The sequence below is a fragment of the Rosa chinensis genome, chromosome 1 (assembly GCF_002994745.2).
Source record: "Rosa chinensis cultivar Old Blush chromosome 1, RchiOBHm-V2, whole genome shotgun sequence".
NCBI lineage: Eukaryota > Viridiplantae > Streptophyta > Magnoliopsida > Rosales > Rosaceae > Rosa > Rosa chinensis.
In genome coordinates this window covers 19673340-19743666 of record NC_037088.1, presented here as the reverse complement: position 1 = coordinate 19743666, position 70327 = coordinate 19673340, and the positions used below count along the sequence as shown (strand labels likewise).

The 70327-nt window shown below is 36.9% G+C and overlaps 8 protein-coding genes and 2 pseudogenes across 20 annotated transcripts; 4 read left to right on the top strand and 6 right to left on the bottom strand.

Annotated features, from left to right (window-relative positions):
* The first annotated feature begins 1370 nt into the window (after nt 1-1370).
* Nucleotides 1371-1983, top strand: LOC112203197 (annotated as a pseudogene).
* A 906-nt stretch (nt 1984-2889) lies between these two features.
* Nucleotides 2890-9127, bottom strand: LOC112190751 (CO(2)-response secreted protease). Its single transcript, XM_024330233.2, has 11 exons — nt 8874-9127; nt 8565-8668; nt 8345-8442; nt 7314-7478; nt 6529-6640; nt 5829-6366; nt 5651-5751; nt 5280-5522; nt 4609-4723; nt 3932-4145; nt 2890-3688 (listed from the first exon to the last, which is right to left on the bottom strand). Exons 1-11 carry the CDS (start codon nt 8946-8948, stop codon nt 3138-3140), a joined length of 2316 nt encoding a protein of 771 aa, XP_024186001.1. The 5' UTR covers nt 8949-9127; the 3' UTR covers nt 2890-3137.
* Nucleotides 9128-10318: 1191 nt separating this feature from the next.
* Nucleotides 10319-17394, bottom strand: LOC112190759 (protein NCA1). The gene is made up of 7 exons (XM_024330244.2): nt 17044-17394; nt 16713-16956; nt 16451-16596; nt 13490-13577; nt 13245-13391; nt 11016-11165; nt 10319-10903 (listed from the first exon to the last, which is right to left on the bottom strand). The coding sequence occupies exons 1-7, from the start codon at nt 17265-17267 to the stop codon at nt 10856-10858; spliced, it is 1047 nt and encodes a 348-aa protein (XP_024186012.1). The 5' UTR covers nt 17268-17394; the 3' UTR covers nt 10319-10855.
* A 1903-nt stretch (nt 17395-19297) lies between these two features.
* Nucleotides 19298-22149, top strand: LOC121048862 (MATH domain and coiled-coil domain-containing protein At3g58210-like). 2 transcript variants are annotated; one of them, XM_024333860.2, is made up of 4 exons: nt 19298-19452; nt 19571-19708; nt 20080-20255; nt 20967-22149. In XM_024333860.2, exons 1-4 carry the CDS (start codon nt 19316-19318, stop codon nt 21857-21859), a joined length of 1344 nt encoding a protein of 447 aa, XP_024189628.2. In that variant the 5' UTR covers nt 19298-19315; the 3' UTR covers nt 21860-22149. The 2 variants fall into 2 exon arrangements, with proteins under 2 accessions (XP_024189628.2, XP_024189612.2); XM_024333844.2 differs by having other exon boundaries at nt 19308-19452; nt 19565-19708.
* Nucleotides 22150-24545: 2396 nt separating this feature from the next.
* Nucleotides 24546-25458, bottom strand: LOC121053172 (pentatricopeptide repeat-containing protein At2g19280-like). The gene is made up of 3 exons (XM_040519787.1): nt 24966-25458; nt 24851-24855; nt 24546-24713 (listed from the first exon to the last, which is right to left on the bottom strand). The coding sequence occupies exons 1-3, from the start codon at nt 25456-25458 to the stop codon at nt 24546-24548; spliced, it is 666 nt and encodes a 221-aa protein (XP_040375721.1).
* Nucleotides 25459-29342: 3884 nt separating this feature from the next.
* On the top strand, nt 29343-29990 carry LOC121053171. Its single transcript, XM_040519785.1, has one exon. The coding sequence runs from the start codon at nt 29343-29345 to the stop codon at nt 29988-29990; it is 648 nt and encodes a 215-aa protein (XP_040375719.1).
* A 1044-nt stretch (nt 29991-31034) lies between these two features.
* LOC112193631 (MATH domain and coiled-coil domain-containing protein At3g58210) lies at nt 31035-33754 on the top strand. 2 transcript variants are annotated; one of them, XM_024333877.2, is made up of 4 exons: nt 31035-31158; nt 31277-31414; nt 31718-31893; nt 32605-33754. In XM_024333877.2, the coding sequence occupies exons 1-4, from the start codon at nt 31124-31126 to the stop codon at nt 33480-33482; spliced, it is 1227 nt and encodes a 408-aa protein (XP_024189645.1). In that variant the 5' UTR covers nt 31035-31123; the 3' UTR covers nt 33483-33754. The 2 variants fall into 2 exon arrangements, with proteins under 2 accessions (XP_024189645.1, XP_040369542.1); XM_040513608.1 differs by having other exon boundaries at nt 31046-31158; nt 31274-31414.
* A 401-nt stretch (nt 33755-34155) lies between these two features.
* LOC112193602 (pentatricopeptide repeat-containing protein At2g19280) lies at nt 34156-38473 on the bottom strand. 11 transcript variants are annotated; one of them, XM_040513595.1, is made up of 6 exons: nt 38260-38473; nt 37982-38095; nt 35695-37899; nt 35074-35467; nt 34869-34985; nt 34156-34465 (listed from the first exon to the last, which is right to left on the bottom strand). In XM_040513595.1, the coding sequence occupies exons 2-3, from the start codon at nt 38086-38088 to the stop codon at nt 36006-36008; spliced, it is 2001 nt and encodes a 666-aa protein (XP_040369529.1). In that variant the 5' UTR covers nt 38089-38095; nt 38260-38473; the 3' UTR covers nt 34156-34465; nt 34869-34985; nt 35074-35467; nt 35695-36005. The 11 variants fall into 11 exon arrangements, with proteins under 11 accessions (XP_040369529.1, XP_040369532.1, XP_040369524.1 ...); XM_040513598.1 differs by having other exon boundaries at nt 34156-34985; nt 35074-35142; nt 35286-35467; XM_040513590.1 differs by having other exon boundaries at nt 34156-34489; nt 34869-35467.
* Nucleotides 38474-44179: 5706 nt separating this feature from the next.
* LOC112203189 lies at nt 44180-46136 on the bottom strand (annotated as a pseudogene).
* Nucleotides 46137-58766: 12630 nt separating this feature from the next.
* LOC112203181 lies at nt 58767-59180 on the bottom strand. Its single transcript, XM_024344185.1, has one exon. The coding sequence runs from the start codon at nt 59178-59180 to the stop codon at nt 58767-58769; it is 414 nt and encodes a 137-aa protein (XP_024199953.1).
* Between the last annotated feature and the right edge of the window lie 11147 nt (nt 59181-70327).

Here is a 70327-nt window from a genome sequence, read left to right as displayed (position 1 = left end):
GGTCTGTAAATAGACACATTCGAGGAACCTGTGGTTTGAAGTCTACCACAGAAGAACCTACATGCATTTACGAAGATAATGCAGCTTGTATTGAGCAAATGAAATTAGGCTTCATCAAGGGGGACAATACCAAGCATATATCGCCAAAATTCTTCTACAATCAGCAACAACAAACACTTCTAAATATTGAAGTAAATCAAGTCCGATCAGAGGAAAATGTAGCGGACTTATTTACTAAGTCGTTACCAAAATCCCCTTTCGAGAAACATGTGAGGAGTATCGGATTGAGAAGATTATACGAACTCCCATGATCTCCAGGGGGAGTCTAAATCAGGGGGAGTATCCAGATACATACTCCACACTCAATGCGCATTGTGCTCTTTTTCTCCTTCGACCAAGGTTGTTTTTTCCCATAGGGTTTTATTACTTGGCAAGGTTTTTAACGAGGCAATTTCGAAGCGCACGGCTTAGACAAATACTATCAACATGAAATATCCAAGGGGGAGTGTTGTAGTATATATGAAACATGTTGTATTGTTCATAGTATAAAATGTCTATGTCATGTATAAAGATAGGTATTTTAGGTATAGTGACTTGTGAGTCAAGCTTTATGCCAATGGAGAACAAGTGTGGCAATCATCATCATCACAACCACAATGTAGAGCTGCAAATGGAGATGCCACAAAATGAGGCTACAAATGAAGATGCCATCAAGTTGTATCATTATTTACTTCAAATGTATCCCTATAAATACCTCATTTGAATGAAATGAAATATACACTTGAATCTCTATAATCTCTCTCTCTCTCTGTCAATTTTGCTTGTCCTTAAACAAATACCAAACAATGCCATTAACGAACATACAGAAGAAAACAAGTAGTACCAAATACCAAAAGAGACAGCAAGTCGAATCATAACAAAACACAAAACACAGAAATAAAGTCTCTTTCTCCCAAATTTTGCATGCATTCATCTGTGTATTTGGGTTTTAGGGTTGAACATATGTATTCTTGCTGTTTTTTTTTTTTTGGGCCAGTATAAATACTACATGTTAAACCAAAGCAAATGCTATATATATATATATATGCATTTCAAAACTCCTGTCATTTTCATACAATGCATTTTAAGAAATTCAGTTAAAATGATGTTCTGATAATGAGATATATAGAGGCCATATACATTCAGGCTAGTAACATTTCAACCATGCCTAAGAAGAAGAAAACACAGAACCAACACAGTAAATTTCAACAGCAGCTGGCAACAAGAAACTAGCTCCTAGAAAATGATCTCTTAGATTATAAATAGCAGGTTAGCAAGATAATGATTACACAACACCATAATTTCCCGAGCAATCCATCCTTACATTAACCATGGCCTTGAGATATTTTGCAGTACTGACATTAGTACTTGCCCTGGCCACTACTTGTAAAAGGGCCGTAGCAGATCCTGACATCCTTTCCGACTTTATAGTGCCGCAAAATACTACGTACGAAAGTTGATGGAACATTTTTCACTTGCACTAAATTTCGTGGACTATTTGATGGAGTTCCTGAAACCTTTAAGATAACAAAAGCTGCCTTGACTGAGTTCCCTGCTCTTGACGGCCAAAGTGTGTCATATGCGGTGCTTCAATTTCCAGCAAATGGAGTAAACACACCTCACACTCACCCTCGCTTAGCTGAACTTTTGTTCCTTGTTGCTGGTTCCTTGGATGTAGGGTTCATCGACACAAAAAAATGTTCTCTATAGTCAAAAGCTTCAAGTTGGAGACATCTTTGTGTTTCCAAAGGGACTAGTCCACTATCAGTACAACTCACAGCCCAACATGCCAGTTCAGCATTTGGAAGTGCAAATGCCGGAACAGTTTCTGTGCCACTATCAGTGTTTACCACTGGGATTGACGATGAGATCCTCGCCAAGTCATTCAAGACTGATGTTGATACCATTGAGAAGATCAAGGCTGGCCTTGTCCCTCATAAATGAGATAATTGATCAACCAACACCACAATTTTTGTCCCCTATCTACTCCTGTGTAAAAACAGGCTTCAGACAAAGAGAATAAAGGGTCACATACAGCACCCCATTTCTTTTCCATGTTAAGATTTGCACAAGCAAAATTTGTTTACTTCCTTGTGTCATGTATCGTGTTGTTCTGTTTGTGGAATTATGCAGCTAAGTTTGTGCTTATATTGTATCCCTCTCCCGGCTCTCCGGCTCTCTATACTTTCAATCATTATATGCAGCTACATAGATAACAACCATAGTCAGCACTACAACATGAAGAGCAATTAACCAGTAACATATTTAATTTATTACCTAAGGAAACACAATTGATGTCAAGAGTGATTCTTCCTCACACGGAAATCATAACGTAATAAGTCAAGGTTTAAGAACACAACTTTCAAAACCTTGTGCCCATCACCGAAAGGTATTGGCAACAAACTCTTGTCCCAACTATGGCTAATGTTTGAAGTGTCCAAAGGTAAGAAGACAAAGGTGCTGACTCCTAGTTATTGTTTACTTGTTTTGTATATACTCTGATATCAGTGTGAGTCTTGAAATTTCTAACCTTGATATTTTGCAGTTACATCACTTTGCAGCCAAATATACTTTGTAAGATACAATTTATATGAAACTGTTACAATTAAGGAATTAAACGATTTAGCAATATAAATCAAAATAACAATGGCTAATAGTTATCAATATTAACAACAAAGGGGTAATACAAATTATGTGTTAATGAAAATGCGAGCACATCAACTTTAAAATACTAGTCACAATTCAAGCAACAGAAGGATCCTCTGAGATAGGGTCAAGGGGATGACGAATGTGTAGATACATCAAAATGGTCCAGATTCTGCCTTTATCTCATCAAATTACCCAACATGCAAGTGCCTTCGGCTCAAACTGGCTGCTTTTCTTTATACATATTCAAGAGTTTTACAATAACATATAGACCAATTTGAGAAATCAAACTGGGACTTCTAATATTAAGATACACACCCACAGACATAAAGATACATAAATATACATGTACGGAACTATTGATTTCCTTTCTTTTCACTATTCCCCCTCGAGGATTAATTCTCTTAATTTATCTTTAGTAGAATCCAAGCAGTAAAACTAACAATTCCTAATTATTCTACGTTCACACCAAACACAGTATTAACTGAATGTCGACCATCAAACCATGTTATTGACCCAAAACTGTAGCCAGTAGGAGCCTCCTTGCCATTAAATGAGACTTGGAAAGACACCTTCCTCACACCTTCAGCAAAAACTATCCTCTCTGGTAGAACCTTGACTACTAAGCCTACAGGAGCATTCACCTTTGCAATATATGTAGAATTCGGGGCTCCGACATTGGTTGCAGTTCTTTTAATTGTCATTATAGGTTTGTGCCGGTTCAGCTTACTAACAGAGATTGATGGGTAGTTGATATTAGAAATGAGTTCTTCAGTGGAGATTTTCGGGCAGTTGAACTTTGTGTTTGACATTGATCTTATATTCTTCTCCTTGTAGCCATAATAACAGAGGAACTCAAGATAATTTTCTGTTATGGTTTCAAAGACTAGACCTGGGTTAAGAGCCTTGATTGGGTTTATTTCTCCAACCCCCACCTCATGTGGATTTGCATAGTTGTTAGTGCTGTTTATCAAAGGCTTTTTCATGTTGTTGTACATGGTTGCTGAAACAAGACCACAGATCCAATTAAATATCATCTTTGATATTCTGGTACTTGGATTAAAATCATGTCAAATAGATATTATCATAATATGTCTCAAAATTGAAGTATTCAACAGCTATATATCCTTTGGCATGCACAGCATCGTCCTAAATTTTTTATAGTGAAATCAAATTAAGAAGTAATGCTATATAAAAGGTGCAAAAGAGACTCTTAGTTATGAATTTCAACCTCGTATAAAATTACCTGTTGTCATAAGTGCTGATTTGATCATGGAAGATGTCCATCCACGATGCACTGTCTTGATGAATGCAGCAGCGCCTGTTACATGTGGGCAAGCCATTGATGTTCCAGACTTTATGGAAAACTTGGATGGCTTTTCTCCATGGGGGATACTCCCTGATTTATTGTCGGGACTGATGGCAGCTAAAATTGCCACTCCCGGAGCCATTATGTCAGGCTGAAAAGCACATCAAGAAAGAGTATAAACTCCTGTTAATGTTTCATAGTACAAATAAGTTCAGAATATATATGCATACTTGTTAATCAGGACCCCTTTAGTATATGTGAAAATTGAGTACATATGTGGAAATGCAAAGAGACCAGAGAACTAAGCAAGACAAATCCTAAAATGGATAGCACAGCAGTTGAGACCGATATAGATCCATGAAACCTTGTAGAGTTTGTGTGTAGAAATACTGGGGATAAGATGACTACTTCCAGGTGTATAATAAAACTAGCATGGTTCTTCAGAGTCAATGGTGGCTCAGTGACCCTAAAGAGACCCTAGAGAGAGTGAGAATGCGCTCTCAATATGTTGATCAATGAGCCTCCTACTGGTCCCAACTCCCAAGCCATACAAATTTCACATGTCAATATACATTGAGCTTTATATTGTGAATGTGGAAGCAAAAGAAAATTACCTTGAGAACATTTTCGGTAAGCTGTGCAGGACCTCTCGATGAAAAATACGCGACTGTTGGTGCAGGTCTATACCTGTGAATGTCAACTGTTGGGAGGATTGTCGCTTTAGGGTTTCTGTGTTCAAGACATAGCAAAGTCAGTGTCCTGTCAGAGTTGTAAGGGAAGTGATGCATTTTTAAGAAAGCCGTCCTATAGAACCTAAAAGTGCCCTTACAACAGTTAAAGAACACATGAAGTTCAGATTAGTACATGCTGCATGATGATAATTTGAATAATTAGATGAGAGGAACTTTAGATTTTCTAGAGAACTTTGAATATGACTCGAGCGGAGCATTAGCCAGACTTTAGCCAGGATTCATCCTATCGCATTGGTCTGACCAGACTGATTAGATATATTACAGCTACTATATGGAATGCTAATTATTTAATTGCAGTCCTAACTGATGCATTTTTGCGACAAGAGATGTCTAGGTGATGGCTAGCAACCTTGTACATCACATAGGGAACATAACAGAAGACCAAAGGTTGTGATATGGCAGAGCAAAGAGCTGGCAGACAAGATCTCAAAATGTAAAAACAATACAAGCAATTGCTATTCAGCATAGAAACCAATATCATGGACAAAAGTAAACACACAAGCCAATCAAAGAGGACACGTTACAGAGCTTACTTGGTAGAGTTAATGTAATTGAGAATCTGAAACCCTGCAATATCTCCAACTTCTGCAAATGGGAAAACGCCTGAATCAAAAGGCACACTTTTCTCATCTTCATCGATCAAAATCAACCCTTTGGCTTTAGCATCTTCTACAACTAATTTCTTGATTTTTCTTGAAACAGTCGGATCATCAGCAACACACACAACAATTTTGTTAACTACCTTTTCTGGATCAAATGATCCTGGATAGCAATTTCTGCAGTTTAGGATAAAAATAAAAAGTCAACTGATAAATTCTATTGCCCTGGTGGAATTTACCAAATGTGACACCATCAAATTCCTCCCAATGGATAACAACTAAAGAGGGTTAAAAATTATGACCACCTTGCTTCTGAAACAGGTGTAAAATTAGCAGCAGCATCCTTTCCAATCACAAGAGGATATGTCCTCGAGCGAGTCAGATTGGAGAAATTAATGGCTGAACCCTATTAGAACAAGGATACAAGAGACTTTTCAAAAACAGAATAACATGTCATATACACGACTTGATTAAGTAACTAACCGTGAAAGTTTTCCCATTTCCAAGGACTACAGTAGATTGGAAATCCCTATCAATGTTAGAAGCTGCAACAGTGAAGATCCACGGCGCTGTGTTAACAACAGTGTAAGGATCAGGACCATCATTTCCTCCAGAGCAAATGACCATGACTCCCATTTGTTCAGCATGAAATGTTCCAATGGCTATGGGATCACTTAAGTAATCAGGTTGAAATAGTGAGCTCATCCCAATGGAAATAGATATCATGTCTACTCCATCTCTAATTGCATCATCAATGGCCTTCAATAGGGTGGCACCAGAACAACCGACATCTGAGCATGCCTTGTAGCTTGCAATCCTAGCTGATGGCAAGCCTCCCTTTGCTGTACCTTGTGCCAAGCCATAGTAACTAGCATTGGGAACTCGTGCACCCGCAGCTGTGGATGCAGTGTGAGTCCCGTGGCCAAGAAAATCTCTTGGTGAGCCTTTTGATGCAGCTAAATGGCTCTGGTTACCGATCATTGTCATTTGCATATTGTAATACCTTGCACCTATCAACTTTCTAAGGCAAATATAATGGTAATGAATCAAGATATAGGACAATTCCATAACTGTTAAATATAACTCTGAAGTATTGATTTTATTAATTAGAAGCATTGTAAAAGCGCTTTGTCACTTTTCCAAGAAGTGCAATTTTAGATAGAGCTTGAGGGAACGTAATTACCTGTTACAGTTAGACTTCTTGAAGTCCGGGCCCTCCATACAGACCCCTTTCCATCTTGAAGGGACTGCACCAATTCCCTCATCATTGAAACTTGGAGACTCGGGCCATATACCTTAACCAATAAATCGAACAAAAAATTTTGCTATGTTAGAATCTTGTACTATCACCCACAGAATGACAGAAATTTGCAACTTCAGAGCTAACTGGTTGAATCCATAAATAATGAAAATATTTTTGCAGTTCTAGACCATATAGAATGTAGAGTGGCTGTCATTTTACCTTTATATTTTGTCGAAAGACCACTAGAAAAATGACAAGTTGTTTCTTTCTTTTTTTTCCTCTTTTTCTATGTATTGAACTAGTATTTTCTTTGCTTCTATATGTACCTTCCGATAACATCTATTATTCATCCTGTTTGCAAAATCAAACCTTTCTAGCTTTGTTTCCCTTCCCACACAAGCTGTCATGGTAAAACTCTTGTCCTTTCATCTTCTGTGACATTGGTGTGTCTGATTAGTAATTTCATTATTTAATGGCTATAAGTTTAAAGTTCAAAATGATTGGGTTCTGGCTTTAGCCTACCTTCCCTATCTCCCTCCCCAATTTTGTTTGCAGCTTCGGAACTGGCTTAGGTACCATTTCATCACTTTCATTACACTTAAATATATCAAGGTTATGTTCCTCAGCCCCCTTGCATAGAAAATATAATAACAAGGGGACAAAAGAGACCAGCCAAAACATACCAATGGGAATCAGAAACTGAGCGCTGATGGAGGAAGTGGTACCTGTGTCTATCATGCCAATAATAACGTCATCACTGCTGGTTGTTGGGCGTGCCCGGTGTGAGACTCTGCCTGATTCTGCCGCCGCTTCTTGTAAGAAATCCCAAGAACGTGTTGTGTGTAGTTCAAGTATTGAGTCGGGGAAGATGGAGACGATACCATCATGCCCTATGTTATGTTGGAAACAAGAACCAGCTCAGTCATACTAGGAATCTATGATTTTTTTTTTTTTTTAATAATGTGCTTCTTTTTTCTTTTTCTTTTTAATAATGTGCTACAGGTGACACAAAATGCCCATAACTGGTTCGACTCTGGTCCGGTTATCGTATAAATAAAAATAAATAATAAAAAAGTGACACCGAGTACAGTCTCTTTTACATCTTAAAATTACTCTTCTTCCTTTTCTCTTCTTTTACCAACTTGCTACAGATTTTAGATCAACACTTGGACACTCCCAAAGGTGCACATTTCATGACAAGATCGAAGGTAGAAAAACAAAATCGATATATGAAAGAGTTGGAGAAATGTCAAAATCTTCTTCTCTCTCTTCTTTTACCAACTTGCTTTAGATTTTAGATCAACACTTGGACACTCCCAATGGTGCACATTTCATGACAACAAGGTACAAAAACAAAATTGACATATGAAAGAGTTGGAGAAATGTCAAAATCTTCTTCTTTACTATATTGGTACTTTAAGTAGTGACAGTTGTATTATCAAAAGAAAAAGGCAAAAAAAAAAAAGTTATGTTTGGTGGTTGGTTTAGTTGATACTTGCTGGCCTATTGTTGATGTCAAAAATGAGTTGCTCTATGGCATGGTGATTCATGTTTGAAGCTACCTACTTACCTATCATCTCTCTAATTTTCTTTTTCTTGATTGATTCATGGAGATAAACAACAAAAGGATCAGAGAGTAGTACCCTTCTACCAAATTACCAGTAAAAATTCTTTCTGTAGCATACAGGTAATGTATGCGAAAATACAAACATAAAGTGCTATGTGATAAAAAAAAGAACAGACAGGAAATTATTACCTGACAGAACTGAAGCTTCACTCTCTGTAAGCATGGCAGAGAATCCTCTAAAAGCATGATTATACCTGTGAATTATAGATGTTCTTTCTCTCTGATGGCTGGCAGAAAAACATTTGTATATAATTTAAAAGTGGGTATACATACGTAGAAGATCAAATAATAAAAAGTTCAACACTATTATTAAGGTCATGATGAATGATGGTGATGACAAGTTGATAACCTTGGAATAATGGATGACAGCATTTCCAAATAACCTGATTCTGCAGATTCAGCATCTCTTCTATTTCCATCGGATAACGAACTTCCCATGTAAACTACATGATGCTGCCAAAGAAACAAGAACATTGATTTCACATTAAAAATGTCATGTGATTTCGATATGTGGGTGAAATTCTTCTGGCAAAATTCCAATTATGTAATACAATTCATGTTCGTATTCATATTCTGACAAATAAAGCAGATTAAGAGTAAAACTACTGAAGCATAAAGCAGATTAGGATACTGTGGAAATGAACCCTCTTGAAATTACCTTGGGGATGTTTGAAGTGGCGGTTACAACGCAGAGAAGAAAGCAGGGGAGTAGAAGAAGAAGAAGGGGAGTCATGGAAGATCAGTGTAGGGAGTGAACTGCTGAAGAGTTGTTTGGAATATGTACTTATGCAGCCACACATGTCGTTTGCAGGCTAAGTTTGAAGTACAAGCTTTTTTTATGCTTGAACCTTGAGCAAAGCATCTATGATACTTTTTTGATTCATAATTAACATCATTAGATCTGCAATCCTATATAGAAAAAATACATGTTATATAATTAATTTTTCAGAAATAATTGCGTCTTCTATGTATCCTTGCTAAAACACAATAAATATCTTCATGACACTTGGCAATCAATTATGTAATAGACTAAAAGATCATGGTGTGGATTTTTTTTCTTTATTAGAGCTTCACATGGTTATAAGCTATAACACAATTAAGCAGAAATATTATATGTTTCTATTCTACTTCACAGTCTCACTTCTACTACAGCTTCCCACTCTTTTTTCTTTATATCATTTTCAATTATTCATGGAAAAAGTAGATTATAAACTTGAACTGCAAGTAAGCAATATCACTTTCCCAACAAAAGAGTGTAAGGGGAGAAGAATTAATTGCATGAATGGCCATGTGCTATTTTATTTTCTGTTTCCTTTATTCTCTACTCCTCTGTTTCCTTTCCATTATTCTCTCCTTCACACATTTCTCAGTATAGTTTATACCTTCTTCTGTCTGGAATTATATTATAACTAGTACAGCTAAGCCTTGCAAGCACCATTATAGGCTTTGTCGCAGCACCTTCCAATCCTTGAAAGCATAAGTAGAATGTTATGACTTTAAGCATTATACAAATCATTAAGCTTCTAATAAAGCTAAAGATGGAGAGAAATGTCTGTTAGATACATCCAATTGGCACTAGGGATTGAATCTCCAGCTAAAATAAAAGGAGTGAATTTGGACCTAAAAGACCAAAAGCAATTGATAATCTACATTGTATACTAGCTTGAAGCTATGACTACCTGAAACCGCTATTCAATAATCCAGTTTATCTGTGACATGAAACAGGATCTCTCTCTTCCATTCCCTCAGTAATGATGAGTGTTGCATCACTAGGCAAAAACAGAGCAACGAAACTTGGGTACATGTTATCACCATCATACTGTAACTTTCATGAGCAAACATCAGCATATCCTAATCTCTGATCTACGCTACATCTTGTTTCTCGGCCCGTAGGCTTTTGCAATTCAAACATTCAATCTTGCTGAAACAAACTAAACCTCGCAGCCAACTACCACCAAGGTATTAACAGAATCACAGGACAGGACACTTGATCCAAAAGTCGAATACATTATCCAATATGATCCTGCTTACCAAGTTAATTGCAAAACTAACCTCATATTAACATCAAGTTCCTACTCAGGAATCTTTCAGTGACGAATTAAGTTCAGGAAACAAAAATAAAATAAATACATAAAATTTAAAAATTATGTACTTATAATCTGTACAGTGTTACAACATTGCTCCATCACAACATTAAGTTCACCATCCGCATCAGGAGAAAAAGGGAAATAAAATCGGATTATACATATAAGTGGAACTATTATGGTCTGAAGAGAAATTTCGTACCTACTACCACAAAAGAAAGTTCAATAAATGCAGCCAAAGATGAGAGGTGGATTATTGAGAGGAGGAAAAGAACAGAAAAAAGGAAATGCCCTTGCTAATAATATCGGGACGACACTTCTATATACAACTGAGTGGTGATGAGTGACGACTACGAGGCATGTCAGTGAAGAAATATGCGAGCCAATAGCACCCAGTACCTCATTCTCCATCCCTCAAAACACTAGATGCGCCTCAGATTGACCATGCTATCCGAGTACTAACTGAGCTTATTACTGAAGCAAAGCTAACTTATTCAATATATCCCTCTGGTTCTCTCTTTCTGTTGGAGAGCTGAAGTCTGATATTGTATTAAGTTTATTTCTCCACAATTTGATTCTTAAGGAACTCCAACACCGAAAGCCGCTGCATTTAAAACAAAATGTTCAATCAGTGTTTTAGAATGCAAACAACTTATGAAATGAAATCAACACATGACCCAGAGAAATGAAATGAAGTCAAACCAAGGGAGCCTTACCCGTTGCTCAAGACCAGTGTCTTCAGATTTTAATGTCAAAGATTCCAACAATTTTATCCCTTCTTGAAATTCATTAATTGCCACATCCTCGTTCCCTAGACTTCTGTCAACATCAGCAACTTTTGCAAATGAAACAGCTAGATCCAGAATCTGTAACAGCAAAAAGCAATGCAAAATGACAAAATTAAAAACCACAACACATTTGTATAAAACTACATCTTCAACTAGAAAATAAAAAAACACTAATGATCAGCATAACATATTTCTGTTATCAATCTGGGTCACATTTGTAATTAACTACAAAAACTTCTACAGTTGGTATAAACCAATAAAATATATAATCTTGTTTCTTTTGATTGCTTAAAATCGTCTAGACAGAGAACAAAGAAACGAGTCAAACGTCCACATATAAAGAGCTCCATGAAGATAAAGTTTGAAATTAAATTAAGGTCCTTGAAGTCTTTCAATTAACCTTCTGGTAAAGTATTGTCCAACCCGAAACAAATTGGCATTGGCCAGAGATTCAGGAGGTGAAATATTGTGATGCAAGCTTAGAATATCAGATGCGTGTCTATATATCCTCAAACATTACCTCTTGTGTGACCTAATTCAGCCAAAGACTGGATTAAGTTGATCGGAGTACGTATGGTAAAAACTGCATGGACTTATTACATGCTCAAATAGTAGTTGGTGACTCCAACCAAAAGTATATTGGCAATTCATGAAGGCTGACCATTTATATTTTCATGCAAGGCATTATATTCTTAATACCTTTCCTTTTCATTTAAAGAAAAATACAAAAATCAACTTTAAATTCCTTTGCCCTTCTCAAATTAACAAATCGCTTGCTACTAATCATGATGACAGAAAATATCATATGCATAATGTCCTGGCAAAACAGCAAGAAATTCCTAGTCTCACTTCTTTCAGTCTGAGGACCACAATTACAACATAAGAACCAACGCATTCTACGACAAGATACATTAACAACCTGTGTGCTGGACCCTGATTTCCAAACCTAATTTCTTTAAAATGGCTCATCATAGTCTAGCAGCAATGATATTTGCTGAAACTTTGCTCCTAATTCAATGAAATGCTAACCTTCAATTGGTATATTTTTTACTCAGATACATATTCAATACATAACTGGGATGGACTGGTTGCAGCTCAGTCAAACCATCATGATGATCCAGTAACATGTACCCGCATGTGATCAAGAAACGTCTGAAATCAAGCATTTCATATCACAATATCACATGTATTTAAATAATCAGACAACGGTGACGGATCCAGCCTTGCTTTTGGGTTATGAGGTAGCAGATGGCCTACAAAGTAATAGGGTTTCTTGTACTTTAGGTTTCCCAAGAGTAGCGCTTTTTTTTTTTTTCCTTCCTCTCCATTTGGTCAGATGAGATAGACAAAATGGTTCGTGGTGGGGGGCAGGAAAATCATTTGCTGACAGGGAATGAAACTGTGAATTTGGGCATTTTAGGAATTAACTGATACGAAAGTGCAGGAGTCGACTTCTTTACAGTTCAGTCTAGAAAATGTAATGTGGTCCCATCTAGGCAGAAGAGTTTGGGGGGTGGAATTGTCAGGATTCTCTTGTAAACCAGTTTCAAGGCAGTTAATGGACAATTCTCTCTTGCTCTTTCTGAAGACAGGTGCTAAATTGTATTATGGCTATGGGAAGTCGAGTGCATGTGATAATAGTAGACGACCTTCTGTTTGCCTATCCCCCTTGATGTGTGGTGTGTAGACACTAAGCTGAAACTTCAGATCATTTGCTTAACTGTCCAGTTTCCACTGTCTTAATGGTGATGGCTTTTTAGGATGGGTTGATTTGAGTTGAAAGGCTCCAACTTGATGCCATCTCTGTTTGGTAACTTCTGTTACAGGTACAAGTTGTTGGTGGAAAGAAAAGAGAAACTGGGAGGTGCAATGATGCTCTTTTTTGGGGACATTGGATGAAAGAAATAGCACGATCCTCTATGATCGGTGGGGGGAACAAGGTGGAGCACTTATGGAATAGAGTTCAATGGTCAAGTTTACAGGCTTTAGTATCGTCAGGAGTTCAGTGACTATTCTTTCCTCTTGTACTATCATAGAACCTGATTATGCTGTTACCTTTTTTCTTTTTTCTTTTTTCGGTCTGATGATTATGCTGTTACCTTGCCCTAATGGGAAATATAAAAAAATAAGTGGGAAGAAACAAAAAGTAGTTGCTACCTGGGATGGAACATTTGGATCATGCTTGACAGCATCACGTCGAACATTCAGCGACTTGAAGTAGTAGGATCTTGCAGCTTGCAGGTCTCCATCATAGTATTTAAGGTCTCCAATTTTATTGAGTGAGATAGAGAGTGTATGTGTTATCTGTAAAAGAAATTAAGGAAAAATCACATGTCAGGGCAAGCACATCGAGGGCAGAATGCCATAATGCTGATATCACAATAAAGGTTTAATGCAGTAACCTCCTGATCATTTCCTGGCAGTTTTGAAAGAAATTCAACGCTCTCTTCAAAATAATTGACTGCAGAACTAGCATCTCCTGTTGCTCGACTGATATAAAATATATTGGAATGCGTTAAAAACTCATTCAAGCAAACCAAATATCATTTCTGCAATCATCATGAAGCCAGTAACAGTCTCGAGTAAGAGTGTTTTCTATATTTATAATTTTCCAAAAACTCTAATTTCAGAAAATTAATCTCAACTCAGGTACTTTGATATCTTTTCTGTTCTCTCTCTCTCTCTCTTTTCATATAATTGCCAAACACCAAACAATTTATGAGAGGAGGCTCCAAAAACATAGAGGTCCATTTTGGGTCGCAACTTCCAATAACCATAACATCTGCAATTTAACTACAGCAACCATTTGCGTTCTACCCAAACCTGCCTATACCTTTATTCTTGAAAGCCCAATCACCAATACAAGACTTATGGTCCATTATTTATGTGGATGTTCCGTCTCCAAAAGAAAAACAGACACAAAAAAAAGTTACAAGCTTCGGTGCAACCCATGGAAGCACAACGCTGCATCACAACCTCCTCAAAATTCTTTAGACCAAAAAAAAAAAAGGAGGAAGAGAAGGGGAAAGAAAACAAAACAAAAAACTACCGAAACAATTCATACACAAGGCAAGCAGTCCTATTTAAACTGAAGCCCAATATCTTTTTCTTTTTTTTTTAACAAAAGAAACAGGTTTTATTGAAAACTCAAGAAAAGCACAATACAACAAGTGTGGACAAGCAGTCCACAGAAGATAAAGCTAGGCAAAACAACCTAGACTATGGCTGCTTTCCAATCTAGACTATGGCAAACAGCTTAGACAAGCCCAATAATAACCGAAGGGAATGAGATCTACACACAACCAAGTAACATGAAGCCCAATGAGTATATATATATATCCACATCCAATAAACTTCACCAGCTCTACAAATGCTCAACCAGAAAATCCCAGATAGATAACCTCATTTCCTCCATAATCTTCAACGCACAACATGACGCATTAGCTACAAACGGCCAAAAAATCAATGGCAGATTTCACCACATAAAACTGTTAAACCCGCAGGCTGGCTCTCAACATATCTACCAAAGTCAAATTACGATGACGAGCGAACCAATTTATAGTTCAGGCATCCAACTGCTCCACCCTTTGTATCCTCACATCCGAAAATGACCACTATAGTTGTGTGTGTGTGTGTGAGAGAGAGAGAGAGAGCATATGCACAAGAAGCATCTCAAAGACCTTTCCTCGTGGTATAACTGTACTAAATTAAAGCCACAAGCATTTCATTACAGGTAAAGAAAGTGAATTAATACAGAGGATCTATACAGAGCAGTGGACAAGATATCCGCTGATAAAAGTACACCTTACTAAAGCAGCCAAATAAACCAAACACATCAGACCCAAACAGTAATGAACATTACAATAACTCCAACAAAAGCACAGCAATCTGCAAGAATTGAAGAGGGAAGCAGGTATTTCCGCAACTGCCTAACACCTGTTTTTAGGATGAACTTTCAGCCTTCCAAACTATAAAGGAAATATACTGAGGACAGGTTGTCCGTCAACTGCCTAAAATAGGAGTTAGAGCAAACTACTTTGAAGCCTCCATCAACCTCCTCTTGTCTGGTCTATATGAGGCCAGAGGTTCAAGCCGGGCTGTAGGAAGTGGGCAAAACATTTTTGTATTACCCACGAGTAGTGCTATTGTGCATAACAGATTCTTATTAAATAATAGGTTTTTAAGGGGACCATCTTATGGGCCAGGCGTCACTCAGACCTGATAACTAGTATCACTCTACCCGCCCAGCTGTATCAGCAGGCCCTTTCTTCTGCAGTACTTAATAAGGTCTCTCATTTCACAATACCATCAAACTGAGAGAACAATGAAAGAGATTCCCCAAACTTGTCCCTCAAGTTTCTTGTCACCCAGAATCCCAACTCAAAAGAAGAATTAGCACACACCCTAGCAATGAAAAATAATGATATTGTGATTACCTATTACAATGGAAAAATGACTTAAACTGATCAATACAACTAAAATATCAGCTAGCATGGAGAAGAAAAAAAAAGGGGTGATGATCTTTTGACCACTTGGTTTCTACACTTCCAGTTAGAAAACATAATGTGCCACACACATTATACTTTCTATCGAACTAGCCAGCTAGTGTAACAAAAGAAACAAGGTTTAGGTGACATATTAAAGCCAAAGTGAATTATGTTGTTCTGGGTCTAACCACAAGGAAAGCATGAACTAAACTTTAAAACGAGCACTAAAATCTGATAGGATGAAAAGGAGGAGTAACCTAAATGAAGACTGGTATATTCAATCCAATTCTACATAAATTACTTTATATAAATGTTATATCCAATATACTACTGTGATATGAGGTGAGTAGAACCAATTTGTCATGAAAAGATTAAACCTCCTATACAATTTGTTTGGAAGCATCTGTAGATGAAACCAAGTATTTTCTGTTTCCCTGTATACAAATGACAGCGTTTATCCTTTACACCTACACATATTTGGTTGGAGGACAAATTTTTTTTTCTTTTTCGTGGTGACAGGCCATACAAGAATCTTATGGAGAGAAACAATTAGAAAATAGAACCAAACAAAAGATTAATTCCCCAAGCATTTGGGGCCTCAATCCCTAAGTCCAATCCTGTAGGCTTTCTCCATCATTTGGTAAACTTAAAGCCAATAGATTGAATAAACTCACACGCTTAGTTCGTACTAGGATATTACTGGTATTGCTTTTCTTTACATAACTCTTTCTCTATGCTAACACTTGACTTGAATAGAAGAAGAAAAAATGTATTATCACCACTAATTACTCTATAAAGGAAACATCCAATTATCCAAATGCATACTGTATAGATCCATATAGAGAGAGAGAAAGAGAGAGGGAGGGAGGGGCAAACCAGCAGTCGCCAAGCATTCCGAGAACGGCTCCTAGCTGAGAACACAACTCTGAAGTGTTACCCATGGTTTCCAACTGACCCCTGATATCTTCTGCACAGAGACTGAGCCTTGATTTGGCACTTTCTATATTCTGGGCTCGGAATGCCTACGAAATTACAACCACCAAATTCAACAACAACAAAATTAGGAAAAAAAGCCGAAATGCGAAACATATCAAGATTTCAAAGGGAAAAAGATAATAATAAAAACACAACAACTGACCCTCATAGCTTGTTGCACCAAGAAAGCACCTCTCTCCAAAGACACGTCTTCATAAATCACTCTCTTATTATGGCTCTCACTATTAGTGTTAGTATTAGTCTCCTCCTCTGCATTATGAGACCTCTTGATTCTGGCATGCCCCTCAATGAAGCGATCCACCAAACCCTGGAGCTCGGAATTGGGTTCCGTCTTCTCAATGTCAGCTCCACACAACGGGCAGTCCTTAAATCTCGACACACAGACTCTAAAACCAACCCAGTTCAGACCCAATCCAAAATTAAGAAAATTGAGAGAGACCCAATTCGATTTGAGAGGGAAGAGGGTTACTTACTTGCAGAAAGAATGAGAACAAGGGACGCATTTGGCAGAGTCGAAGAGAAGGGCTTGGCATATCATGCAGCTCAGAGGGCCCAGCTTGAAGGTCTGCGAATCGTAGCCCAAGGGGCATTTTGGGGAGACTGTCGCCGCCGCCGACGACGGCGCCGACGACTCTTTTTCTTTCTTGATTGGCTCCGCCGGTCGAGCGGCTTTCACGAACGGACACACCGGTCTCATCTTCTTCTTCCAATCCTTCCCTTCCCTTTTTGGGATTTGATATAAGATATAAAGGGCTTGCGGATACGACGCCGTATGGATTCTAGCTCGTCTTGGAAATGGGAACGGGGAATTGTGTGATTAGTGATTATCCTCCTTTCAATTCAGTATTTTTCTAGTGATGGGTATTCGTACTTTCACATTTTAGACCTTCATAAATTTTTGTATACTTTTAAAAATTGTAAAAATACCAAATGTTTAGAAAAAGGTTGTTTAGACCTCCACATTACTTGAGCTACCAAAAAAAAAAAAAAATCTCCAAATTCCGGTCTTCTTCTTCTTCCTTTCTCCTCTATGCTCCCCAATCTAAGTCTCTCTTATTATGTTTAGTTCTTGTATCTTTTCTCTCACCCGCTTATTGGGAGATCACTTAATTCTATTCATATCGTTTTTGAAGTGGATCTAATGTACAAGCAAGAGAGAAAGCAGTGTCTTGGAATGATGATTCAAATTCATGTTTGAGTTTAGATGTTATGAATTTGGGTTTGTTTTGAACTGCATCAATTAATATAGATGCTTCATGTCCAACAACGAGATGTTAAAATTTCATACAGAACTCAACTTAGTAAAAGCCAATATCTTTGATTCTATAATTCACTTTCAAAGCAAAGTTTGCTTTCCAGTTCTTAAGTTAAAACTGTCACGCCCTGAATTTCGAATAAAGAAATTCGAATATGAAACGCGATAACCTAACGAGCCCAAAATGAACACTCATAAAATTTTTCATTTAAACTAAATAACAAAACAACCCGAATGCACAATGTCAATATTGACTCATTCTTTAGAGTCACATGGTAGTATATTACATTACATTTAGTGTACAAATTAAACTGAACACAATTCAATAAGTAACCCACCCATCACGCTCACTACACAATGGAAGACTAAAACTAAAAATACACATCTACGTCCAAGCTACGACAATGTGGATTATCAAGTGAACCTACCACAAGAGAAAAATTACTTAAGTTGCATGGTTGACTTTCTATTGGTCTTGACATCATCTTTTGGTAACTTAAACTTGCAGTTGAACGCTAAATGGGCTAAATCTTCGTAGCATAGTCCTACCTTGTATAGCATTGCAGAAATACATGTGAAGAATCTCAAGGGTCCAGCGACAAATACTTACATTACTTTGTGTTTGATGAAGATTTATGAAGGAAGCTGCATTAATGGATCTGTCACAGAAACAAAAGAGATGCAACTCAAAGCTATGGTAATTGACACTAGCTTGGGTAATGACTTGGATGATGAAGCAGGGAGACTAGCTAAGGTACTGATTGACATAGATCAAGCCTCTCAAGCTTGGTTATTTGCATGGATGACCTTTTCACTTGCCCGCTTTCTGATTCTTAGTGCACTGCTAATATCTGTCACACATGCAATGAGTACCATTGCTGCATCATTTGTTCAGCTCGGTATTGAGGTTGACAGGTACATCAATGATCAACCTTTAACAGGGATTGCTAAGATCACTGGTATGAGCCATCGAATTCCACAATACGATGTCTCTTGTGGAAGTTGGAAGACATTTCAGGCTTGAGGTCAAGCCTGTTCTTTGAGCGGGTGGAAATGTTATGATTCTATCTTTGTACATGAGCCATCGTTATTGTATGGGCTTATTTGGGCCTTTTATTACACGAATCCACTACTTCTAGATGCTTTGATTCAGCTTAAATAACCATTAGAATTTGTAACGAAGCATTGAAGAATATTGAAGCTTTTGTTTTCTCTTATTTCCTTTAGCTTTTCCTTATTTTCCAACCATTGCAATGACATTTCTGGGCTTGGATCCTAGAAATGCTAACAGAGAAGAAGAAAGAGAATTGTTTTCGCAAAGAGGAGAGAGGAAGAAGAAAGAGAATGTACCAGAAGGGTAAAAATGACAAAGAAATTTATTTTTTTATTAATTAAGGATTTCTTTTCTGCTGCCACATAACGCGTGGCAGTGGGGTGTGAGATCGATCGGAGGGTCGGTGTGTCTCTAGCATTCCCCATTATATATATATATGTCTGAAGTGAGCTGCCCACACATTCATAATCAGATTCCTGATCGATTTTATTCTTCTAGCTCTAGCATTAGGGTTCTTCCTCTGTTTCTCTCCAAAACCATGTCTCTCGCCGGTCACCAAACGGCCATTATAAGGTAATGTCTTTGAATCTCAGCTTAAGTAACCCACTAAGGATTTTTGGTGTTCTGTACTAAATTGTTATCGTTTGCTACCAACTATATTTTTGTGGGTTTTTGGTGTTGGAAGTAACAGAATGAAGAATGAGGAAGGGGATCAAGAGCAAGATGATCTTGCACCATCTGGGACATTCCCTTGGAGAATCGAAAACTTCTCTAACTTGAAGTTCGGCAAGTATGCTTCTAAAATTTTCACCATTGGAGGCATCAAATGGTACGCCCCTCTCAACATCTCCTATACAATTTATTTACTATTTCAAGTTTCAAGATTGATTTCTGTGTAATGCCAAAGATGCAATATTTATTTCAAGACACCAAGATGGGTGGTTTTTGTTTTTTCTTAGTTGGAGTAACAAAAGATGCAATCTTTTATTTCAAGATGATGTCTTTTTCGTTATTTACCCCAATTATGGTTTTTTTTAAATTTTTTTATTGGATCATCCAATTTGAATGTGATACTAACTGAGCAACAAGCTGCAAATTAAAATCAAAGAAAGAAAGCTTCTAGTCTAGCTCACTTGGTAGCTAAATATTGTTAATAGTTTTACTTGGTTTTTACTAGCTTTGGTTGGTTTTAATTCTCAGGCGGGTCTATATGTTTCTGACTGACGATGACAAGAGTCTGGGAAAGCGCTTGGCTTTGTATTTGGGGGTTGCAAATGCTCCATCTTTGCCACCTGGGTGGACTCTTTTTGCACACTTCAGATTGACTCTGGTTAATCAACTTGACATTAACAAGTCAGTCACAAAGCCTACCAGGGGTAAATAGTTTCTTACCTGTTAATGTTTTGCTCAGTTTTTTCGTCATTTCGTATTCTTCCATTTGTGAAACTCATGATGCTTTGGAACAACTAAGTATGCTATCAATTTGCCATCAATGCACCCCCCCCGGTTCATTTGCTTGATTTCAATCTTATAGGTGTGTATCATAAATCCAAAGGTGCCGGCAAAAGGAAGAAATGGATTGGATTAGTATCAAATTTCCAGAACTCTTGGATTTCTAATACACAACTAGCGATGGAACATGCAAAAGCAAGCAGCCAGAGGATCCAACTCCCATTGTATTTAGAAATTATTGGTTGTAACCTAATTAACAAGCTTCTGCAATCTATGGAAAAGGAAGAAAATATTCAAACTTGGTTATCTATTTAAAATAAATCCAGTTGGTGTACACTCTACAGAAAGTCATCTCTTGTCGGTTGGTTCATTATCTTTTAGAGATTAACCGTATGTGTCTCATTTCATTCTTCCATCTCCTTTGTGGTGAGACTCAAGTGGTTATACAAAATTCATATATATGGTTATTAGTTATTACTGTTACTAGCAATTACTCGAGTTTTATTGAATTTCTAGAATATCAAAAATGTGTATCTGTAGTAACCTCAAAACAGATAGTTTGCTTATGACCTGGTGATGAACATCGAATTCTTTTGTTATTGTGTTAACTCTTTGTTAATTATTTGGGTTCACAGGCATTCAATGCACTGAATGCAGAGTAAAATTCGATGCAGACAATCCTGACTGGGGGTTCAAAGCTTTCATGCCCCTCAGTGAACTATATGAATGCAGTGCAGGTTATCTTTTGAATGATATATGTATTGTTGAAGCCCAGGTTGATGTCCCATTAATGATTGAAGATCAAGGATCTAATGTTTCTGTAACTACAAAGTCCTCAAGGAAAGAAAATGAAAGGCTGGAACAAAATGTGAATCCTATGCAAGCTCCAGACTCTTCACCAGCAACTAAGGCTGCATATATTGAGCTGATACCTCCCTTGCAGGATGCCCCAGGTTCTGGTAACTCTGCAAAAAGCTCTACTGTACCTTCTGCAGTCCAGGAAGTTGCGGAAGTCCCAACCAACCCAACTGGCAAGCTTATAGATTTTATGGGTTTTGGAAAAATAGAGAGCGCTTTTGTTCCATTGCTGGAGAAAGTTTGTTCAGTGCATCCTTCATTGATTGAGTGCCAAAGAAGGAGAGGCCGTAGCATAACACAATGCGCATTCCAAACTTTGGGTGAATTCTTGCACTTTCTGAAGACTACAAAGATCAAGGATATGACTCAAGAGACCTATGAGCACCTTCAAACTTTGTGGGAGGATCTTGAGATCTTCAAATTTGACTTGGCTTGGCTTGAGCCTCACGTTCAATCTGCTTTGGCTATGAAGAAGCTTTTGGAAAAGGCAAGGAAGGTGAAAAGAATGAGAGAAGATGTGGAAGGCTTGGTTAATGAACAGAAGAGGCGAACTCTTGCACTAACTGTTACAGAGATGGACCTGGAGGCAGCAAAGAAGGAGTTGTCAAAGGAGGAAGAAGGCTTCACTGAGATAGATATGGAAACTGAACTAGGTTATGGGATGCCTTAGCCTTACAGTAGGATTTTCTCTAGACATGATTTGTGGGGCAGATATTTTTGACATTGACACTGAACTAGGTTATGGCAGCCGTAGCTTTGTGGTAGGTTTTATGTTAATATCAGTTGCAGGACCAATATGTGTGGCACATATTTCTACTTTATCAACTATATTCTAGTGTTCTAAGATACTAATATGTAGAAGGATTCTGGCATTGATTCCCTGATATTATGCCTCTGATCAAGCTATGTATTTGACCTTACTTTTGTTCAAAATGCATTTTTATCATCATTGAGTCTTAATGTTATCTTAAAACTAGGCAAGTGACGCCTTGATTTTATTTCATGTTTTGATTGAACGCATTGGTAGGATTGTCAGGTTTGTCTTGAGGATCTACCTCATAAATCACTCATGACTCATGACTCACGCCAGAGTTTTCAGTTTCCAACTTGTTCATAATATACTTGACTGTGTAAACCAGTTTTGCTGTTTATCTTGTCCTGGAACAGTTCTATGAAGCTAGTGGAGATGATTTCAGATTTCTACACTGAATGTCTGAGACTAGATAGCAGCCTTGCTCATCGAGAAGTTGATACTTGATAGTGATTCTTGGCAGTTGCTCCAGACCCAAGGATTTGTGACGAGGTTAAATTGTTTGATTACAGCACTACAATCCATACATGACAAATTGCCTAAAATGAATGCAAACGTCTTTCATGACCTGGGAAAGAAAATTGCCCCTTTCAATCATGCGAGTAAATGAATTTGAAGAAAAAAGAAGAGGGTAGAAGAATTTCACTTGCACTCCTTTCAGACATGGCTATTTAAAATGTGTTGTTTTTGCTTTTGTTTGTTTCAAAATGTTCCACAGTTGTAAATCCTTCTCAACTATACTAGTACCCTACTCGACCAACTAAAGAAACTGCAAACGCTCTAATCAACCATTGTAATTGACTCCTTAACAATGCTATTCCTTGAGTAGGGATTTCCACCCAGAACTTGACAATCAGCCAGAATAGCAATCACTCCTCCGAATATGAGGTTAAAAGAGCAGCAACCACTCCTACAAGCCTACCTCCTCACTTGGAAAGGAACCTGCAAGAACAATAGGAAATGAAACTTTGGAATTAATACACATGATGAAAACATAAAAATTGAAAAAGGAAGTAAGTGCAACGAAAGTAATCTAATTATCTAAATCATCATTGAAAACTTGAGTTATCTAAGAGGGTATAAACGTAGTAGCCCCTCCTCGTTTAGACAAACCAAATAACCTTCTGAAACATATTACATAAACCAACGCATTAATCTAAGGACCTGATTTAGTTACACTTTTACTCTTTACCCTTCATGCATTGGTTTGTTTAATGACCTGATCATTTCCAAAATAAAGCTTTTTTCATCTTTCTAAACACACTTAACTTTCATCAAAGTAGCATTTACTGTTATCCATTTTCTATATTGTTATTTAGTTGAATAGAATTAATCTAACCAAAAGTACCTTTCATATCTTTTGGATGTCATAGTTCATAGGGACTATTGTCTGTGGTGTCCTCACTGTTGACTTTTTGGCCAGTAAAATATATACCATCACATGAAGACAACCTTCAACAAAAACTGCTGCCAAGTCAACAGGTGAATTTTGACTCATGCTCACTGCAGTCAAATGCACACAGAATATTCCTCGGATCTACCAGATAGCCTTGACAGCAGGGGAGCTCCATCAGTTCATCCCAGAATGGCTAAGATCTTCGCTTGCACCCCAAATCATCATTCATCACAGCCTTCACTCTCCAATAGTCCAATCCAAGGATGATCCATTTCGGAAACTCTTTTAGAGTATATATAAACATTTTTTTAACAAAATGCAAGGGTGTTATGACTATCTTCAAACCAACACTGACCTCTGTAACTTCAATTCACATGCCTGCCAACTCAAATCCACCTACTTTTAAAAGAGTTCTTTATAAACACCACACTAATGTCCTTTGACCTCAGATCGCTGTTTTGTATGATTTTTGCAGGAGTAGAATTGACATTCTTACCTGTGTAGAGTTTTGTGCTGCATCATATACGTAGTGCTTTTCTACCAAAAATGAACAGAAGTTGAGATATATTAGATAAATTTAGGCTGTATGTTGTGTACATTAGCGGGACAAAAAAAGGTTTGATATAATGACTGAACAAGAATAAATCTAAAAGTAGGAAAAAAAAAAATCATATAGTTTGAGGCACCAATATTAGCAAAGAACACTACGGAATTGACTGCACAAATCAAACAATCTGTTAGAGAGACTAAATCTTCTCCTGAAATCAAGTCATCTAATTCTTCTCTATTGATTTGTTCATAGGCTGTTTTGATACTAAGATATAATTGCTTATCAGTTTTTATTCTAGCTGTAAATATAGTTTAATGCCTGCATTGTAACAGCAGTTTATTACTGCTATATATGTGTACAATTGTAAGCATCAACTCAATGAAAATCACTTTCTACATGGTATCAGTAGTTTAGGTTCTCACCGTATTGATCCTCTTTCGTCTGTCCTTCTTTTCCATGGCTTCCATGACTTTCTACACAATCAGAACATGAACAGTTTGAATGAAAAGTTACCTTTGCAAGTCCAAGTTCGTAGTGGTCTAGCATTAAAGAGAGTTGGCTTTTTCTATTCTTAAAGTATCACTCATTTATTTCATAATCTAAAGCCTGGCATCAGGTGAATGGAGATGTTTCTTGATCCAATCTAGACCTGTTCCATCATCAAGTGCTCGAAGTGTATTCAGGACATGAGATAGCATCCCCGGTCCATGCTGGTAATTTCTCTTCTGCTCGCAGCCAAGCACAGTCCCAGCACCACATGACTTGTTCTGATTGAAGATTGATTTTACTCAGAATTGAAACTAAACATTTTTCGTGTATCAATCTACAGATTGATTTGCTAAAGATGCTCCAAAATGGGTGCAGCTTTCTGGTATTAAATATTCATCAAAATCAGCATGAATACCATATCTGAGAAGAATTTCTTGCAATTTAAGAGCTGCCACTAAAACAGGACTCCTAACCTCTTTTTTCAGAACCCAAGGACAAGTGCCCGTGAGTAATGTTATTGGGAAGGATACCATTTTCAACCATCATACATATCAAGTTGCAAGCATCATCAATGCTTCCAACACTACAAAATCCACGAATCAAAGTGTTATACACTATCAGGTCTGGATGTAATCCAATATCAAGCATCTTGCGAAATAATACATTGGCTTGTTCCATTTGACGTTTCTTACAGTATCCGTTGAGAAGGGCACTGCATGTCACTACATCGGGTTTGACCTCATGCTCACTCATGCAGAACCACACAAAAAAGACTTCCTCAAAGTTCCCCTTCTTTGAAAACCCGTCTATAACATTAGTGAATGCTGCTACATCCAGGGAGAAACCCCTTTTGATAAGTTCAAACATGATTTGCTTTGCCTCATTGGCAAATCCTCTTGTGGCAAGACTATGAATGAGAGTGTTATATGTAACAACATCAGGGGAAACATTAGAAGAATTCATCATATCTAAGACCCCAAAAACCTTTTGTAAGTGTCGACCCTTCCTTCCGAAGCCATCCATTAAAGTGTTGTAACTTGTAAGTCACAATATCAGGTAGTAGACCCTCTGAAAGCATTGCTTGAAATATATATTCGGCCATTTCTATATCTCCAGACTTGCAGTAAGCATCGATGAGCAACGTGTATGTGGTAGCAGATGGTGTAATTCCACTTTTTAACATTTTCCCAAAATACTGAAAAGCTCTATTCATGTCTTTCACTTTGCAGTAGTCCCCCTATTATGGTTGAATAACTAATTGCTACAAGATGAAAAACAATATACCAAATCTGGTGCAAGCATTGCAATAAATTAAGGATGAAGTTCAATTCGGTTAAGACACAAGAAAAAAGCAAAAGACTAAAAAAGGATATTTTGAGAAAATATAAATTGTTAAAATTTCTTTAATTGTTATGTATTTTGAATTTTTCTATAATATTTCTTATATGTATTTCATCAATTATTAATATTTATATAATATTTCTTTCATTTATTTTACCAATTATTACTCTATATATTCACTGGGTCTTTAAGGATGTCTAGAAAAATTATTATATTATGCATTTAGAGAGGTTCTTAGTAACATACACTGGTCCCGAGTCGGGACTGGAGAAGATGGTGGTTATGAATATATCGAACATTCATTTATCAAGGTTTTACAGTATGTGAGACCCATTATTGTATGGGATACATGGCTCACAATTGCTTTACTTTGGTGAGAAGACATTTTATTATTAAAGACTAATCTTCCTCCACACATGCTGCGAATACATTTTTAATTTGAAAAAATAAAAAAGAATCATGGACTGTTGATTTCGAATATATAAAAGATCCAGATCAGATTAATGACCCATAAGCCCCATCCCAAGTCAGAACGCGCGACCCGTTTTTTCAACCCGATGACCCGCAAAAGCAACCCGATCATAACTCCGCCGTCCAACCATGTGGCATTGGCGCATTGGTATCATTAGCTTCTTCTTTTCATCGCAGTTCCACCTCTAGCCTTGATTGGTTTAGTTGTTAGGTGTAGAGAGAAAATTGAAGCCGACAAAATTTTGTGTTTTCAGGCGTACTTTAGATGTTTTCCAGCAGCTCCAACTAGGATGTGAATCGTCTCTGGTAGGCAACAATAAAGTCTCAACGATTAAGCACATCTTTGTTTTTGGTTGAGATGAGCTCGAGGTTTCTCCTAAAAGTTTTCAATTTTCTTTTCTTTTTAAAAATTCTGGACGACAATGTAACTTTCCATCCCACCCCTAATGTCAGTGAGATTTGAACATGTGACCTCTACGATGTTAGTTAGGCTAGCTAACCAACAGACCACGACTGACAGACAGTGATATTATCCGAACTTGGTTGTTTGTGGTGCATGTCCGACTATAAGCATGGTCTTGGATCTTTCAAAAAAAAAAAAAAGAATGGTCTTGGTATGGTTGAGTTGGTGTTATAGCATGTTACAAATAGTTAACGTGATGTAATTTGGAAAAGAAGTTAATGGGTAGGATGAATTTGCTAATCAATGGAGAATTAATGGTCATAAAAAGTATAAAATTTAGTCTATTACTTGTTTAGATTACAAGTATAACTAAGAGTGTTTCTAATGCTCACTTTACCTCACTCTATTATGAATTATTAAACGACAAATATAACTTACTAACAAATGACTATTAAGGATAATAATTATACCAAAAAAGTATTATATTTATTTTATGTAGACTTTCCAATTCAATAATATTAGATTGTATTCTTTATTATTTCCCATATCTATTTTCATTTTCCAATTCAGTACATACTCATTAAAGCATTCATATATGTTTAAGGATTAATTTCAATTTACCCCCCTGAGGTTTGGGGGTGTCATCATTTCACCCCATGTACTTTCAATTTTGAATTTTTACCCCCTAAACTTTCCAATTTCAATCAACCATGTCCAATTTTTACTATTCCGTCCAAATTGGATGTTAAGTTTGACTTTTGAGGGCTAAAATGGTCATTTCAACGTAATTTTTTTTTAAAAAAATTAAAAATAAAAAAAATAATTTTTCTAATTTTTTCTGTTTTTTTTTTCTTTTCTGTTTCTTCATTTTTTTTAGTTTTTAATTAATTTATTTATTTTGTCTTCAACCTATACACCACAAGTTATAATAGGTTTATAAAAACAAAAAAATACTCTACGTGGTTGAAAGTCGCTCGCTGGTCTATGATATTTGTGATATATCTCTGATAAAGTGAATAATTTTAGGATATATCCCCAATAAAGTGAAGAAATATTTGTAAAAAATAATTTTACACTTTATCTGTAAATAAATATCTGTATATCCCCAATAAAGTGAAGAAATATCTGTGTAAAATCATTTTTGGTCTACGATATTTGTCATATATCTCCAATAAATTGAAGAATTTTATGATATATCCCCAATAAAGTGAAGAAATATCTGTAAAAAATGATTTTACACTTTCTCTATAAATATCTGTATATCCCCAATAAAGTGAAGAAATATCTGTGTAAAATCATTTTTTACAGATATTTATTTACAGATAAAGTGTAAAATTATTTTTTACAGATATTTCTTCACTTTATTGGGGATATATCCTAAATTCTTCACTTTATCGGAGATATGTCACAAATATCGTAGACCAACGAGCGGCTTTCAACTACCTAGAGTATTTTTTTGTTTTCATAAACCTATTATAACTTGTGGTGTATAGGTTGAAGACAAAATAAAATAAAAAATAATAAATAAAACGAAGAAACAGAAAAAAAAAAAAAAAAAAAAAACGAAGAAACAAAAAAAAAATAAAAAAGCAAAGAAACCGAAAAAAAAAAAACTAAATAACAGAAAAAAATAAATTTTTTTATTTTTTTATGTTGAAATAACCATTTTAGCCCTCAAAAGTCAAACTTAACGTCCAATTTGGATGGAATAGTAGAAATTGGACACGGCTGATTGAAATTGGAAAGTTTAGGGGGTAAAAATTCAAAATTGAAAGTACAGGGGGTGAAATGATAACACCCCCAAACCTCAGGGGGGTAAACTGAAATTAATCCTATGTTTAATAAGAATTAAAAATATGATTGAGATAACGTGACATAAAAATGTATGATATATTGATATATATGTTGAACACATATTGGTGAGGGAAAACAAAATAAATCCTATTATAATTTATGACCTGAATATAAGTCTATCCATTATATTTGCAACAAAAAAAAAAAGTAGCAGTTATAAAAAATATATATATTTTAATAATTAATCATGAGGTACAAAAAGTAGAGAAAATAAATAAACATTAAGAAAAAATGATTTCTTCAGTGTCTTTAACAGCTAAAATAGAAAGAAAGAAAAAAAAACCACAGAATAGTTCATGTTATTTTCTTATTGATTAGAAATTAATTTTAAAAATCAATACCTTGTGTGTTGATTTATTTTATTTTATTGGAAAAGCAATTTATGCATGTTTTTTGATTAAGGTATGTATATGTAGTTAAGATTTATAGAGTAATTAAATCATTTAAATGACTAAGTTTTTTATTTTAAAGATAATAATTTGTTTATGAGTGAGGTTATTTGAGGAACTTTAGTGAGGTTTAGTGAGTAAATTTAGTACTTAAAAATTTGATAGGAGGGTGTAAAAAGCATAGAGGTCAAGTGAGTAAATTTGGATTGAGTTGGAGGTTGTCCAGAGATGGTAAATTCTCAGTTAAATATGCTTATAGGTATGCTTTTGCCCATTCTTCGAGCTATAGTCCCCTGACATTACCGGTGGGAGCTTCGTTTTGGAAGAAATTGTGGAAGGCTTTGAGTCCGAATAAGGCTAAGATTCATATATGGCGGGTCTGTTTGGATATATTACCCTCTCTAGGGAGTCTGGCATCGAAAAGAGTAGTAGTGGACTCGGCGGAGTGCATGCTGTGTGGGTTTAATGGGGAGACGACAATCCATTTGTGCAGGGACTGTCCCTTTACGGAAGAAGTTATGCAATCCAGGGCCATTCTGAAGCAGGTATGTTATAACCCACAGGTGGTACAGAGTGATTTACTTGGTTGGTTGAATTTCTGTGCCAAGGAATTATCTTTGAGGAATTTTGGGGAGTTTATGTTTCTCTTATGGGGAGTTTGGAAGGAGCGCAATGAAAGAGTGTGGAACCAGAAATCTACTGTGGCTTGTGATGTTAGTCTCCTTCTTGTCTCGAGACTTCAGGAGTTCAGGTTTCATAATTTGAAACAAACTCAATCCACTACTGGCAGAGCTCGAGTAGTTCGATGGTGTGCACCTAAAGTTGGTTTTTTGAAGATCAATGTCGGTGGATCGTTTAACCATATTACCAGGCAGGGAGGCCTTGGTTTTGTGGTTCGGAATGCTTTTGGTCATATACTTGGGGGGGCCTGTCCTCTCAGTGGGCTTATATCACCGGAACATGTTGAAATTCTTGCTTCTAAGAGAGCTGCAGAGTTTGCAGCTGATCATGCTTTCCTACCGGCTGTTTTGGAGACTGATGCGTCGGAAGTGAAGAGGCAACTTACACAACACATCGGTGTTGGGAAGACTCTTTGATGATGTGGGCAGTTTATTGGCATCACTGGGGGTCAGTGTGTCCTTTGTTGGTCGGAAAGGCAATCTAGTTGCGCATCTGTTAGTAGCACATGCCTATACTCTTAGGCAGGATTCTTTTTATTTTTCTACTCCCGCTTTTCTTCAATCTGCTATTGCAACAGAGATTTGTAATGTTTGAACTTTTTTCATTTCAATAAAGGGCTATCGTACTTGATTAAAAAAAAGTTAGTAAATTTGGAGGTTCCAATAGAAAAACTCACAATTGCAATGGTCATGAAATTGAGAATAAATATGGGTGTCCATAGTAAATTAAGGGACATATTATAGCTCTGAAAATTAAGTTGGTTTCTTTTTCGGATATCTTGGTCAAGTTAGATAGCTTTGGTTATATTAGTATCATTGATTTGAAGTAATGTTATGACACTTTAAATGCTAGACTAGGGACTCCAGTTACCCGGGACAGGAAAAATAGTGGTGTTGGTCAAGAGAAGCAAATGGAGATAAACTATGATATTTCAGGTGGGAGAGTCTAAAATCACCTCTGTTAGTGATTTTTAACTACGACATGGGTAACAAATGAGAATTTTGATAGACTTTTTTTCTTTTCTTTTTTCCTTGAAAAAGGAATTTTCATAGACTTTTTCAAATTTTTAGTCTGGTGGCTGGAAAAATATTGAAGTTTGATAATATATAGTTAACACTACAAAGTCTATAGTTGTCTATGATTTTCTACCTTTGTACTTTCATTCATTTTTAAAAATCTTAATTGAATACCCCAAAATTTTCATGAACTGCTAAAAGTCTATATTAAATATGCTCACACTTTTAAATTCCATAGATATCTTTAAAAATTCTACTAATTTCATATACAACACACTCTCTTAAGTTAAAAATTGAAATGATTTCTAGCTAGAAGTGGCTGAAGTGCAGTTCTTTAAGCATATAAGACAAGTGTCTTTGACTATGTTTATAACGAATCCACATGACTTTGACTGGCCAAATAAAAAATGGAGCTTGAGCCTATATTTTATATATGTCTGAAGTGAGCTGCCCCACATTCATAACCAATTCATGATCGAATTTCTTCTTCTAGCTCTACCATTAGGGTTCTTCCTCTGTTTCTCTCCAAAACCATGTCTCTCGCCGATCACCAAACGGCCATTGTAAGGTAATGTCTTTGAATCTCAGCTTAAGTAACCCACTAAGGATTTTTGGTGTTCTGTACTAAATTGTTATTGTTTGCGACCAAATATATTTATGTGGGTTTTTGCTGTTGGAAGTAGCAGAATGAAGAATGAGGAAGGGGATCAAGAGCAAGATGATCTTGCACCATCTGGGACATTCACTTGGAGAATCGAAAACTTCTCTAACTTAAAGATGGGCAAGTATGTTTCTAACATTTTCACCATTGGAGGCATCAAATGGTACGCCCCTCTCAACAAGTTTCAAGATTGATTTTTGTGTAATGCCAAAGACGCAATATTTATTTCAAGACACCAAAGATGCAACCTTTTATTTCAAGATGATGTCTTTTTTCGTTATTTACCCCAATCATGGGTTTTCCTTTTGGATGTGATACTAACTAAGCAACAAGCTGCAAATTTAAATCAAGGCAAGATGGAACTAAGAATCATCCAGAAGCTTCTAGTCTAGCTCACTTGGTAGCTAAATATTGTTAATAGTTTTACTTGGTTTTTACTAGCTTTGGTTGGCATTTGATATCTCAGGCAGCTCTCTATGTATCTGACTGGCGATGATAAGAGTCTGGGAAAGCACTTGTCTTTGTATTTGGGGGTTGCAAATGCTCATGATTTGCCACCAGGGTGGACTCTATTTGCACACTTCAGATTGACTGTGGTTAATCAACTTGACATTAACAAGTCAGTCACAAAGCCTACAAAGGGTAAATAGTTTCTGGTACCTGTCTATGTTTTGTTTGGTTTTTTGGTCATTTCGTATTCTTCCATGTGTGAAACTTATGATGCTTTGGAACAACTTAGTAAGTTGGCATACTATGTCAATTTGCCATCAATGCACCCTTTTGTTCATTTTCTTGATTTCAATCTTATAGTCGTGTATTATAAATTCAAAGATGTTGGCACAAATGAAGAAATGGATTGGATTGGTAACAAATTTCCAGAACCCTTGGATTTCTAACAGACGACTAGCTCTGGAACATGCAAGAGCAAGCAGCCAGAGGATCCAACTCCCATTGTATTTAGAAATTATTGGTTGTAACCTAACTGACAAGCTTGCTTTTGCAATGTGTGGAAAAGGAAGGAAATATACAAACTTGGTTATTTATTTAAAATGAAACCAGTTGGTGTACACTACAGAAAGTCATCTCTTGTTGGTTGGTTGATATTATCTTTTAGAGATTAACCGTATGCGTCTCATCTCATTCTTCCATCTCCTTTGTGGTGAGACAAAAATTTATATAAATTGTTATTATTGTTACTAGCATTTACTCCGAGTGTCATTGAATTTCTAGAAAACCAAAAATGTGTATCTGTAGTAACCTCAAAACAGATTGTGTGCTTGTGACCTGGTGATGAACATCGCATTCTTTTGTTGTTGACTGTGTGTTAACTCTGTTAATTATTTGGGTTCACAGGCATTCAAAGAGAATTCGATGCAAACAAGAGTGACTGGGGGTTCAAAGCTTTCATGCCCCTCAGTGAACTATATGAATGCAGTGCAGGTTATCTTTTGAATGATATATGTATTCTTAAAGCCAAGGTTGATGTCCCACTAAAGATGGAAGATCAAGGGTCTAATGTTTCTGTAACTACGGAGTCCTCAAGGAAAGAACATGAAGGGCCGGAACCAAATGTGGATCCTATGCAAGCTCCAGACTCTTCACCAGCAACTAAGGCCGCATATATTGAGCTGATACCTCCTTTGCAGGATGCCCCAGGTTCTGACAACTCTGCAATAAGCTCTACTGTCCCTTCTGTAGTCCAGGATGTTGCGGAAGTCCCAACCAACCCAACTGGCAAGCTTATAGATTTTATGGGTTTTGGAAAGATAGAGAGAGCTTTTGTTCCATTGCTGGAGGAAGTTTGTTCCGTGCATCCTTCATTGATTGAGCGCCAAAGAAGGAGAGGCCGTAGCATAACACAATGCGCGTTCCAAACTTTGGGTGAACTCTTGCACTTTCTGAAGACTACAAAGATCAAGGATATGACTCAAGAGACCTGTGAGCGCCTTCAAACTTTGTGGGAGGATCTTGAGATCTTCAAATTTGACTTGGCTTGGCTTGAGCCTCAAGTTCAATCTGCTTTGGCTATGAAGAAGCTTTGGGAAAAGCTAAGGAAGGTGAAAAGAATGAGAGAAGATGTGGAAGGCTTGGTTAATGAACATAAGAGGCGAACTCTTGCACTAGCTGTTACAAAGATGGACCTGGAGGCAGCAAAGAAGGACTTGTCAAAGGAGGAAGAGGGCCTCGTTGAGATAGATATGGAAACTGAACTAGGTTATGGGATGCCTTAGCCTTACTGTAGGAGTTTCTCTAGATATGAATAGTAGGGCAGATATGTTTGACATTGACAACTAGGTTATGGAAGCCGTAGCGTTATGATAGATTTTATGCTAATATCAGTTGCAGGACCAATATGTGTGGCACATATTACAACTTTATCGACTATATTTTAGTGTTCTAAGATACTAATCTGTAGAAGGATTCTGGCATTGATTCCCTGATATTATGCCTCTGTTCAAGCCATGTATTTGAACGTACTTTTGTTCAAAATGCATTTTTATCATCATTGAGTCTTAATGTTATTCTTAAAACTAGGCAAGTGACGCCTTCATTTTATTTCATGTTTGGATTGAACGCTTTGGTAGGATTGTCAAGTTTGTCTTGAGGATCTATCTCATAATCACTCATGACTCACGGCAGAGTTTTCAGTTTCCAACTTATTCATAATATACTTGACTGTGTAAACCAGTATTGCTGTTTATCTTGTCCTGGAACAGTTCTATGAAGCTAGTGGAGATGATATAAGATTTCAACAGCTGAATGTCTGTCACTAGGTAGCGGCTTTGCTCATCGAGAAGTTGATAACTTGATATTGATTCTTGGCAGTTGTCCAGACCCAAGGATTTATGACGAGGTTAAATTGTTTGATTACACCACTCCAATCCATACATGACAAATTGCCTATGATAAAAGCAAACGTCTTTCATGACCTGTGAAATAAAATTGCCCCTTTCAAACATGAGAGTAAATGAATTTGAAGAAAAAGGAGAGGGCAGAAGAAACTGCAAACACTCTAATTATGTATATATACATTAACCATTGTAATTGACTCCTTAAAAATGCTATTCCTTAAGTAGGGATTTCCACCCAGAACTCGATACTCAGCCAGAATAGCAATCACTCCTCCAAACTCGAACGTCATAGAGCTCAGCAGTAGTAGTTACAAGAACAGCAATCATTCCTCCAAGCCTACCTCCTCACTTGGAACAGGAACCTCCAAGAAAAATAGGAAATGAAACTTTGGAATTAATACACATGATGAAAACATAAATATTGATGAAGGAGAAAGTGAGTGCAATGAAAGTAATCTAATTATCTAAATCATCATGGAAACTTAAGTTATCTAAGAGGGTATCAACTTACTAGCCCCTCGTTTAGACAAACCAAATAACCTTCTGAAACATATTACATAAACCAACGCATTAATCTATGGACCTTATTTAGTTACACTTTTACTCTATACCCTTCATGCATTGGTTTGTTTAATGACCTGATCATTTCAAATAAAGCTTTTTTCATCTTTCTAAACAAATTTAACTTTCATCAAAGTAGCATTTACTGTTATCCATTTTCTATATTGTTATTTGGTTGAATAGAATTAATCTAACCAAAAGTACCTTTCATATCTCTTGGATGTCATAGTTCATAGGGAGTATTGTCTGTCGTGTCCTCACTGTTGACCCTGCCTATTCTTCTGTGTTTTGACCAGTAAAATACCATCACATGAATACAACCTTCAACAAAAATTATGCGCAAAGTCAACAGGTGAATTGACTCAAGCTCACTTCAGTCAAATGCACACAGAATATTCCTTGGATCTACCAGATAGCCTTGACAGCAGGGGAGCTCCATCAGTTCATCCCAGAATGGCTAAGATCTTCGCTTGCACCCCTAGTCATCATTCATCATAACCTTCACTCTCCAATAGTGCAATCCAAGGATGATCCATTTTGGAAACTCTTTTAGAGTATATATAATCATCTTTTTTTAACAAAATGCAAGGGTGTTATGATTATCTTCAAACCAACACTGACCTCTGTAACTTCAATTCACATGCCTTCCAACTCAAATCCACCAACTTTTAAAAGAGTTCTTCATAAACACCACACTCATGTTCTTTGACCTCAGATCACTGTTTTATATGATTTTTGCAGGAGTAGAATTGACATTCTTATCTGTGTAGAGTTTTGTGCTGCATCATATACGTAGTGCTTTTCTACCAACAATGAAAAGAAGTTGAGATATATTAGATAAATTTAGGCTGTATGTTGTGTACATTACCAGGACAAAAAAAAGGTTTGAAATAATGAAGGAACAAGAATCAATCTAAAAGTTAAAAAAAAAAAAAAAAATCATACGGTTTGAGCCTTGAGGCACCAATATTAGCAAAGAACACCACAGAATTGACTGCACAAACCAAACAATCAGAACATGAAAAGTTACCTTTTCAAGTCCAAGTTCGCAGTGGTCTAGCATTAAAAAGAGTTGGTTTTTTTCTCTTCTTAAAGTATCACTCAATTCTTTCATAATCTAAAGCTGGCATCAGCTACATGGAGATGTTTCTTGATCCAATCTAGACCTGTTCCGTCATCAAGTCCACGAAGTGAATGCATGTATTCAGGACATGAGATAGCATCCCTGGCCCATGCTGGTAATTTCTCTTCTGCTCGCAGCCAAGCACAGTGCCAGCACCAAATGATTTGTTCTGATTGAAGATTGAATTTACTCAATTGAAACTAAACACTTTTCGTGTATCAATGGGTGCAGCTTTCTGGTATTAAATATTCATCAAAATCAGCATGAATACCATATCTGAGAAGAATTTCTTGCAATTTAAGAGCTGCCACTAAAAAAGGATTCCTAACCCTCTTTTTTCCGAACCCAAGGACAAGTGCCCGGTGAGTAATGTTATTGGGAAGGATACCATTTTCAACCATCATACATATCAAGTTGCAAGCATCATCAATGCTTCCAACATTACAAAATCCACGAATCAAAGTGTTATACAGTATCAGGTCTGGATGTAATCCAATATCAAGCATCTTGCGAAATAATACATTGGCTTGTTCCATTTGACGTTTCTTACAGTATCCGTTGAGAAGGGCACTGCATGTCACTACATCGGGTTTGACCTCATGCTCACTCATGCAGAACCACACAAAAAAGACTTCCTCAAAGTTCCCCTTCTTTGAAAACCCGTCTATAACATTAGTGAATGCTGCTACATCCAGGGAGAAACCCCTTTTGATAAGTTCAAACATGATTTGTTTTGCCTCATTGGCAAATCCTCTTGTGGCAAGACTATGAATGAGAGTGTTATATGTAACAACATCAGGGGAAACATTAGAAGAATTCATCATATCTAAGACCCCAAAAACCTTTTGTAAGTGTCCCTTCCTTCCGAAGCCATCCATTAAAGTGTTGTAAGTCACAATATCAGGTGGTAGACCCTCTGAAAGCATTGCTTGAAACATATCTTCGGCCATTTCTATATCTCCAGACTTGCAGTAAGCATCGATGAGCAACGTGTATGTGGTAGCAGATGGTGTAATTCCACTTTTTAACATTCTTCCAAAATACAGAAAAGCTCTATTCATGTCTTTCACTTTGCAGTAGCCCCCTATTATGGTTGAGTAACAAACACAATCTGGGAGCAAGCCAAACTCAGACATCTCAAGAAAAAGTTCAGAAGCTTCAAACATGTTGCCATCTGTACATAGCTTTGAAGTAAAGCTATTGTACAAAAAAATATTGAGGGGAGGACGGAAGATCTTCAGTATCTTAATTGCAGCCGCTGTTTGTCTCAACTGGCAGTGGCCATCAATAACTGAACTAATCAAGACCGAATCAGGAGAGATACCCAACTGAGTCATCTTAAACAATAAAGTAGTGGCTTCTTTCAAATAAGACATCTTGCAAAGGGAATGAATAACAATTGTATATGAAACAACATCAGGTTGAATCCCATACTTCTTCATTTCAACAAGCAACTTGAAACCACTTCCCAGATCACCCTCACTACAGTACTTATGAATGAAGAGACTTATAATAGAAGAATTCAAACCCAGTCCTCTTGTCCGCATAACTTCCAAGAAATCCCATGCAAAGTCCACCTGGTTTGATTCTAATAATGCTCGCAGCAGAGTGTTGCAGACTCCACCAGAAGGAAAAATGTTTAGGTGCTTCATTTCATATGTCACATTCAGAGCCACGTTCACCATGCCTTCCTTAATATACTGATCGACTAGCATGCTACACACAGTTTCTAAAACCCTTCTTTCGCTGTGGGTTCCATAAAGAACTTCTAGTAACAAACTACATGTCTCCTCTTCAGAATGATTTCTCACAAGACGCAGTAGCAGGTCCACTGCTCTGTGATTCAAGTTCCCAGAAACCAAAATATGTACCATTCGACATACAGTCCAAACCGTATGCTTTGATGCGGCGCAACATTCTGACCACTTGAAAAAGTATAAAGCAAGATTAGCATCCAAACTCTCCTCAAACAAATAGTTCAAAATCTGTACTACATTGAACTGATTCCGATAGACATTATACCCATTCTGACAACCAAGAATCCAAGGACGTTTCGCGAGTATCAACATGATTCTTTTCATTTCATCATCATCATCATCTGCCGTCTGGTTACTGGAAAGCAAAGAACTAGTGTCTAAATACAGTTGGATTGAGCAAAGAGGCATTATGAGGAGAAACAGTATGTTGTTGATACCTTGAGGTGGATATGGAAGAAAGAGGTTTGATTGTACTTGTCCTGAACATGATGAGCTTCAAGCGAGTAGCATACACATTTCTAATCATCCACGACAACACCTTCATCAACAACCTTAACAAAACACAGAAATTCTCAAATGAATACATTGGCGATGACCCATTCCATGAAATGACCAAACTAAAAGTCTACAGTTATAATCAATGAAATGGATTAGCAATTTCTGCCAAATATACAGCAGCTGGTTTCGAATTCAAAGAAGGAAGACAAAACCTTACCAGAACCTTTTGCCAAAGAAGCCGGAAGCCGGTGGCCGGTTAACTTGCTTGCTTGCTTGAGTTGACCACTTGAGTCTTCTTCAGGGTTTCAGCAACCTTGTTTTTGGGCAACTGGGCGTTTCTAGCTCCTTCATATCTTGCGGCCTTTACATTAAAGTCGGTTTGCCCTTCATTTGTGACAACAGGGAGTAAGGAAAAATAATAATCTTGGAAAATAAACATTTTTCTCTCATTTGTTTTAGGCTAGAGGATGGTTGGGTCGGGTCGGTTTTATAATTTATGGTTCGTTATTTTTTATTTTTAAAACGACAAAATCAATCTGGGTTTTCCGGTTTTTAGTCCTATATGTATACAATTTTAAAGGAAGAAGAAACAATTGTAAGGTTTTTAGAGCATTACAACTATCAAGTTCAATCGTTCAATCATTGAAATGATTCAAATGTTCATACCTCCATCTTTTTAGCCTGAAGCTCTTACTGCATCACTATCCATAAATATTAACGGCTGAGATCTGATGACTTGCACCGCTGATACATGAAAGAATTTTCCATCTAGATAATCGTAAGTATACGAATTAAGCAAATCTATAATGCCTCGAAATCTCCAATCTACTTTATGTCTTGACCAATAAGTATACTAATTCAGCAGATCTATAATGCCTCAAATACCAACCTAAGTTGGTTTTAAACTCTTCCATAATCATACTAAAACATTACAAATTGTGGTGACAATTACTTTCCAATTGTAGATCACATACCCTCATTCCAGTTTGGAACAAGGGGAATTAATGAAACATGTACAATTGTAGATACACCTTCAGAATAAATTGAGATTTAAATGCAATCAAAATTGACAAATTTGCTGACCGGCTACAATAATGGACTAACCTGTATCATTCAAGCAACAAAATTAGATTACACTTGCTACTCACATGGTGCGTCAAAAAACAGATTGAAAGATTAAAAATACTATCCACTTCTTTCAACCGGAAAAAAGAAATAAATAAATAAAATAAAATCCGCCCCTTTAATGTAGGAATTTCACATGAAACTAGGTCTCGTTTGTTTCGCGGATTTGAGGACTTGGAAAAGGAAAATGAGAGATTATTCAAAGCACCGCCGTGCACTTGCACCAACATAAATGAATGGTTAGATTGCATTAAATACACTTTTTGTTTATTAAAAATAAAGTTGATAATAAATATCAAGGGTTGAGATTATTTTATAAGGGTTGGGTCACTTACACCGTCGGTGCATAGAATAATTTCCAAAAGAAAATTATTCATTTCCTTTGTTTGGTAACCACAAAGTCCGGAAATGCTTTCTGGACATAGGAGAAAGTTGGGGGTAAACTCATTCCACTCAAACTTCATAGGATTGAGTTTCCTATCCCATTTCCCAGAATTAATTGCAATTATTTTGGACAATGATACCCTAGCATTAATTGCTTGAGTACTCTTGGTAGTGTTGAAAATTCATTCCAAGTTGTTTTTATTTTAAAATAGAGAGGTATTATTGAAACATCGATATATTTTTACTTTCTTTTCCTGCACCAACCAAACATCAGAAGGGAAATCAAATGATCTTTCCTGAATGCTTTCCCTACTGGCCTACTTTACCAAACACAGGAAATGAAATCTGACAGGAACTTTAGTTTCCCTTCCCCACGGGAAAGACAAAGGAATTGATTTCCTTTCCGTGAACCAAACGAGGCCTAAAGGTAAAGAGCCAAGAAAACAAAGTCTAAGGAACCAAGAACAAACCCTTTCTTTTCCTTCCTATTATCAACAAATACAAAGAATATGTAGAGGTTAATGCGCAGGAGATCAACTTACAACTTCCCATTCCTAAACACAAACTTGAGGAGATGTATACCTTTGGTCTAAAAGAATGATCGACTAATATTAGAACTGGCCATTTCTGACTACATGTCAAACCCACCACTATCATCTACAAACCACCAGCACGGCAAAAATCTTAGTATCTTCTCCCTTCAGCTACAGTTGAGTATACAACCACCACAAAAATTCACAATGCTCCTTCAAGTTCCATAAACCCATGAACTTCAAAAAGTTAGCTTCCCTATATCTCTTACCAGAGAGTCCCATGTTTAAACTAGAGAAGCCTGCTCCGAAAACCAGAGATTCCGTGTTTACAATTAGAGAAGTATGCAACATTATATTCCATTAACATCTGCTGCAGGTACAGATAATATTCTGCAATGCTTGAGTTATTTCACACGAAAATCTTTCCTGAATACAGTGAGGTTTTGAGTGAACTTGTCCCTGTTGAATCCAAGCTCCTAGTAACATCTGCCATTAGTTTGTCAAAGCACAGGGAAAGCCGCTGCTGATGATCCGCTGGCTGCATGTCAATGCAGACAGATATTTAATTTCACTAGAAAGATGCATAATGAACCCCTCCTGGGATAGCCCATAACAATATGGAGTATGAAATGATAAGATAGTGGCCATAAAATAGATGACTCTTTCCCTAGAAGCACACTGGAGCAAAAAGTGAACTAGGGGCTTCAGGAATGAAAAATAATTGAAGCCATGCAGTAGGTAAAACAAGAGTAGTTGGCATTGATCAAGGAATCAAGTGATATGCTTCAAACATTTAAAGTCCAGACTCACGTTTGGATTTTAGAAAATAATTTCTTTGGTAGAACATATTGTCACCAAAAGAAAGTTCGTAAGCAGAAATCACATATTTTTCAATTATCTTTGACACCAGTTCTACATGAAATTCATCATTCTTAAAACCCACTATTCATCTCATAAATGGAGGAAAACTTTGCTACTATAAATGTTGGCTAGATAGGAGTCAGCACTTCTCACGGAACAGCCGTGCCATTTGGGCTGTTGCCCCTGACTGGCAGGTAACAGTTTTTATTAGAACTGGCAAGTGTTGGAAGAGAAGTGCTCAAGTGAGAATGATGACCGTGGAAGGTTTAAGCTCACTATAAAGCAAGAGTTGTGCCCTAGAGGGGAGATAGTACTTTCCAATTTTTAAGCTTCCCTTGACTTCTGCTAGGAAATTTTTTTTTTATTGATCTTCCAGTTCTACTAAATGGGGGTCAGGAATTTAATAATTTAATGTGCTCATGCAAACACACTAAACTTTTATAGCATCAAAAAGCATTGATATCATAGATTCCAGCATGGACTGCTAAAGAGTAGGCTACAACATTAATTTCAAACTTCATATATTGCATATGCTACTTCTCAAAGGTCAAACAGAAACGATGTAAGCAAATTAACAATCTATCTTACTTCAAGACTAGGATATATTACCATGGGGGTCAACCAAATTAAAGATTTTCATACTGATAGACACTCTTTTAATTGGGAAATTTCTTCACTTACTAGAAGAGGTAGCTGTTGTGTTTTTGGCTCGTTGATACAATCTGAAAATTAGGATGCAGAATTCAAATCCAAGTCTAGAAAGGAAAGAGGTTTGTGCGCAGCTATTCTATAAGTTCTAGGAAAGTTAGTCTTTCAAGTTCTATTAGGATTTGTATTATAGGTTTTGAAAAGCTTAGTCTATTAGGATTAGGAATCCTAATCCCATGTTGTATCAGCAGCTCTATTTGCTATAAATAGGAGCTGCAGGGGGTTTTCTGAGAATAGAAGACAGAGGGTGCAGAAAACTAAGAGTCAAGGTGATAGTGAGATAAGAACTAGTCTGAGGGGTTTGAGGGATCTGCAATAAGTACTTCTAAATACCTAAATTCTTCATAGTGCTAGTGAATCTCTCAAGAGAGATCACGAAGTGGATGCAGGCTAAAGTTTTGGCTGAACCACTCTAAAATCTGCTGTGTTGTTTCTGTTTTCAGTTCATCTATTATTCTGCTTTTGCTTAAGTAGTAAAACACAACGATCCTAAAGGGGCTTACACAATAGTAGCTAAGGCTATATAAGCATCAAATGAAGCTAGACAGAATCTTTGTACACAAGTTCTTCTCGAAATCTACAGAAGCTGCTTGCAATTTTTGAATCCAGGTAGTCAGAAAAAATTGTTAAGCACTTGATTCTAATTTTCATGCAAACTTTTTCATCTAAAACATTTATGTTATTCAACTGCTGGACTGCTCATGATGAAGAACCTATGTGGGATTCCTAGGTTTTAAGTTGTATATAGATAAATACTATAGAGATCAAATGTAGTTGGATCAAGCCAGATAAAGTCTTACTGATGTTCAGACTTCAGATAACTTCCAGTAAGAAAATAACTGTCTGGCTGCTTTTTTAATGAAGAGGCATCATATCTTAAACATACGTCAACAATGTGGATTATTGTTCTTATTATCGTCAAACAGCCACCAATCTTCACGAAAATTTTGTAGAAAATGCATTTTAACCCAATTTCCAGAGAATTAGGTGTCAGATTCAACAATATGGTCGAAGGATGTACCCTAGAGGCTTCATGTGTCTTTTCTAAGTTCCAAGCCACTCCATTCCCATTGTTTCACATTACCGACCAGCTCGTATCCACATAACAGAAAGCAGGAAAGAAAAAAAACGAGAAAATACAATTATGTAGATCCAAAACAAACAAGCAGTCGATGGAAATCATATGATTCTACCCAAAAAAAACTGGTAATATAAACTAGTAGATTTGCAAAGAAGACATGGAAGCAAAGGCTAATGTACCTTCCGGAATGCCAATATATCAGCCAAAGGAATTTGATAATACCAACTTTAGTGCAATCTCAAGTGCATCAGAAAGTGGTCTATCTCCATATAGCTCAAACACCCCAAAGTTGATGTAGTTTCCAGCAAGAGCTGTGTTGTTCGGCAGCAAGATACTAAATTAGCTAACATATTTTTTAAGAGATACTATTTATTTTGTGAATATTCAATCAAGAAAGTAAGGACACAGCAACTAAGAAAAAGCAATATTAAACTGAATGTACTGCAATTGACCCAGCCATATTGTCTTCTACAGTCTCAAACAAACAATTAAAGAAAAGAAGAAGGAAAAAAAAAAAAAGCATTATTTTCACTGCTGCTGGTCCTAGCCAACTAATATGACCTAGTAAAACCATTATTAACCTTATTCCAAGCCATATTGTCTTCTACGGTCTCAAACAAACAATTAAAGAAAAGAAGAAGAAGGAAAAAAAAAACAAGCATTATTTTCACTGCTGCTGGTTCTACCCAACTAATATGACCTAGTAAAACCATTATTAACCTTATTTCAGAACGTACCCATCTCAGTCACAACTTCAGACCCTTGTCAGTCTTTTCTTTATTTACTGCCTGCCCTGGACCCAGATATATATCTAACTATTTCCAGACCACAATTACGCTATTAAGAACACAGCAGATGAAAAGGCATATCCAAGAAAAAGCGAGTAAATAAACAAAATAACCCATAGAGTTGGGATAGCTATGTCTATCTTATAAGACTTTAACCAAGTCCATGTGAGCTCACATGGCAGCAGCAACAGTACAGATAGTATGGGCTACCAAACAATTTCTATGTAGACTTCTGACAAGAATATATAAGTTATAATAGTGGATAGAATTTCTGGTCAGGATGAAGATGGTAAGAGCCATCTTATACATGAACTTCCCAGAATCTAGTTGAAGAAATTGAATTCGCACACCTACTGGATCAAGTACTCACAAAGGAACTGGAAAACCAATAAGCTTCATACAATGATTTGATGCAAGAACAGAGTGATTCATTATGGTTGTAAGTGAACTCATGGCCTTGAATCTAAGAAGTTCCTATAGCAAATTGGCAATCTGGCTATGCAGTTTGTACAATACTCCAATGAAAATACGAACTGAAGCAGAAGTTGAGTACAAGAAATTATTAATCATTCGCCAGACTACGACAACTAATATGGCTCCCATCTTTTTTCTGCAAAATTTCCCATCTAACCTGCAATGACATTAAAACTAGTTCTCTCAAAGTTCAGGCAAGCCCTACCCTGTTTTGGCATCATACGTCTTCTCTAACACAAGATTCATAGGAGTATCCTTTGGACTAGCTGCAACCAAAGATTATCACAGAAATATCAGCATAAGATATTGCCAATAAATTCTTTGTTTTTTTCAAGTAGCAATAAAAGATTAAAGATCTCAGAACTTCATATAAGTACCAACGGTAGGTCTTGGGGTAGCTCTTATCTTCAAGATCTCAGGACGAGGGATTATAGATCCCGATGCTCCTGTGCCTCTTGCTACTCTAACTTTTGTTCCATCCTCAAGATATTTAACCCCAACCTTACAAGGCCTCCTGTACATGATGAAAAAAATTAATCACCACACTAGAAGTATAAGTAAATAACAAAACTCACCACCAATTGCCAATGTACAATGTTATGAGTACTTCCCTACCCTGTTACTGGATCTGTTACTTGCACATTTGAGGCATGAAGAGGGGCTTCAACAGTAAATATCCCGCCTTCGTGACCTTGGCCTTGCTTGATATGTTTCTTTACCTGAAAAGCAGAATACTTGTTAACCAAAACCATCCCATTCATGGGAATACCCAAAAGCCTTAGTACTGGATCAAACTTATATAAAACTAAAATATCAAAAGATCAGGGTTTCTCATATGGTTCAAAGAAAATCTTATGCAAATTGTTGACTGGATGATATACTTCCAGCTCTTAGTATAAAAGGGGCTATATCTGAAATTTAAATCCTTCCTGTCGTTGATGGGGAATGTTCCTAGATTTGACGTCTAAACCCATTGGATGTTTACAACAAGATGGGACTAAGATGAGCATCAAATAGAGAACTACAGAACTTTCATTAAAAACATATGGCACAGATAACCAAAATCCTTTAGACTATCAAGCATTCACAATGACAAATTCCTCATGTTCAATGGAGTAACAGAAGTGATGGACAAGTTCTCTCAAGAAAAAGTGTAATGAGAATGAAACAGAACATAAGTTGCTCCAAAACAACTGTAAGACAAAATAAGATTTAATCAAGAATATACCAATGATAAAGCAAGAGTGAAACCAAATTTTTACCCTCCACAATTACACGATTCTGAGAGCGAATGACTCGCTTAATGACACCTGTCTCACCCTTGTCTTTGCCTCTTATGATCATCACCTGCAAATGAGATTGGAACACAGTTAATTTACAAATATAGAAAAAAGATAAAGAGGCAGAGAAGGAAGAATCATGGGCCTCACATTGTCTCCTCTAAGAACCTTCCAGTGCCTAATAAGTTTCTCAGCTGCTTTCCAACCCATTAGAAACAAAAATCAGCTATCTGCAGAAGCCATGCGCAACTATTAACACCAAAAAAATGTGCTCTTACATAGTTGATCAACATCACTTGAAATCCCACAGCACAAGAAACAACTGATACAAGCATAGATTCCTTGCTTACTTTTCTATCCTGAAATAAGGCCATTTTTCTGATTTCAATAAGTGGGTTCGCCAAATTGAAGTTACATTTCATTTCGGTGTAGGGATTTTGGGTTTTCTTACTTAGTAATATTGAGACTTGCGTATTTCAAATCCACATGGAGATAACAACAAGCATTGAATTGAACTTGAGTGAAAGATAAATGTTCATAGGAAGAAGCATTGCATAAAATGACCTTCATGAACAACCTTAACAAAGACAGAAATTCTCAAATGAATACATTGGTGATGATGCATTGCATAAAATGACCAAACCAAAAACGTTTACAGTTACAATCAATGGCATGGTCTTGGGAATAGCAATTTTACCGAAACAGAAATATAATTCAGCAGCAGGTAGTGCTCCGACGACCAAAGAAGCCGGAGGCCACTTAACTTGCTTGCTTGAGTTAAACCCTGCAGTTCTGGGGTCTTGTTTTTGGGCAACTGGTGTTTCAAGTTTCAAGCCTCTTCACTTCCTTGATATCTTGCGGCCTTTGCATAAATGTTTTTTTTTTTAGTGTAAATCCTGTTTTACACCTTTGCATAAATAAAAATTCTTGAAAATAAATATTTTTCTTTATGTTATGAACTAGAAATTGAGAGAGAGAGAGAGAGAATATGGGAGGAAGAAGTGTGTATTAGTCATTCTCATGGACTCTTTATATATGAGTTAGGTTTACATCTTAAGGACATAAAAGATGAAAATTTACATGGACAGCCATATATTTGAAATATTTACAACACTTATATTTTTCACATAATTGATCCGCCAGTTTCAAATTTACGGTTTGTTATTTTTTATTTATTTTAAATCGACAAAAATTTAAATCAATAACGTTCAATTCGGGCTCTTGGTTTTTCAATCCTAAATATACAATTTTAAAGAAAGTAGAAACAACTGCAAGATTTTTAGAGCATTACAAGTATCAAGTATAATCATTGAAATGATTCAAACATTCATACCTCCATCTTTTTAGCTTGAAGCCCTTGCTGCATCACTACCCGTAGAGGTCTTTACAACCTTTGAAACCTTTAAGGCTTGCATTTCTCAGTCGAAGTAGTGTCTTTGACTGCTTGTTCTGTACAATAAACACAGTAACATATTAAATCATCGGGCTAAATATTGTTTAGTACCCTATGGTATGGGCCCAACATCAATTCAGTCCCTCGACTTTCAATTTCATCCAAAGCACCCCCACAATATCATATTCTCGTCCAATAAGTCCCTCCGACTCAATTCCATCAATTTCAGACGTTAAGTTGCTGACGTGGAGTTCCAACTCATCAAAAGTGGGGCCCACATGATAGTAAAATCCCCAAAATGTTCCTGCCCTATTCTAACTCAGACCGCTACTCCAAATCCACATTAATCCTCCCCATTACGCGACACAAACCGTAACACCGTTCCAGATTGAAGTTGTTTGGAGAAAGCAAAAAATTGAAAAACCTAAAGAATCGAATGCGTGAAGGAGAAGGTTGAACCAATTGAAAGGCTCACAAAATCGACAAGCAGAAGGCCGATTGAAAAGCTGGAGAAGGTTTTGACATGGCCGACAATGTGCTTGATGTTTGGATACCCAGAAAAACGAATGATGGAGATGAAATCCCTCATTACGGTGAGCTTGGGTTTAGGATTTTGCATTACGGTGGTCAAATTTTAGGTTTTATGGATTAAAGAGTTTTGGGTTTCAGGTTTAAGGTTTGAAATTAGGGTTTCAAAATTTCAAAATTGGGGAAAAAGGGTTTCTGGGTTTGGTTTTAGAGCTTCTGAATTTTGCAACTTGGAAAAGTCATACTTTGCAACTTGGAAAAGTAAAGACAACGTATTCACTTATTCCTACTCTTATTGCTATCCCTCTACAAAGCATCAGAAAGTGGAACTTTTAAATCAATTTTGTCAGTAATGTAACCTCAAACCACTTTCTAATGCTTTGTAGAGGGATAGCAGTAAAAGTAGGAATAAGTGAATAACGTTGTCTTTGCTTTTCCAAGTTGCAAAGTATGACTTTTCCAAGTTGCAAAATTCTCGTGTACTTTTTCAACCAGATCAAAGTGCTTACTTGTGTTATTTTTCAAAACTAGAACTTAAATTTATTCTACTTCAGAAGTTTATATTGTCTGTTTGTGATATAGCTAGGGTTTAGAAGTTTAAAAATAGCTTATATGTTGTAGGAACATGCTTGAATTCCGACAGAGCAAAGTACAATATAAAACAATAAGTTTACCCTTTCCAAAAACATGTCTTTTCTATTTTGACTTCTATATTTGTCTCATATGATAGATTTAGGTTCTGTTTTTGTCTCATACTTATTCAATCCTAATAATTATGAAGATGATGCCTGCATATAACACTGATAGATATTTTATCTTAGGGTCATTTATGCTTCAATTGTTGTCTGTTTATGAAGGCTTGACCTTTAAAGTAGGTGATTAAAGTATGCAGGTGCATGTGAAAGTTGTTGGGGATAATGAATGAGGGTTTTAATATTGCTGCTGTTATGGTTTTGATGTGTTTGTTATTAGTTGTGGTCATTGTTTACTACTACCCGTGCTTTTATAAGTGGTCCAACTGTTGGTTGTGGTAATAACTGACATGCTTTATTAATTTTTTTTCCTTCCATGCATATATTCTTGATTACTTCACAATGAAGATATATCATGGGGAGAACATATTAGGAAACATGTACGTAGGTGGGAAGATATCCTTCTATGATCATGTCGACAAGGATAGGATGTCGTTGACCGAGTTAGATAACATGGTCCAAGGGTTGAACCCAGATTATGCCGATACTAGGATTGATTATTGGTTTAGTATAGGAAGTGAAGATGATGCTATGACAAAAATAAGTTTAGATGCGGATGTGATGACTATGTTATGTTGTGTACCAGAAGTGAGATTAGTTGTTCTCTACTTAGATCACATTCATAGAGGTGATGAAGGCTTAAATGAATACGAGGTCTACATGTATCCAGCTAGTTTTGATGTGTTTAGTCAGTCGGGATCTTCTGGAGTGGTGATTAAAGAGCTCCCTGATGAGCCAAGAAAGAAGCCTACATGTGTTATTGAGGAGATCAATGATGAAAAAAAGCTGCCTATTTGTGAGACAAGGGAGACAAGGCAGTTGGGTATAGTCATTAGAGAGGTTGATGATGCCATCCCTACTCAAGGCAGCAAGGTGGCTAAAGCAGATCCTAAAGACAAAGGAAAAGGAAAGATGTACCCTGAGGGAAGTGCTGTAAAGAAAAGTATTGATGGTGTAAGTGGTTTAGAGGAGGAGCTGCTGAAAGATATAGATATTCTTGACTACATGCAGTCCTTCGGGTTCAACCTTGAGCAAGTAAATGAAGTGGAGTTTGATGGCAGTGAGAGTGATGAGGAAGATGACTACATACCTGCAGCTGAAGATGATGAATATGATCAATATGGTGTTGATGACGATAATTGGTTAGAGGAAGCTTATATAGGGTTTAAGGTTAATGGAAATAGTGAATGGGTAGGACCAAGTAAAGAAGCTCTGAACAATGTGGAGATGGAAAGTGGAAAAGAGTTTGTTAATCACAAAGATATGTTTGGACCAGCAGAGTCCAATGAAGAGAGATTGTGGCCTGCTTTGAATTCTGATGGTGAAGAGGAAGTGCTATTCCCTGAGTTTGATCTCGAAACAGATATGAAGGATCCAGTCTTCAAGAAAGGGATGATATTTAGTAGCTTTGCCATTTTGAGAAAGGCCATAAGGGAGAGGGCTATTAGAGATGGTTGGGAGGTACTTTTTATCAAAAATGACAGGAAAAGGGTGAGGGCTATATGCAAGTCCCAAGACTGTCCTTTCGAGCTGTATGCATTTAGGATGCAACATGAGGACTCTCTTATGATCAAGACTTATGAACCTGAGCACAAGTGCACTAGAGTCTTTGATAACAGCATGGTTAGTGCTAAGTATTTAACTAAGCGCTTCATGGAAAGGATCAAGCTAAACACCGAATGGAAGCCAGGTATCCATTTCTAATATCTTCATGCTTTTGCTCAGTTTGGTTGAGATGCAGAAACTTGATAAGTTACTGTTGTTTGTTATGGTACTGTTTTAAGAAAAAAAATTGAGCAAAGTTGATAAGGTTGCAGGTAGTGTTATGGGAATTTTTTTTTTCTTCAGAATTGATCGAGCAAAGTTGATAAGGTTGCAGCTGTTGCAAGTTTGTGCTATATGAGGCGAAACCTACAAGTTAGAGTACTTGCCATGTTTGTGTACTATCTTTAGAGTAGTTTTGTTTGTGTACTATTTTCCTACTTAGAGCAGTCAAACCTACAAGTTAGGGTACAGTTTTAGAGTAATTACCTGTTTACTTGATATATTTGCTTGTTTCGATGGTTACTGAAAGTTGAAAAGTTAGAGTACAAATGTTTCAATTGTTGTTGAAAGTTGATGCCAACAGACTACAGTTTTACGATGCTTGATATTTTTGCTTGTTTTGATGGTTGCTGAAAGTTCATAAGTTAAAGTTTTCTATTTGTAGAGCTATATATTTTTGCTTTTTTTTTTTTAATGGTTGCTGAACCTGGTATTGTTAGTACCCATTTTTTTGTTTGTTTTGTTGTAGAATCTTTAGCTCAAACTCTATCTTTAGAAGTTAGAGTAATGGTCTCAAAGCAGATGGCTTATAGAGTAAAGAAAGCAGCCCTTTTAGTATTGGAGGGAACCATCATGGAGTAGTATGCCAGACTCCGAGATTATGGGAATGAGCTGAAAAGGGTGGACCTTCTACAACCGTTGACATAAAATGTGATTTCAGCAAGAAGCTTCCAATCTTCAAAAGGATGTACAAATTCTTAGACCTCTTAAAAATGGATTCAAAGCGAGATGTAGGTCTGTGATTAGGCTAGATGGTTGCCATTTGAGGTCTGTATATGGGGCTTAGCTCTTGACAACCGTTGGAATTGATGCCAACAACACTTCATGGGTGATTGCCTACGCAATGGTGGAGATGGAAAGCAAAGACTCGTGAATTTGGTTTCTAGAGCTTCTGTGCAAAGACCTGAGTATACTTGAGGATGGAGCTGGTTGGACTTTCATCAGCAATAAGCAAAAGGGTTTAATCCCTGCCTTTGAAGAAGTGGTTCCATCGGCCAAGATTAGATTTTGTGTGCGCCATATGTAGACAAATTTTACGAAGGTCTTGAAAGAAATGAAGGTAAGGAGGAAATGTGGCGCATAAATGGGAAAGAAATGGAGAAATGAAGATTTCCTAATCCTACTAGGAAAAGAACTCCCAGTTGAAGTAGGAATCCTAATGCATCCTAATGTAACAATCTAATATGGAAAGCGTGCATCCTAATGTAAAAATCTTTGAGTGATTTTGATTCAGGGTTTCATGATGATTTTCATGGCATTGTATCCCTCCTTTATATAGTGTACGACCTAGGGTTTAATTCCCTAAGAATTCTCCTTGTTTGCATCATCCGACCAATGAGAAACTTCCATTTGAATTGGAGAACAAGTCACCTTCTCTATGCCGAAATTCCTCCGTGTATCTAGCCATAATTCGGCCATCATGCATGTAGAATACAACCAGGAAACCTCAAGCGATTTTTATCTTCTTTTATTTTCTTTTCTTGATCGCATACGAAGTAGATTTTCTCCCAAACTCTCCATAATTGCTCTTGCCGAAATCTTCTTGAATCTTCTATATAGTTTTGGCAAAAATCAATAATAATTGATTTAGGATTCCTCCAAGACGTCAATAAGGGTCTAGAAACTCATGTGCAAGTCACATGCTTCAATCTTTAGGCCAGACTTCTCAATTGGACAATTTCAAAGCCCATTCTTCTTTTGCCGAAATTTCTTGTGCATTCTAGAACATTCTTGAGTCATCTTAAAGCCACAGTATCTCCTAACACCACAAGCTCTCCTAGTGTCATCAGGTTTCCTAGTCCAACTAGGATTCTGTCATTTCTCATTTTTGAACACCATTTTTCCGAGCTCACTCCTAGTTGCATTAGGATTCCTACTTCAACTGGGAGTCCTTTTCCTAGTAGGATTAGGAAAGCTTCATTTCTTCATTTCTTTCCCATTTCTGGGCCACATTTCCTCCTTGCCTTCATTTCTTTCATTTCTAGCTCTTCTTAGCTCATTTCCTGATTTTGGAGCTCAAATGTACCTAAATACAACAAAGTAAGTTAGAAATGATATTGTTAAGAGAATAACTAAGTAAAATGTTGAGAAAATGACGCTAAAAACATAGGAAATATTAGTTCAATAAACTCTTTCCGAGAAAGGTACTAAAGGATCAAATGTGGAGATGTGCAAAGTCAACTACACTTCCTTACTTTGCAAAGGAAACAAAGGAGATGAAAGCTTTAGATAATGAAGCGTACAAGTGGATGACACGTAAGTTTTCGAGATTACAAAGTTTCTGATTTTTTTTTTTTGAACTTGACCTATATATGACTAATGGCTTCTCATGCTTGTTTGGTAGATAAGGATAGGCCTCCACAACATTGGTGTAGAGCACACTTTGACACTTGCTTGAAGTGTGACATTATGATCAACAACTTATGCTAAAGCTTCAACTTGTTCGTTTTTGATGCTAGAGCAAAACCACCAGTGAGTATGTTTGAGGAAATCAGAGGGAAGCTAATGAAGAGAAACTGCTTTATCATTACTATATCAATACACCTATTGATCATTTTCTTCAAAACGTATACAAACCTATACATTAGTAAAATTAATATCGATCCTATCTATTAATCACAAACCCCATTTTATGCAACACAAGTATTGCTAGATGATGCCATACATAAAGATTCAAAGTCTAAACTACATACTTTGTTTTGGGTTATATTCGAGTTGTGCTCTTAAAGATCGTCACATTTTTTTTTAAGTAGGCGGTGTAAGAGCTAACTCAATGTTCTTACCTGAATTTATTAATAATCAAGAAAAAATATACGTAGCAAGGGGGGCTAGACTAAACCTTCTAGTTGTTTTACTATGAGTTTTATGATAATCCTTAATTGATTATTAATAGCATGCTAGGATTCTCATTTCTTCAATACACAAATCCTCGATATGGTTCATTTCGATTACAAAGTAATACATGAAGCAATGCTTTAGATATACATATATATATATATATACATGAGCATAATTTGCTGAAACTTGTTATTGCAGATACATGGTGCCACAACAAAGATCGTTAGAACAGTTGCTCTTTAATTATTTTTTTTCTTAAGAATATTTTTGAGCAATCTAAAGGAGGTTGGTGAACAACTCCATTGGTCTGGAAAACATGACCATATGATCAGAACCATTAATCACTTTGACTTCATCTGGTGGATTTTTGACAATCATCAACAATTGCAGGTCCGGTTTTATTGAACGGTCTTGTTCGGTCATGATGAATATTTTAGAAACGGATCCGTATTTCTCCCTAGTCACTACTAATTTTTCATGAAACAGGGGCGCCCATCTCGCCAATGTCAGTGCTAGTGTTGAATCCTATCGATTAATAACACAAGAAGAAGTGTTTATCTGATCAATTAGTGTTAGTCTACATAAAATGTGCATGATATATATTAAACTGGCCAATTAAACCGAATGAGATTGTTTAATCTTTCTTCCCATTTCAATGTTTCACAAAGAAGAAGGCAAGGCTCCCAAATGAGAGAAGGAGGCTCAGGGAGCTGGTGCTTCGATTTTCTTGGCGGGAAACAAAGGCAATCCTAGTTTCAAACTAGGGTTGACTATTGGGCTAAGAGGCAATGGGCTGTGTGGACCTGTGGGACAAGTTGTTGGGCTCAATGAAATTGGGTCCACTGATGTTGGGCTCCTTGTTGTGGGGGGGATTCAACAAAAGGTTTTGGGCTTGAAAAAATCACATGAGGATGATTGGGCTGAGGCTGGGAAGCAGCTGAAGTTGGCAGTTGGGCTGAACGGATTGGTGGAGGTTCCTGCTGTTGTGGGGAAGGTGCCGAAGAAGAAGGGTCATCCTCACGGTCAACGAAACAAGCCCAAGCCTGTACCAGCTCTGGAGGTGGCTGTCGTGGAGGAAGATACCCCTCTCCTGGAGGGTTAGGTTTGTTGACCTACACTGGCCATGTGGAAGCTTTTGCTGTGATGCTTGCTGCGGTGTACACCATAATGGTCTTAGGCGTCAAAGCGGCATGATGGTTGCTTGCATGGTGTTGTGTAGGTTTATGCTTTTTTCCTTGCTTTCCCTTGTTTTTTTCTTAGTTTGGACTTTGCTTTTGGACTTTTAGCTCGGTTTTTGCTTTGTTTAGATTCTGTATTGCTCTTTGAGTTGTACTATGAAAGATTTTCGGATCATTATAGCTTGATCGAGTGAGGTCGTTGATATTAATGGAACCAGATTCCGTTTCCCTAAAAAAAAAACAGAGAATCTGATTGATTATCTTCTTTTAGCAGCGGGCCTTGATCTCAGGAGCAAAATGAAAGGAAGCAATGGAATGGGGGAGCAAAAATAGTTTCAAACAAGAAAGATTCTTTTGCATGAATGATCTTGAATATATAAGGAATGGTTCTATTATGGAATTGTAATATCATTTTTACAAAAAGGCCGGTGGTCACATAGATTAACATGTGTAGACGTAACAATATTCATTATATATTTTGTTCATTGGACACTTTGATCACTCAATTTTGAAAATATTACTTAAATCACTCAATTTTGACATTATTTTATACACCGGCCAACTTTGACACTTTAATCTACCTTTTTTTCTTGTTACAAATCATCACGTGATTTCGTTCCTCTATGTCAAGTTGTTGGCCATGTGATTGGTGAACTAACACATAATGACTTTTAATTACATGACTAATAAAGAAAATGACCAAAATTGAAATTTGTGCTGGAAATGAACTACTCAAGTCAGTAATAAAAATATAAAGTAAGGAAGAAATTAAGGACGTAATTGATTATGATAAAGTCAAAATGAATTGATTTTTTAGCTTAATATTTCAAATTCAAATGGATTATAAGATTAAGCAAAATACTTAATTTAACTCTCCATAATCAGAAGGGCATATTAGATATATCAAAGAATGAGTTTTTAGACATATACTCTATATGGAAGGTTTGCTTATGTAGAATGGGTGTAAATTGAAAGAAAAATATCTATGGGTTTTTCTCAATAGAAGCTTATATTTTTGGGTTTATATCTAATTTTCTCAATGAAATAAAGATGAGTAAGATGACTAATTGATACCTCTGGTGGCGAGAGTTGGTACAATGATGACGCCAAAAACTTTGGCCTAAAGAATACTGCTGTCACAGGTTTGTCGGATCCATCATCAAATCTATATTGAGTGCCCATAAAATCTGTATTTCTGCCAAGCTGCAAATTTTCAAAAATACTTTTTCTTAATATCACCTTGTAGTATCTGTACTCCAAAAACATATGCATGTGTAGAACTATTTATCTCTTTAGATATGGTGGTCAAAATGATATTTAGACCAGGCATGCTAGCGGTGGCAAAAACTGCAGCAGCAATTTTACTAGGGAACCTCTCCATGAGAAGATATATCGGGAGCCCACCCAAGTTGTGCCCTACTAGGATAACCCTATCATGCGGTGGCAGAGACTCCATGAGCTTGATCAAGGGCTCGGAATAGTCTGCGATGGAATGGATTTGTTGTACCTACATTGGGTTTATGCCTGATCCAGGAAGGTCTAGTGTGACGTTGTGACCAGCGGCGGTCAGTAGGGTTGTTAGCTTGTACCAGCACCATGCTCCGTGACCAGCACCGTGAACAAGCATGAAATGCTTCATCTTATTTGGGTTTTGGTTCGTTTTCTGAGGTGTGCTTGAGGCACATATTGTTGCCAAGCTAATAAAAAAAACAACAACAAAAGAACGGGCACAAAATGCTTTGCTCTCATTTTCTCCGGTTTCTTTTTGAACAAAGAAGATACTTTATTGATCAAATACGATTAGAATCGTACAAAAGGGCATCCAGAATGAATTCTGGAGCATGGGTAAACCATTTAGATTGACCATCTAAATCAAAACTATGGCTAGTCAATCTGTGAGCTACTCTATTGGAACTTCTAGGTGCATGAGACAAATAGATCTGAGGAGAGTGGCGTAGTAATAGATTGATATCTTCAACAAGACTACGCAAAGAAGAACAATCTTCCTCTGCTGAGTTAATAGCTTGAGTAGCTACTAGACAATCACTATGGATTACTACCCTCGTTACATCCAAAGCTTGGAGAAATTCCACTCCGGATTTTAATGCCAACAGCTCAATATGTAAAGCAGAGGTGATGAACTGCTTTTGGAGAGAGAAGCCTGCGATAAAGTCTCCCTTATGGTTACGGACCACTCCTCCTACACTACCATAATTAGCTGAGCTGATGAATGAACCATCCACATTCAATTTCAAAAAAGTACTTTATGGAGGGAACCAATGTTTCACTTGCTGAACCTCTACCATAGAACCATTATCACCAGAAGAGTTAACTTTTGAATACTCTTCGTAATATATCATTGCAGCAGAGGTTAAAGCTAAATTAGATTTCTCTGAATAATTCCATAGCTTATCATTCCTATTCTTCCAAATACTCCACAACAAAACTAACAACCGAGCAAAGTTATTTGCAGTTAGCACTTTAACCTACTCAAGAAGCCATTCTTTAAACACAAAAGGAGAAGGAAGATGAACCTGAGAGTAGAAAGGATAATCAACAAGGATGGATTTCGCTGTAGGACATTCACAGAGAATGTGGCTCACAATTTCAAAAGGATGATGACAAAGCAAACAACGCAAATCACTTGTGTATCCCATCGTCATTAACTTGGCTCTAGTTGGAAGAATATCATTACAAGCTCGCCAAGCAAAAATAGAGACATTCCCCGGAATTTTTTCTTTCCATAAGGCCTTCCACAACTCTGAGAAGGGATCACCTTGAGATGTGGAGGAGAGGATATTGCCAAGAACGAAGTCTCTAGCCACTCTATAACCACTCTTGACAGAATAAAAACCTTCTTCTCAAGTTTCCAATACAATCGATCAGATGGTCTTCTAGCACTTAGAGGAATGCAAGCGACCTGTTCCACAATGTGAGGAGGAAAAATAGATCGAAGCACATCTAAATTCCAAGTAGAAGAGGTGGTATGAATTAGCTCTGACACTAACTCCACATGACAACCAGCAAGTTTTCTTAGAGAACTATATGGAACATTTGGGATCCAATTATCACCCCAAATCTATACTTGAGTCCCTGTTCCAATTTTCCACAACAGTCCAGCGTTAAGTATTGGCCTAGCATCCAAAATACTTCGCCAAGAGAATGAAGGCCTATCTCCCATATCAGCGGTCAAAAAGTACCATCCGGATAATAAATAGATTTGAATAACCGAGCAATGAGAGAATGTGGATTGGTTACTAACCTTCATCCCTGCTTAGCTAGGCATGCAAATTTTTAAACCAGCTTTAGTAAGACACATGCGATCCCACGACCGCCAATGAATTTTTTTTTTCTTCATTACTTACCCAAAAAAATTGAGCACAAAGTTGGTGAAGATAGTCATAGACCCTTAGGAAGCATATAGCAATTCATGACATACAAGGGGACTGTTTGAGCCATAGCTTTTATCAGAATCTCTTTCCCTGCTGCACTGAGGACTTTTGCACGCCAACTAATTAGCTTTTTTGTGAGCCTCTCTTTCAAATACTCAAAAATAGCTTACTTTGATCTCCCAACATGAATTGGTAAACCTAAGTACTGACCATGATCTTCAACACACTGCACCCCCAATATACTTGTCAAATTACTTTTTACCACTTCCTGAACATTTTTGCTAAACACAACACTGCTCTTGTGAAGATTAATTTGTTGCCCCGACGCTGGTGCATAAGTATCCAGGATATACTTGAACTGTTTGCATTCTCTTTCAATAACCTCACCAAAACAAAAACTATCATCAACAAATAATAAATGGTGAATAACAAGTGCTATAGGATTCATAACAAGACCTTGAAGAGAACCATTCTGTATTGACTCTCGAGTTGGAACAATGTAACCTGTCGGATCCCCATTGACAAGAATTGAGTAACTCACAGATTTGATAGAACATAGCACAATATCAATCCATGCTCTAGCAAACCTCATGTTTAACATTATTGCCTCTAAAAAGCTCCATTCCAGCCTATCATAGGCTTTGCTAATATCGAATTTCACAGAAAAAAAAAAAAAAAAACCCTCTGCTTAACTTCTAAGTCACTTCATAAAATGAGTGACTTCCGTAACCACCAGATTATTATCTGAAATTAACTGACCTGGGACAAAAGCACTTTGAAGAGGTGATATAATTTTAGGCAAAATGCACTTCAATCTATTTGCTAAGACTTTGGAAGCAATTCGGAAAACCACATTGCACAAACCAATTGGTCTAAAGTCAGAGGCCAATTTCGGATCCTTTACCTTTGGTACAAGATTAAGGTGAGTATAATTGCACTATTGGTATAGCATACCCGTAGTGAGAAAGTTCCTGACAGCAAGACAAACATCATGATGAAGGATATGCCAATACTTTTGGAAAAAGAATGGGGACATACCATCCGGTCCAGGTGACTTAGATGGATGCATTTGGAATATGGCCACTTTAATCTCATCATCACTAAAAGCGGCGAGAAGAGTTGCATTCATTGAAGAAGAAACTCGCCAAAACTGTTCTCATGGCATTCAAATCAGCATGCTCTGACTTGAAGATAGTTTCATAATATCCAATAAACATATTTGCAATCTCACCGGTCCCAGTTTGCCATTCACCCTGCCCATCTATGAGCCCCTTCACTCTGTTTCTAATCTTCTGTTTGACACTTTTCTATGAAAGAAGGATGTATTTCGATCACCCTCTTTAAGCCATTGGACCCGAGAGCGCTGCCTCCAATAGGTTTCATCTAGTGCCAAAAGCTCATTCAACCGAACTTGCAATGTTTTTTGTATTTCAAAGTGTGATGGATCATAAGGTGGGGACATTAAATCTGCCAATTTCTGTTGAACACTTCTCATTTCAACTTGTCGATGACGAAACATCCCCTTATGCCATTCCAATAACATGTTACCTGTATGCTGGATTTTTCGATAGACTTGTTGCATCGGTTACCCTGTAGATGGCATCATCCAACCCTTCTGAATGACATTTGGGCAGTCACCATGTTGCGCCCACATTTCTTCAAACCGAAACCGTTTAGGTGTACGGTGAGTGACAACCAATTCAGAGTTAACTTCAACAAGGAGAGGATTATGATCAGAGCGACTCAAAGGTAAGGTGAGCACACGTGAGCAAGGAAACATATTGCCCCAGGTGGGGTTTCGACAAGCACGGTCCAGCCTCTCCTTTGTAAATCTATTAGCCCAGGTGAACCGGGAGCCAGAAAAACCCATATCAGCAAGATCACAATCCACTAAGGCTTGACGAAACCTTGCCATAGGTGCTGCACCTCGGGGAGGCCCTCTAGACTTGTCTGCATTACTTAAAGTTTCATTGAAATCGCCTGCTACTAGCCACGACATAGAAGTCTGAGAAGCTAGGGTTCTTTACAAATCCCAGGTGCGTACCCTATCTCCAACAGCAGCAAACCCATATATACCCGTGAAGCGGAAAGTAGAATTACCATCTTCTTGGACTTCCACATCAATATGGTTTATGGAATAATTCTCAGTCGCACAGGAGTATCATTTCGCCATAACAGAGCAAGTCCACGTGATCTCTCATCACGCTCTAAATCGTGTAACTGTGATGAACTATCTGCTCTGAATCACGTACCCGGGGTGAGCAAATATAGCCATCAAACCCTAAGTGGGTTCTAACCTTTGTAAGAATATTTGGAGATGCTAGGTGTTTGGCTCCAAAACTAGTTGGCTTGCAAACTGTCTTTTTTGAGCTTGTGCGCAGGCGTGCCAACACCGTGGGGTGCAGTCGTCTGGGTGTCCCTTGACCTGACTTCTCGAATCAAGCGCTGTGGACGAGGAGAGCACCAACCTCGTCACAAGGCTCTTTTCCTTGCCTTCCGGAAAATGACTTCTTTGCCTTATGCTGGTAAGGGCTTCGGTTGTGGTCTCTTCACGTTCACCGTATCGATACTTAGTGTTGTAGACTAAGCAGAGCAATCACTGGGAAGTTGTGAGAAAGCACAGGGTTTGCTAAAGCGTGACTTTAGCTTCGCTGGGTTGCGAGGGCGTTACCCTTGCTTCGCTGGCAGTATATGTGGCAGTAGCACTAACAGTCAGCTCCTGGGGAGACTAGGACTAGAAGTAAGGTCGCCGGGTTTCAACAAGGTTGAAAGTTTGCTCCGGGGAGGCTTGATAATCTATGCGATTAGTTGAGTTGAGAGTTGTCCTCTTTGTATTGCTACAGCCTCTATATATAGGCTGTAGATTCACCTTCCAAATAGGAATGAAATACTATATTTTAGGCCACAGTTATTGGCTTTGAATCAAATCAAAACTCTTAATAGTTTGGATATCTATCGTAAGTAATAAAAGATTGACTCTGTCGTAGCAATCTTCTAGGCAAGGTTAATTTCCTCTTGGAGTCCTAGATGTAATCGCTGGATGCGAGCAGTAGGATATGTACGTATCAATTGCAAATATATCGCGGGGACTCCTTTAACTGCATGCAAATATATCTTCGCTACTTCGCGAGCACTCGTATCTCCATGCAATTAAAGATGATAATTTCCTTAATTGATCTTCTGCCATGCATGTATATATGTGAATATGTTAGCCACGTATTGGCCTCTTCCTGTTGAATACAATTAAAGGATAACTACATCCTTCCTCAATCTGCTCCATCTGCTCTTGATTGTAATATATGTGGGGCCTTGATTCCTTGCTTAATTGGTCCACCATAGGACTTAATTGCATGGACCATCCCTGCATGCCAATATGTGAGTATACTGGCATCCTTCATGCAACTAAGGAGAATCAAGGGAGATTCACCTTCCTTAATTGATAAAGACATGACATGTACGTAACCAGGACTCCTCTTGTTGATCTTATGTCAAATATGTCCATTAGAATCCTAGCCAAACAAAACCATGAGGCCATCTTTAATGCAAAGATCTTTCCCTATGATCCATCTTCGTAACCAAGTAAACCACTATTAATTATCAAATATCTTGATTATTAATAGTAAACCGATAAGATCACGATTTGCCTTAATATTACTTGGTCTCCAAGTAGGCTTTATTTAGCCTCTAAACAATATATTCTGAGCTTATCGAAAATATATAGCTTGGGCCACCAATATTGGCCCGGATTTCTTCGAGTCTCCCTCGTTGGGAAAAAATGTTATTTTGGGTTCAAACACTAGGGTTTCTGATAGAAATAGAATGCTAGGATTGTGTTGCCGAACCATATTCACCAAGGCATCTTGTGTTTCAGTATTCACAAGACCTTGACAATTCCAGACTAGGATCTTCAGTTGTACCATCTCGATGAGAGGGCCTCACCACTGCGATCTATAAAAGGCAATGACCGCTGTAGGAGCGTAGCAAAACGGCGCCTAGGGTTTTTCTACAGAGAGAAAAAAATTTCTTAAAACAACTAGAACTACTTGGGAGGTTTCTCCGGTTTCATTTCTTGGCTTGATGCGTTTACCATTTGGTGTCGTCTTATTATATAACTAGTTTCCAAAAATGCTAATTGGGATGGTTTGCTGGCTTATTTAAAAATAGTTGCAACTTGGCTTAGCATGTGTACACATGTTAAGGGGATGAGTTAGTTTAAGAGTTCGACCAATTGATCAGAATTTGCCGTCCTAATACGCACTAACAAAGTAACAAGCTAGTAATATATATAGACTTTCAAAATGTACGCATTGGAGTATTTCCATTGGCCATTATTGCCCTTTTATTTTGCTAATAACTTAAGCCTTAAACTAAGACGTACTTCTTTATTTTCAAACTAAATTTCATTACTTACAATTAAATTTTTAATTGTAGAGAAGCAAATGTTGCTGTTGGTGGATTGAATATATAGTTTTTTTTTTTTTGAAAGAAGGATGTCAGACTTTATTAGCACTCAAAAGAGATTAATGATTACAATGCATGGCTACACATTCCCTAACAGCCATAGGAATGGTATCCACCCTAGAAACATCTAACCTAGAGAGTATAATGCTAATTTAGCAAGCTTATCTATTGCAACATTTGATTCCCTATAAACATGGGCAAAGTAAGCCCCTGACAGAGAATGCAAGAATTTCATCCACAAGATGACTAAGAAGTGACAGATTACCACTGTGATCTTTGGTAGCTTGAACCAAAGTCAAGCAATCGGATTCGAAGATAATCGGAGTCAACTGATGGGTAACAATTCACCAATTAACATGCCCATCTGTCTGCTCTCATCTCAACCTTCACATACCGGCAACCACCAGCCACCACTTCACCTTCAAAATCTCAAAAAAGGACTCCCAGCCCACCTTTCTTGGCACTGCAGTCGAAAGCCCCGTCAATGTTGGATTTAATCCAACCCACTAGTGGAGGCGTCCAAGGCCTCTGAGCTCAGAGCCTTGGGGAAGAAGAAAGTTTCTGTAGAGCTTGGAATGTGAGAAATTGGGCTTGGAGTTGAAAATATAATTGAGAAGAAGACAAAAACTTGCCATTCCAAAGTCTCTGATTTCGTTCCTTCCAAACTGACCAAGAGATGAACATCAATAAAGCAAAGTTGTAACTTGACAAGAGTTTACAACAGTACACTAACCATTCAACATGATCATTAAAGATGATGTTCTCAGAGAGAACTGGAGCTAGGGGAGAGAAAAGCTTCATAAGAACCCTGACAAAGCAGCAATCACGTTGTATTTGTGAGATTGATTCTTCTTCAGAGTTGTAGAAAAAACACCCATCACCAGTAAAAACTTGCTTAGAAAGCAATTGAGAAGTAGTAGGAAGTACAGAACATGTTTTCCAAACATGCACCCACCAAATACGTTGCCATAGAGTAACCTCCTCAACAGGCCTAGACGCAGTAGCAACATTAGAATGTAAGGAAGCAAAGGCAATTCACTACTAGAATTTTGCTCTTAGACATCACGACAACTACATCAGTGAGGAATTCACGCGATGTAAAAAAATGTCATTAACATCGATTCCTCAAATTCCGATTTATATGCATATAATTGACATTGTTTATTACTGTTGACCGATGTCTACACTTTGATTCAAAAATTTACAAAAGCGCGGAAAGACTAAGTTAAAAACTTTCGGATACGCGGGGAACAAAATTTTCATTCCCCCCACACTTAATTATTTTTCCTACTTTTATCTCACTCACTTTCATCGTTTTCTCTCTCGCTCTTGCCGAAATCTCTATCCCTCTCCTCCTTCCTCTCCCGCCCTCTTAATTTCTACTGCCACCATCGCCTTCCTCTCCGCTCACTCCCGCTATTGTCTCTCTTTGCTTAACCATCTCCAACCCCTCGTCGGCGCTATCGCCTCCACCCGCAAGCTCTCTCTCTCTCTCTCTCTCTCTCTCTCTCTCTCTCTCAAGCTTTCTAGGATCTCAGAATATTTCAATCTGGCAAAGCACCCTCTACAATAGGTTTCAATAGGAATTAATCGCGTTAATGGTGAGTCACTGCGACTGAATTCTTTGTTTTCTGTTTGGGTCCTGAGAATTTTAGGGGTTTTCAATTTTAGGGTTTTAATTATAGATGGGTGGAGATTTGGGGATTCCTCTGTTCCCTGAAGAAGACTGGGAGCCCAATACAATCACATGATAAAATGGGTAAGCTCACAACTAGTCTTTTGAAAGGACTCACTTTTTCTCCTCTAGCTTCGAATTTTCAATTTCTCCATTGTTAGATTTCTGAAATTTGCTGGGTTTTAATCAGGTTGGTGAATCTGAACCTTTGAGCTGATCATCGAATGGTATTCCTTTTGAATTTGAGTGTTGACATCTGGGTTTTAATTCTCTTGGTTTGTTCTGATCTATTTGCTACTTCATATTTTGTAGGCATGGTTTAAGTTGGGTTTCTTAACTTATGTTTTACTCTCATGGATATCAGGTAGCTGATTTGTATGTTTTCTTATATATAAAGGGCATAAGCTTTTGTAAATAATTGTAGCTTGAATACTGATGTGTAACTAACTTATGTTGCTTTTGAGTTTCAAATTGGCAGTAGTTTTATCAGTTTGTACATGAGTTTTCTTCAATATGTAAAATGCTGTTGTATTCGGTAAAATGATAGTAGTTTCTGTTTATTGATTTAAGTTGAGGATTTTCTTGACACCTGGATATAGTTTATATGTATCTGTAATTATTCACTGCTTTTGAACAACGTCCCTTTTTTTTGGTGCCGCAGAATGCTCAACAGATCCATGGGCCATTTCTCGTTGCTGTACCATTATCTACTTTGTCAAATTGGGCAAAAGAATTTAGGAAATGGCTTCCTGATCTGAATGTTATAGTGTATGTTGGTACCCATGCAAGTCGAGAGGTAAACTGAGCTTTCTTGTACATGTCACAAAGTTCATATATGGTTAGCGTTTGATAATATGATTTTACTTGCATTGTTAGTTCAAAAATAGTTAAAGCTCCCAAATTGTACTCATCATATCTAGTTTCTTGTGCCTATTGAATAAATACTTCCATAGCTAGTATGCTGGTCAGCTCTCCGCTTTCAATGTGGAACTTTAATTACTGTACAAAGTTGAGTGATCTTAAAATGAACTCTCTCTCCTGCAGCCCTCCTTTTATTGAGTGCACTTTTTTGAGTTCCTTTTTTACCATATGGTAGGCTAAAGTGCCTCCTAAGGTACAAGTTTTTGCTTGGGGCTGTTGCTCACAGGAGAGTTATACTTGTGAGGTCAACAACAAAGCCCTTCTGTTTAACTTTGGCCACTTGAAAGAAAGAGGCAATTGAGGGTATTGGTAACATTTTCCTACATTTTCTAGTGGTGTTGAGATTGGATAGAAGTGTCTACTGCTATGGTGAATGTGGTTCCCTCAGCTGCAGTATTTGGTGTGGAGTGATTGCATCATGTGTTTTAATGTTGCCATTGTGTATGGAGTAACTGTATTTCTATCTTCTGGTGTAGTGACCATGGTCAAATGAGTACTTGCTTTTAATTTTGTTAGGGTCAATACAGTTGCTCTGCATCTTCATGGTCAATGCATTTTTGTGGTTGAAAAATTATTTTGGCAAACATTATTTCCCCTCTTTCCTCTTGTCTATTATTCTCATTTTCAGAGGCATTCTGTAAGCCATAGGGGTGGGACTATACGTGGTGTCCATATGCTTGTTTCTTTATTAATTATTTATCTGTTTGTTGTTTTCTTTTGGATTAATTTCAGTTTACCCCCCTGAGGTTTTGGGGTGCCATCATTTCACCCCCTGTACTTTCAATTTTAAATTTTTACCCCCTAAACTTTCCAATTCCAATCAGCCGTGTCCAATTTCTACTATTCCGTCCAAATTGGACGTTAAGTTTGACTTTTGAGGGCTAAAATGGTCATTTCAACATAAAAAATAAAAAAAATTCTATTTTTATTTTATTTATAATTTTTAATTTTGTCTTCAACCTATACATTAGGGCTGTCAATGGGTCGTGTCGGGTTGGGTTCGTGTCGGGTCAAGGTATTTATCGTGTTGCAAGATATAAACCCAAACCCAACCCATTTAATAATCGTGTCAAAAATTTAAACCCAAACCCAACCCATTTATTAAACGGGTTACCCATTTCCAACCCGCTTAACCCATTTAATAAATAGGTTGTGTTGTGTTTGACAAAATGACTCATATAAGGGTTAACAATGCGACCCATTTAGCTAAAAAAATGCATAAATTGATTAATAACTCCACAATATGAAGAATATAAATAATTATATATAATTCATAAATAATTAAATCCAATAATTATAAAGAAAAATATTTCAAATTGTCTAATCCTATGATCAAATACTCCCAACGTCTAAAATTTCAGGATAAAATATAGCATAATCGGGTTATACGGGTTCACTTCGTGTTGGCGGGTTGACCCGTGGCCGACCCATTTATTAAATGGGTCATGGCGGGTTGACCCATGGCTGACCCGCTTTTTAATCGTGCGGGTTCAACCCGCTTTATTTCGTGCGGGTTTCGAGTCGTGTTATCGGGTCGTGTCGGAATTGACAGCCCTACTATACATCACAAGTTATAATAGGTTTATAAAAACAAAAAAAATACTCTAGGTGGTTGAAAGCCGCTCGCTGGTCTACGATATTTGTGATATATCTCTGATAAAGTGAAGAATTTTAGGATATATCCCCAATAAAGTGAAGAAATATTTGTAAAAAATAATTTTACACTTTATTTGTAAATAAATATCTGTATATCCCCAATAAAGTGAAGAAATATCTGTAAAAAATGATTTTACACTTTATCTGTAAATGTATATCCCCAATAAAGTGAAGAAATATTTGTGTAAAATCATTTTTTACAGATAAAGTGTCAAATTATTTTTTACAGATATTTCTTCACTTTATTAGGGATATATCCTAAATTCTTCACTTTATCGGAGATATGTCACAAATATCGTAGACCAGCGAGCGGCTTTCAACTACCTAGAGTATTTTTTTATTTTTATAAACCTATTATAACTTGTGGTATAGGTTGAAGATAAAATAAAAAAATAAATAAATAAATAAAACGAAGAAATAGAAAAAAAAAAAAAAAACTAAAAAGCAGAAAAAAAAATTATTTTATTTTATTTTTTAATTTTTTTATGTTGAAATGACCATTTTAGCCCTTAAAAGTCAAACTTAACGTCCAATTTGAACAGAATAGTAGAAATTGGACACGACTGATTGAAATTGGAAAATTTAGGGGGTAAAAATTCAAAATTGAAAGTACAGGGGGTGAAATGACGACACCCCCAAACCTCAGGGGGGTAAACTGAAATTAATCATTTTCTTTTTATTGCAGGTTTGTCAGCAGTATGAATTCCATAATGAGAAAATAGTTGGCCGGCCTATAAAATTTAATGCACTGTTGACAACATATGAAGTGGTTCTAAAGGATAAGGCTGTTCTTTCCAAGATCAAGTGGAATTATCTGATGGTGGATGAAGCTCATAGGCTAAAGAACAGTGAGGCTCAGCTGTACACAACTCTCTTGGTATGCAATCACGTTGATAAATCGTTCAAGACATGGTCTAGAAAACTATCTTTTAATCTTGTCTTCTGATATCTATGATTTTTATCCTTGTGTGGCAGGAATTTAGCACAAAAAAACAAGTTACTTATGACGGGAACCCCATTACAGAACAGTGTGGAAGAGTTATAATAATTATTTGTTTGCTAGAGTAGTGGATAGTAATTTGCGACTGATATTTTAAATCATGTATGTCTATGTGTATATGGGCAAAAGTTTGCTAGGATATTCCCTTTTCAATATTTCTCACATATTATTCCTGCAAGCACCATAAAATGGGAATATAATACTACTTATTTATAATTAAGTTTTATTTATATATTGGGCTTCATCATGTGCTTCGTTTTCTTTAGCTTTTAAGAATAGCTCTTTCTTTTGCTATGCAGAAGTTATCTACTTTTCACTATGTTTGTGCTTGTTTCTGCTATTGATTCTAGGAGTTTCCTTAGTCGATGACTTGTCTACTTTGTCATTCTTCCTTCTTTTTTTAGGAATATCATTCTGTTTTTTATTTTTATTATTATTATTTTTTTAAATCGTGGTTCATCTCACCATGAATATTCATCTTTGATCGCAAATTTATGTCTTTGGATTCAATGGTGCCAGTCTCTGTGAAAGTCCATGCATGTCCTTAGTATTTAGATTTAAAAGTATCTTTCCCCCTGTTTCTGGTGGGGCATATCTTGTATACAAATATCAATTACAGGTAAGACATGCATATAATATCGAATTAAGTGTTATCATCTCCTTGCATAATTTATAGCAGGGAAATTATTACCCGAGCTGAATTGCGATTATGGATAAATGAATGTGAGATACCCTTGTTGCATGAATTCAACGGTAGTGCAAAAGAGAGTGGGATGTCCATTGAGGTATGTAGTAAGCTCAACATTTCTTTCATATATATATATATGATTTTATAGTGTTCTCCTCAAGTAATCTGTCTCATTTAAATTGTAGGAGGAAAGACGCCTATATGTTGGAATGACTCGTGCTTAAACATAACTTTTCATGCTTGATGTTTTGACGGATTCCAATTGGTAGGTTTGTTTTAGCTTTAGGCTTTATCATACTTTTATCTATTTATATATTTTTTCTAGTTTGGTCACAATATTACAGCAAATATATTCATGCAATCTGTCTGTGCCTAGTTTTTTTATAGTGACTGGTTCAGCATTGTCGACCTTTGACTATATTAATCATAATTAAGGACTTAAATATCCCAGAAAGGTATAGTTAAGTTAACCAACATATTGTGTTATGGATGCTAGGATAGGAATGTCTTGTAAGCTCAATGTCTTTTTGTCTTTCCCTTTCCCTTTCCTTTCTTTCCTTCTGTTTTTCTTGTTATAGCTAATTGTTCATTTCATTTTATTTGCAGGTGAAAACAGAAGAACAAATGGGATATAAGCATGGCGAGGCTTGCTTTCGTTTATGTTTCTAGTATTATGTCCCATTTAGACTTAAATTTTTGTTTTATTTCGACATGTTATGCATAGAAATACTTGGGATATTGTTATGTACTTTGAGCATCAATATTAATTAAATTTTGTTTACTTACGATATGTATTCTCATTAGATTTCCTAGCAATAGTTACATTCAGTTTATAACTATAAAAATGAAGTCATATAAGAACTAATACATCAGTTCTAAAAGAAAAAAAATTGATGTTCCATTAGCCAGTGGATAACTAAATATTAAGTAAGAAAAGATGTAACACAACCCAATGAACATCGACTTATTAAGTAAGAACGATGTAAAACAACGCAATGGACATCAAGTTATTAAGTGAGAAACGATGTAAAACAAATCAATGGACATCGATTTATTAAATGAAAAACGATGTCTAGTATAACTATGAACATAGGTGCCAACCTCAAAAACTGATGTTTAATAGAAAAATTGACATCACTTTAAAAAAGAAAACGATGTTGAATAGAATAATGAACATCGGTCGCGTAATACAAAAGAATGTAGATTCAATTTTAAATAGTGTGATATATGGCAAGTACCCGTAAAGCTTATAAATAGCAGGCAAACTTCAAAAACACCAATGTGTAAAAGAATATAACACATCGTTTCTAGAATGAGTAACGATGTTAAAATGAATACTAGTGCTGTTGGACCTATATTTCGTTAAGCATTAAATGCATAAATATGAAGGTTTAACAATATCTAAAAACACCAATTTGTGATCATAATAGCAGTTTAACATCGATTCTGGAACATAATCCGATGTTTATTATTATATGGGACATCGGTTAAAAACCGATGTCTAATTTTTTGCATTTTTTACATCACCCACTAATACATGTGTACAATTTTTTTTTACATTGGTTTCTAGCTAATGTATATGAGGAAAATTCTAGTAGTGAGCTTATAAGCACTCTTGGTTGTAAAAAGACCCTCCTTGTTTTAATGTCATACAAGCTGATCTTGAACAGTCTGAGTACTAAAAGGGATAGACAATATGTGCAACATCATCCTCATCAAAGCACCTAGATATGAGACCTACATTCCATCCTTCATTAGGAAGAATCAAATCCTTAACCCACTTAGGTGCTTCAACATGTCGAACAAATGGTCTAAAAGCATGTGGTCTCGGAAGCCATGGATCATTCCAGATGTGGATAGAGGACCCATCCCCTACCTGCCATCGGAGGCCCTGTTTTAAAACATTAAGAGCTGAAAAAATTCCTCTCCAACAAGCTGAGGGAGAAGAAGTCAGACTAGCAGCCCTAACATCCTCTTCCGGGTAATATTTAGCTCGGTAAAGTCTAGACAGTAAAGAAGAAGGATGACGTTGTTAAAGTTAATGCTTAGTTTACTTTAACCTTATGCTAGTTAGTTTTTAACTCTATTTAAATAAGTTGTTGTAAGACATTTAATGCTCCTTGACTCTTGTACTTAGGGGTGTGGTGTGTCTAACATGGCAGCTGCAACACTCTAAGAGAAACAGAGAATCTGATCGAGAAATATCAGAACAGAGGACTGAGCATCAGAGAGTGCTGTAGCCTCTTCTTTCAACAAAATCATCTTCTTGCATCTGTGTTTATACCATCACTTCTATATCAAATATATATTGGTGAATGTGTGTGATTGAGTGCAGGAGATAAATATCAACTGATCTAAGAAGCTAATTAAGGCAATGTACCTAATTGGAGTTTTGAAGAGCAGTTGCATAATAAGGCAGCAAGCTTGGATCAAAGGAGGTGAGTAATAGCTCAACCCCAACATCTGATATCAGAGCTTAGTCTAATCAAGGCTAAGCTGGGTGTTGTGATTTCTAAAAAAAAAAGGAGGAGAAATTAATCAAATTTCTTGAAGAATCAACCATGGCAAGTTCAAGCTCAAGTGGTGATCTTCGAACTCCAATATTTGTTGGAGAAAATTTCGATTTATGGAGAATCAAGATGAGGATAATCCTCAAATCCTATGATATTTGGTATCTAGTTGAAGATGGTTTTGATACTTCGGTAAATACTGAAGGTTTGACAGAAGCTCAGAAGATGGAGCTCA

Excerpts from the sequence above, each read along its gene's own strand:
- LOC112190751 (XM_024330233.2), bottom strand. The coding sequence starts at position 8,948 with ATGACTCCCCTTCTTCTTCTTCTACTCCCCTGCTTTCTTCTCTGCGTT. Across the intron at positions 6,641-7,313 it reads TATTGGCATGATAGACACAG|GTATATGGCCCGAGTCTCCA; the intron begins GTACCACTTCCT and ends TTATTGGTTAAG. Across the intron at positions 6,367-6,528 it reads AAGAAGTCTAACTGTAACAG|AAAGTTGATAGGTGCAAGGT; the intron begins GTAATTACGTTC and ends TATTTGCCTTAG.
- LOC112190759 (XM_024330244.2), bottom strand. The coding sequence starts at position 17,267 with ATGAGACCGGTGTGTCCGTTCGTGAAAGCCGCTCGACCGGCGGAGCCA. Across the intron at positions 13,578-16,450 it reads GGAATGCTTGGCGACTGCTG|TCGAGCAACAGGAGATGCTA; the intron begins GTTTGCCCCTCC and ends ATTTTATATCAG. Across the intron at positions 11,166-13,244 it reads ATCCAAATGTTCCATCCCAG|ATTCTGGATCTAGCTGTTTC; the intron begins GTAGCAACTACT and ends TTGCTGTTACAG.
- LOC121048862 (XM_024333844.2), top strand. The coding sequence starts at position 19,316 with ATGTCTGAAGTGAGCTGCCCACACATTCATAATCAGATTCCTGATCGA. Across the intron at positions 19,709-20,079 it reads ACCATTGGAGGCATCAAATG|GCGGGTCTATATGTTTCTGA; the intron begins GTACGCCCCTCT and ends TTTAATTCTCAG. Across the intron at positions 20,256-20,966 it reads AGTCACAAAGCCTACCAGGG|GCATTCAATGCACTGAATGC; the intron begins GTAAATAGTTTC and ends TTGGGTTCACAG.
- LOC121053172 (XM_040519787.1), bottom strand. The coding sequence starts at position 25,458 with ATGGATGGCTTCGGAAGGAAGGGTCGACACTTACAAAAGGTTTTTGGG.
- LOC121053171 (XM_040519785.1), top strand. The coding sequence starts at position 29,343 with ATGCTGTGTGGGTTTAATGGGGAGACGACAATCCATTTGTGCAGGGAC.
- LOC112193631 (XM_040513608.1), top strand. The coding sequence starts at position 31,124 with ATGTCTCTCGCCGATCACCAAACGGCCATTGTAAG. Across the intron at positions 31,415-31,717 it reads ACCATTGGAGGCATCAAATG|GCAGCTCTCTATGTATCTGA; the intron begins GTACGCCCCTCT and ends TTGATATCTCAG. Across the intron at positions 31,894-32,604 it reads AGTCACAAAGCCTACAAAGG|GCATTCAAAGAGAATTCGAT; the intron begins GTAAATAGTTTC and ends TTGGGTTCACAG.
- LOC112193602 (XM_024333808.2), bottom strand. The coding sequence starts at position 38,088 with ATGAAGGTGTTGTCGTGGATGATTAGAAATGTGTATGCTACTCGCTTG. Across the intron at positions 37,900-37,981 it reads TCTTCCATATCCACCTCAAG|TAACCAGACGGCAGATGATG; the intron begins GTATCAACAACA and ends TTTGCTTTCCAG.
- LOC112203181 (XM_024344185.1), bottom strand. The coding sequence starts at position 59,180 with ATGTCGTGGCTAGTAGCAGGCGATTTCAATGAAACTTTAAGTAATGCA.